General features: G+C 42.4%; 1 protein-coding gene across 2 annotated transcripts; it reads left to right on the top strand.

The window, feature by feature from the left end:
• Positions 1-24,308: 24,308 nt before the first annotated feature.
• Positions 24,309-47,384, top strand: pdgfba (platelet-derived growth factor beta polypeptide a). Of its 2 annotated transcripts, none has more exons than XM_060911308.1 (7): positions 24,309-24,919; positions 32,670-32,763; positions 35,322-35,381; positions 39,549-39,745; positions 42,990-43,842; positions 44,067-44,190; positions 45,804-47,384. In XM_060911308.1, the coding sequence occupies exons 1-7, from the start codon at positions 24,857-24,859 to the stop codon at positions 45,814-45,816; spliced, it is 1,404 nt and encodes a 467-aa protein (XP_060767291.1). In that variant the 5' UTR covers positions 24,309-24,856; the 3' UTR covers positions 45,817-47,384. The 2 variants fall into 2 exon arrangements, with proteins under 2 accessions (XP_060767291.1, XP_060767292.1); XM_060911309.1 differs by lacking the exon at positions 24,309-24,919 and adding an exon at positions 32,127-32,414.
• Positions 47,385-72,089: the final 24,705 nt, after the last annotated feature.

The following is a 72,089-nucleotide window of genomic DNA, read 5'->3' as shown; positions in this document are numbered from 1 at the left end:
GAGAGCCGTCATTATCTCATTCAATCCTGACCTTGACCCCGACCTTAACACTGACGTGAGAGCGTCTTCAACATGAAGCCTGATTACGTGAGATCTGATTACCTGCCTGCATGTTTGGATTTGACCACTCAAAGCTACCGAATGAGTGTGTGTGTACACAAGTATGTACCGTCCCCTCCCAGCTGTATAGACTTCAACCCGAAACTCGGAGACTTGAATATGACCTCCGAATTCCTGAGCACGACCTCCGGTTAGCTGTGTACACACCTGATAAAGCTCAGGAGAGGAAGAGAAGCAAGAACAGCCCTGTGCATGCCTTTATTCACATTTTCAGGATAGCTAAAGCTGGGAAATGTGCACTTTACAGCATGGCTTTTGGGGCTCATGGGAATGTCAACTGGAATGAAATCACCAAGCTGTACTCAAACCTTATCTGGTCAGTGGTTGGCCAAAAGTGGTCCCTTTTCATTGGCTGGTGATGGTGATGGAGTGATACATTGGGCAAATGGGCTACCATCACTAATTGTACACTTCCAAAGTGACCTATGAGTTTTTCTAGAATAGTCTGTCCACATGGCAGCCATCTTGGCTACACTTCCAGGCAGTCATACTCAGTCCAAAAGATCAGGCTCTAAACTACTTGACTGAGGATTGAGCCATAAATCAAAAATGCATTAATAAAAATGATGTTTGAAACAAATTTTAAATCATTGGTCAAATTTGACAAAAAATGGTGTTGCCTTTGGCTGCAATAACAATTTTTTTTTTTTTAGGTTTGACAACGGCAACCAAATGTATTTCCATTTCTGTGGTAATGGCGATTGTCAGCTCAGAGAGTAAACCAAATGGCTTTCAGCTCCCGGCACACGTGCACTACATAGGACAAAATAATGGCGTCTACAATTAAGCTGTCTATACACTCACTGGCCACTTTAATAGGAACTTGTTCTTGATTCTAAGATCCCTGTTCTTGGCTGCAGGACTGGAACCCAATGTGGTCTTCTGCTGTTGCAGGCTGAGATGCTTTTCTGCTCACCACGGTTGTAAAGAGTTGCTATGAGTTGCTATATCCTTATTGGCAGCTCGAACCAATCTGGCCATTTTCCTCTTGGCGTTTGTTTCCACCCACAGAACTGTCACTCACTCGATGATGTTTTTTGTTTTTCACACCGTTCTGTGTAAACTCTAGAGACTGTTGTGTGTGAAAACCCCAGGAAGGAGATCAGCAGTTTCTGAAATACTCAAACCTCATACTCATCTGGCTCAAACCGACACCCATGCCACAGTGAAAGAAAGTCACACTTTGAGATCCCGTTCTGATCTTTGAACATTGTGAACGTTAACTGAAGCTCTTGATTTGTATCTGCATGATTTGATGCATCACGGGATGAGCTGATTAGAGAACTGCATCAAACAAAACAGCAGGTGGATGGGAGTTCCTAATAAAGAGGCCGGTGAGTGTATATGGGCAATAGGAAGATATTTGGGCTTCCAAAATCTTGTCTTCATTGCTAGTTCTGCTGAAAATTAAAAATCTGGATTTTACGGCATTATAGTTCACGGACGTTCATCTCATTTGGGATCTAATCCAAAGTGAAAGATTCGTTAGTAACATATTAGTCAGGGTGCTGCCTTTAAATAGGTTATATTCTACAGAATAAGAGGCTCATACACATCTGCTGTGTTTTTACATGCATAGCTAATAGTTTTTACATCTTGTTTTTCAAGTTGGCAGCTTACAGTGGTGCTTGAAAGTTTGTGAACCCTTTAGGATTTTCTATATTTCTGCATAAATATGACCTAAAACATCATCAGATTTTCACACAAGTCCTAAAAGTAGATAAAGAGAACCCAGTTAAACAAATGAGACAAAAATATTATACTTGGTCATTTATTTATTGAGGAAAATTATCCAATATTACATATCTGTGAGTGGCAAAAGCATGTGAACCTCTAGGATTAGCAGTTAATTTGAAGGTGAAATTAGAGTCAGGTGTTTTCAATCAATGGGACGACAATCAGGTGTGAGTGGGCACCCTGTTTTATTTCAAGAACAGGGATCTATCAAAGTCTGATCTTCACAACACATGTTTGTGGAAGTAGATCATGGCACGAACAAAGGAGATTTCTGAGGACCTCAGAAAAAGCATTGTTGATGCTCATCAGGCTGTAAAAGGTTACAAAACCATCTCTAAAGAGTTTGGACTCCACCAATCCACAGTCAGACAGATTGTGTACAAATAGAGGAAATTCAAGACCATTGTTACGCTCCCCAGGAGTGGTCGACCAACAAAGATCACTCCAAGAGCAAGGCGTGTAATAGTCAGTGAGGTCACAAAGAACCCCAGGGTAACTTCTAAGCAACTGAAGGCCTCTCTCACATTTGGCTAATGTTAATGTTCATGAGTCCACCATCAGCAGAACACTGAACAACAATGGTGTGCATGGCAGGGTTGCAAGGAGAAAGCCACTGCTCTCCAAAAAGAACATTGCTGCTCGTCTGCAGTTTGCTAAAGATCATGTGGACAAGCCAGAAGGCTATTGGAAAAATGTTTTGTGGATGGATGAGACCAAAATAGAACTTTTTGGTTTAAATGAGAAGCGTTATGTTTGGAGAAAGGAAAACACTGCATTCCAGTAAAAGAACCTTATCCCATCTGTGAAACATGGTGGTGGTAGTATCATGGTTTGGGCCTGTTTTGCTGCATCTGGGTCAGGACAGCTTGCCATCATCGATGGAACAATGAATTCTGAATTATACCAGCGAATTCTAAAGGAAAATGTCAGGACATCTGTCCATGAACTGAATCTCAAGAGAAGGTGGGTCATGCAGCAAGACAACGACCCTAAGCACACAAGTCATTCTACCAAAGAATGGTTAAAGAAGAATAAAGTTCATGTTTTGGAATGGCCAAGTCAAAGTCCTGACCTTAATCCAATCGAAATGTTGTGGAAGGACCTGAAGCGAGCAGTTCATGTGAGGAAACCCACCAACATCCCAGAGTTGAAGCTGTTCTGTACAGAGGAACGGGCTAAAATTCCTCCAAGCCGGTGTGCAGGACTGATCAACAGTTACCGCAAACGTTTAGTTGCGGTTATTGCTGCACAAGGGGGTCACACCAGATACTGAAAGCAAAGGCTCACATACTTTTGCCACTCACAGATATGTAATATTGGATCATTTTCCTCAATAAATAAATGACCAAGTATAATATTTTTGTCTCACTTGTTTAATCAAGTTCTTTTTATCTACTTTTAGGACTTGTGTGAAAATCTGATGATGTTTTAGGTCATATTTATGCAGAAATATAGAAAATTCTAAAGGGTTCACAAACTTTCAAGCACCACTGTAGCTATGACTTGTGAGTGCTGCTTTTGGCTTGGAGAGAAAACGAAAGCATAATGTGTGTATTATGAAGATTGTAGTCGGAGTACTTATTAGTCAGTAGTGAGTAAGAACTGTCGCTGAGAATCTGATAGGCTTGGCTTTTTCTGTTTACATCTCCACCAATCAGAGCCAGGCGATCGGCTCTTTTTTTTTTTAATCAAAGGGCGGGACTTGCACAACAGCCGTCATGTTGGGTAGCATGCACCACTCCATTCAAATTTCAAGCCATGATCTGGAGTATGATCTATTCCATAGTGATGAAGTAGCCAATAAACTGAGCCACAAGTTAGATGGACCTTATAAACTTGTAACTGTGGACATCCATGTACTCTATATGTGTGTTTTAATGCAAAAAAAAAAAAAACACACCCAAAACCATTGGTGCTGTTCTTTAGTTTCTCACCAATCAGTTATGAAGGTATGACACTCCAGCTAAAAGATATGCAAGACGCCAGATCATGCCAAATGGAGTTGAACATCAGAAAGTCAGAATTTGTCCTGGCTTCACGCTGATCCCAGGTTATAACATGCATATCTGGAAAATAGGTTTTGAAATCAAACCTTAGCATTCAAATAGCTGCCAAGATGAAATGAAAAGAGAGATAAAAAAGTGTGGGGTTTCATCCATAAGCCCTAAAGCTCTTCAAAGGCCTGGGGCTTCAAATCAAAGCATGGAGAGGGTTTTCTTTAAGTTGGTTGTCGTATCTGCGGGATTTGTCGTCACATGTAGGAAATTCGTCAGCTGTGAAGCTGACATGGCACTGATTTATTATTATTATGTTGCGAAAATATGCTTAAAGAGCAAATGAAGCTAAGTGTTACAATTACAGTGATTTCAGCGATTACTTACATCAGAGACTATGTCAAGACTTTGGTTTGTTTTTTCACATCCATTTACAATAAGTGAGAAATCACTGACATCCACTTGGTAGCTAGAGCAGGTAATACGTCCCGGCGAGTAATTTTAGATTCCCAGAACATTTACTCGAAATCACTGGTTCCAAGAACATTCCATCCATTATCTGTAGCCGCTTAAGGCCAATTTATGCTGACAACGCAGTCCTCGCAGACGGCGCCGCAGATGGCGTCTGCGTAGCCCCCCCCTTCGCAGATGCTCTACGCGCACCTCCCAAAAATTGTGACCACCGCAGAAGCCTCGCAGACAGCGTCGCAGACAAGAGGGCTCTGATTGGTCCACTCTACATCCGCTGTACACGCACTTCCGCTTCCCTACTTTCCCGGTTTGTTTTGTTTCCACAACCGCCATTTTTAAAAACACGAGCGAAGATGGAGCAGCACGAAGAGCGGTTGATCGAGGAAGTGAGGAAGTACGTACATCTATACGACTCCAGTTCTAGTCATTATAAGTAACAGGAGGATAAACACTCCACTAACCACACCCACCAACTACTCCTAGCGATTTCGCAACTTCGCGCCCCCTTGCGTTGTGGCGGTGAATAACATCGCGCACACCTATTACTCCCTGCTCAACGATAAAATACAACTGTCTGCGAAAAAGCTATCTGCGAAAGCCTTGTCGCAAGAGCATGCAGAGGCCCTTATCCTGTCCTACAGGGTCGCAGGCAAGCTGGAGCCTATCCCAGCTGACTATGGGTGAGAGGTGGGGTACACCCTGGACAAGTCGCCAGGTTATCGCAGGGCTGACACACAGAGACAAACAACCATTCACACTCACATTCACACCTACAGTCAATTGAGAGCCACCAGTTAACCTAACCTGCATGTCTTTGGACTGTGGGGGAAACCGGAGCACCCGGAGGAAACCCATGCTGACACAAGGAGAACATGCAAACTCCACACAGAAAGGCCCTCGCCAGGCACTGGGCTCAAACCCAGGGCCTTCTTGCTGTGAGGCGACAGTGCTAACCACTACACCACTGTGCCACCCCTCCAAGAACATTCATTTTCTCAAAAGTGTTCTGAAATTTTTTGCTTAACATAATTCGCTGAGACAGACATCCATCCATTACCTGTAACCGCTTATCCTGTGCAGGGTTGCGGGCAAGCTGGAGCCTATCCCAGCTGACTACGGGCGAGAGGCGGGGTACACCCTGGACAAGTCGCCAGGTCATCACAGGGCTGACACATAGACACAGACAACCATTCACACTCACATTCACACCTACGGTCAATTTAGAGTCACCAGTTAACCTAACCTGCATGTCTTTGGACTGCGGGGGAAACCGGAGCACCCGGAGGAAACCCACGCGGACACGGGGAGAACATGCAAACTCCACACAGAAAGGCCCTCGCCGGCCACGGGGCTCGAACCCGGACCTTCTTGCTGTGAGGCGACAGCGCTAACCACTACACCACCGTGCTGCCCTGAGACAGACAAAAAGAACCAAATGATTTCCTCACAAAAGCTGCGATTTTTCCCAGGGGGGTGTAGAGATTTTATATCCACTGGAGGCCGGTGCTCACAACAATCGCATCACCGTGTCACGTGATCTGTGTCACAACAGAAACACAAACTCGCACATGATGCTGCTGTACTATTTCAATATCTGAGACTCGCCTCATCTGTATTTATAGGTGTATGCTAAATATTGGTGAGTGGAAATTAGCATTGTGGTGCTCAAATGTGTGTGTGTGTGTGTGTGTGTGTGTGTGTGTGTGTGTGTGTGTGTGTGTTTGAATGGAAAATTATCAAATGTTCCAGTAAATCAGTTTGCATGTGACATAAAATGGTGGCATACAGATGACAAATAGAGAGGAAAATTTGGAAGGAATACATTTGTCGGAAAATAGTCACCAGCAGGCTGGACTGCTATAAACTGAGCTTGCTAACTACACTTAGCCTTGGAGTTCTGACACAGAGCATGGCTTAGTTAGTTAACTTTGACCTAAATGTTGTTCTTGTTCTTATAAAACTCTTTAGCTATTGGTCATCACTGAACCCAGCTCCATTTAAACTCCTGGTGACTGAATGGCGGGAAAATAATCATCACTACTTCCTGTTTTCTTCCCCAATCGGAACTGGTGATTCCAACACACACAATCACTTGGGTGATTCCCAAGTAGTTCAAGATGGGACATCCATTCATGGTAAAAACTACACACGCTTCACGCTTCACACTTCTGACGTGTCCATCACCTCTCTCAACATCTCCTTCACCACTGGTTCATCCCAGCATCCATCCATCCCTCGTCCGTACGTTAGCACAGCCTCATATCCGCCCGCTGTTCCTGCGAGCAGCTGCTCTCCGCTAGCACAATGCACCGTTTGTATATTTAGCCGCTGTGTTCATTTCCTCTCATGTTGACTCGGGAAAATACAAACAATGCGAGCCGGTACCCTCCCTCTCCCCTCATGCATGGAACGATTGAGAAAGAAAGCCAAGGCCATTTCACAGAGCCAGCGCCTCCGCCATTGTTTTCCGAAAAGAAATTCCCAGCTAGCCACCGAAGAAACATCATTCACTGTAATCTGACTGAAATCCCCCAAAATGATGCCTGGCTTAAGGAGTGATTTAACATCCAGATCATCATCCATGTCTGTGTTAATTCCAGGAGCTAGCATGATAAGCCCTGAGCAGACCAAATGTTAAAAATAATCATCATAATAATGATAATAGTAATAAAGTTAAATAAAACTCAAAACATTATATGGGTTGTAAAAGTAGTTAATTGTATTTTCCTCCCGCACTGAGTTCATTATAATGAATTTGTGTGAAAAATCACAGAGTCCAGAGGGCGGGGTTATGGTCTCTGCACTCTGAAACAAACAAACAAACAAACAAACAAATGGAAATAACTGAACTTTCTCCCTCCTCCTCTTTCTCGGTCTCCTAGACAGTGACAAGCTCCCTCGATCAATGACCCCGCCCACTACAAGCCAATTTACTGTTTTGTTTTAGTTATCAGTTTGGTCTGAATTTTGCACACATGAATTCATCAGACAAAACTAGAAGGCAAGCACTAAATGCTAACTTCCTGCTCACTTCCTGCTAACCAACTGTTAACTTCGAGTCAAACGAATAGCCACAAGTTTCCACTGTGTGGTACATGATGTTTAGCGACGTTCAGTAATAACAAGAGACCAGTGAAGAGAGATGAAGGAACCTTTGGGAACAGGGGTTTATGGGTAATTGTCTTTTGCTAATCACACACGCACACAGACTTTCAGTTATACCCACAGACATGACAACAACAAAAATACTTATAAAGTGCTCACAGAGAAAGAGTTCTGAGCACTAAATATGCAGCCATCCATTATCTGTAACCGCTTACCCTGTGCAGGGTCACAGGCAAGCTGGAGCCTATCCCAGCTGACTATGGGCGAGAGGCGGGGTACACCCTGGACAAGTCGCCAGGTCATCACAGGTCTGACACATAGACACAGACAACCATTCACACTCACGTTCACACCTACGGTCAATTTAGAGTCACCAGTTAACCTAACCTGCATGTCTTTGGATTGTGGGGGAAACCGGAGCACCCGGAGGAAACCCACGCGGACACGGGGAGAACATGCAAACTCCACACAGAAAGGCCCTCGTCGGCCACTGGGCTCGAACCCAGAACCTTCTTGCTGTGAGGCAACAGTGCTAACCAAAACACCACCGTGCCGCCAGCGCTAAATATACAATATGTAAATACTGAATGAGCAATATGAGATACTAATATGAAGTTCTAAAAAGATGAATCTTAAGTTTTGACTTGAAAAGAGACAAGGAGTCACAAGATCTAATGTCTTTGGGTAACGTGTTTCAGAGGTGAGGCGCAGCTTCAGCAAAAGAACAATAGCCATATGTCTTGAGAAGGTAATCCATCCATCTATCCATTATCTGTAGCCGCTTATCCTGTGCAGGGTCGCAAGCAAGCTGGAGCCTATCCCAACTGACTATAGTCAAGAGGCGGGGTACACCCTGGACATGTCTACAGATCATCGCAGGGCTGACCCATAGACACAAACAACCATTCACACTCACATTCACACCTTTGGTCAATTTAGAGCCACCAATTATCCTAACCTGCATGTCTTTGGACGGTGAGGGAAACCGGAGCACCCGGAGGAAACCCACATAGACACGGGGAGAACATGCAAACTCCGCACAGAAAGGCCCCTGTCAGCCACTGGGCTTGAACCCATAACCTTCTTGCTGTGAGGTGACAGTCCTAACCACTACACCACCATGCTGCCCAGAAGGTAATCCACCAGCTTTAAAAGAACAGAATTTGAAGATCTAAGTGTTATTGTCGGGATGTAGAACTGTACAGCATCACTGATAGAACCAGGCGCAAGACCATGCAACCCTTTGAAGGCCAGAAGTAGAATCTTGACATGGATATGTTTCTCTACTGGTAACCAATGAAGCTGCTTAAGTACTGGACTGATACGATCAATTTTACGTGTATACGTCAGAAGCTGAGTAGCAGCATTAAGAACACATTAAAGCTTCAGAAGTTCATACTTCTGCAAACCAAAGAGAAGCGCATTATATGAGTCAACCTTCAATGTCATGAAAGCATGAATAACAGAGATCTCTGTTGTGTTGAACGACAAAAACTTCCTGATCCGTGCAATATTTCGTAGATGGAAGAAAGCACCCTTGCACACAGCACTGATCTATAATGACATTGACATAGTTCTCTCCAAGATGGCACCAATATTCCTCGCCGAGATTGATGGAGCGATGACTTCATCACCAAAGACCAGAGATAGGAAGGACGGCTGCTTGCGGAACTGAGATGAGAAGCTCAGTCTTATCCTTATTCAGTTTCAGACCATTGATGGGCATCCATCACTCAATAGCAACCAGACACCTTTCAATTCCGAATGTATCTGCAGGCATAGCATCAGGATCATCATATGCGAATGTAACATACATCTGAATGTCATCCTCATACAGATGATACTTCAAGTTGTGTTTATACAGGATATCACCCAACGGTGAGGTGTAAAAAAGATACAATAAGGAACCTAAAACGGAACCCTGGGGAACACCACAGCTAAGTTGGTAAGGTGAAGAACAGGCACCATCCACGTGGACAAGTTGAGTATGATCGCTGAGGTAGGATTTAAACCAGCTTTGACCTTAATTCCAAAACGAGATGCCTCATCTTGTCTGTCTGTCTGTCTGTCTGTCATTTCCCTGTCTGTCTGCTTCTTCTTCCTATATACCCCTAGTAATATTTGTCCCTTCTTTCTGTCTGTCTCTTCCTCCTTCTTTCTCTAACTGGCACCCCCTTCTTTTGTCCTTTCTATCCCCTTTTCCTATTCCATGTCTCTCCCCTTTTTTCTGCCTCCTTTTTTCATATAGCTCCTTGCTTCACTTCAATCATTCATTCTCTATCTTTTTCTCCATAGTTTTCTTTCTCCTGTCTCTCTGCCCTTCTCTTCACCTGTCGCCCTTTTCTTTACCAGTCTTGCTTTCTTTTTTCTATCTGTCTGTCTCGACCTGTCTTCCTCCTGCTCTCGACCTGGCTATCCCTCCTTCTTTTCTTCCTCTCTCTCCCTCTATCTCTAACTGCCTGTCTCTCCTTCCTTCCTTATTTCTGTCTGTTTCTCCATCGACCTCTAACTACCTGTCCATCCATTTCCCATTTTTCCCCTCTCCTCTCATCCTTTCTCACTCTATTCATCTCTCTGTCCTTCCTCACTCTGTCTGTCTCTCTGTCTTTCTTCACTCTACCCATCTCTCTCTTTTTCCTTGCTCGACCTTTCTCTCTGTTCTTCCTCTCTCTGCCTGTCTGTCCTTCTCCTTTCATCTACTTCACTGTGAAAGACACTGAATGAGATTGAATGATCTACAAACTCTGGAACAAAAGGCTTGGCCCTGGTTTCTCATCACACACACACACACACACACACACACACACACACACACACACACACACACACACAATGAACAAAAAATGCATTGAGAGATCACACACAGTGAACGCAGCCACAATTACACACACGATTAAGCACATCATCAGACACACACGTCAGCACCAGTCTGATGGATCATGGATTATATTCACACACACACACACACACACACACACACACACACACACACACGTATTTCTGTACGTGTTGGAGCACACACAATGAGTGCATCCTATAGAAGGTCGAGTCATCGTTCATTACAAGAGTTGCTTCTTCGTGTCGATGAACATGTTTTTGTTATTACTACAGACTGCACTGAACTGGTTTGTTTATTGTGCTACTGACTCACTGTGTAAGTGGTTGATGTCATACATACAGTACACGTAGGAAAGTAAAACAATATTACACAATACTGAAGTAACACACTCGTACGGCAATAAAACAGTTGCGCATTACATCACATTACATTAATATTATAGTGACATACACTTATAGTATAATATTATAGTAGCATACATTTTTTACAGTCATACACTAAATGACTGGCAACAGTTAAGTTGCCCGTAAACTACTGTAAAAATAACATGTTACAACTGTAAAACTGTAACAGTAAAGTCACAGTAACTATAGCAGCACTGATGTTATTTGACAATAATTCTGTTACTCATGTACATTGTAAATGCAGAATATATTCCTAACATAACTGTTACATTAACAATATAGTGCAGAGATAGTGTAAATATAGCTGTAAATACACTGTAAATGTGAATGTGGTGTAATTATTAATGTAAATATAGCAGAAAAAATAATGTAAATTTAACTGTGAATCAACTTTAAACATAATGTAAGTGCAGTGTAAAATATAATGCAAATGTAGCTGTCAATATAGTTGTAAATGTGGTGTTAGTGTAAATGTAATGTATGATGTAGCTGTAACCACAGTATAGTGTATACAGTATAAGTATAGTGTAAATATAATGTTGATGTAGCTGTAGCTATAATGAAATATAGTTATAACTGTACTATAAACCTAGTGGAAATGTAGCTGGAAATGTGGTGTAATTATAAATGTAACTATAGCAATAAAAATAGTGTAAAGTTAGCTGTACATCTACTGTAAACATCATGTAAGTGTAGTGTACATATAATGTAAATGGAACTGTAAATGTAGTAGAAAATAGTGATGTAAATATAGTGTGAATTGAGCTGTAAATATAATAGTGTATCATGTACGATGTAGCTGTAACTGTAGTGTAAATATAGCAGTAAATGTACTGTAAAGAATGTAAATATAGTGTAAATATAGCTGTAAACGTGGTGTAATTATAAATAGAAATATAGCAATAAAAATAGTGTATATTTAACTGTAAATCTTTTGTAAACATAATGTAAGTGGAGTGTAACTATAGTGTAAATACAGCTGTAAATGTACTGTAAACACTAAGTATATTGGAAACATAATGTAAATGTAGCTATAGATATAGTGTAAAAATGGTATGTCTAAATGTAGTATACATATCTAAATATAGCTGTAAATGTCATGCAAGTGTACTGTAGCTGTAAATGGTGTTGTAAAGTTGAGCTGAAATATAGTTGTAAATGAACTATAAACATAGAGTAAATATTATTGTAAATATGGTGTCGTTATAAATGTAAATATAGCAATAAATAGTGCAAAGTTTGCTGTAAATCTACTGTAAACATAATGTAAGTCTAGTGTATATATAATGTAAATGGAGCTGTAAATGTAGTAGAAAATAGTGATGTAAATATAGTGTAAGTATCACGTACGATGTAGCCGTAACTATAGTGTAAATATAGCTGTAAATGTACTGTAAAGAATGTAAATATAGTGTAAATGTAGCTGTAAATGTGGTGTAATTATAAATATAAATATATCAATAACAATAGTAACTGTATATGCAACTGTAAATCTTCTGTAAACATAATGTAATCGTAGTGTAAATATAATAGTGTAAGTATCATATACGATGTAGCTGTAACTGTAGTGTAAATATAGCTGTAAATGTACTGTAAACACTAAGTTTAGTGGAAACATAATGTAAATGTAACTATAGATATAGTATAAATATAGTTGTAAATATATGTCTAAATGTAGTATACATATCTAAATATAGCTGCAAATGTAGTGCAAGTGTACTGTAGTTGTAAATGTTGTTGTAAAGTACAGCTGTGATATAGTTGTAAATGTGGTGTAAGTACAGTATAGTGGAAGTATAGCTGTAAATATAAAGTAAATGTAGTTGTAAATATATTTGTATGTAAGGTCATATAAAATAATACTGTGTATTTTAAATAACTCTATTTACCATAATGCTTTGTGGTTTAAAATATTTTTCGCTGTTGTGTTATACTGTACATTCAGACCAATCAGATTTGTTATTTTAATATGTTTTTATTTGAATTTTGAGATGAACCAACGGTAAGCTATAAATATTTAATGCCCGCAAATTCACAAGCTCTCTCAACGTTCCATCATCTCGCGGGAGCGAAGCCCGCGGCAGTCCAGCATGCACCAAAGGAGAGAGAGGTCGCGTTGTTTGTTGGCTCGATTTTCTCGCTTGTTTTGGCAGAGAGCATTTGTTATTTCGGCCTGCTCATGGCCCTAACGTGTACCTGGAACTCCAGCGTCACTCCAGTGAGTGCTCTTGCTGTTTCTTCATTTTTTTTTTTCTTCTTCACTGGCGAGAAATCTAGCTGCTAGGTTAGCTAGGCGGGTTTTCGTGGGATGTTCTCTAGACAGGCTTGCTAGTCGCTGCTAGCCTAGTCCCACCTTTGAGGAAGGACTTTGCTGTCTCGACTGGACACATCTGCCCTCCGGTGCTGGGCCCACCGGAGCGCCATCATCATTCCCGTGGACTCACTGTGTACGGGATCCAGCCAGCTGCCGAAGGATTCGGGGCGAGCCGCATCTCAGCTAACCCACAGCAGTAGCTAGCCCTCTGCTCAGGAGCATCTGCTGTGCGACGGCATCGTCATCTGCAAACTGATTCGCCTGGTCTGACCGGTGGATCGTGAGTAACGTGAACCCACACTTACACTGACACACACACACACGTTCCTCTCGTCTCGCCTGGAAAGCCAGCATGGTAGAAGGGCATTGCAGCGGTTGCTGTTCTGCCTGCAGTTCAAAGAGCTGCCACCTGTGCACCAACGGGCCCCAACTGCACGCTTGTTTTTGTTTTTTTTCCTTTCTCTTCTTTTGACACTTTGATAGTTTTCTTGCAAATGTGTTATTTGTATTAGTGTATATACATGCACTGTGTTTGATGGTTCTATCTTACCTCTCTATGATGTAATTGTTTTCGGTGTCTACTGTTTTCATATTGGTAACTGTATTTTGTGCTTTTTAGGGAAGAATTTCTTACGAATAATATTTCCTATTATTATTATTATTATTGCTTGTTAATAAATAGAATCATTATTATTATCTAATTATATCTTGAGTGTATTGGCTGCTCATTTGTGTTTATAGTGCATCTCAAAAAATTAGAATACCATGAAAAAGTTCCTTTTTTTCATAATTTAATTCAAAAAGGTAAACTTTCATATATTCTATATTCATTACATGTAAAGTGAAATATTTGAAGCCTTTTTTGTTTTAATTTTGATGATTATGGCTTATAGCTCATGAAAATCAGAAATCCAGTATCTCAAATTATTAGAATATTCCCTAAGATCAATCAAAAAAAGGATTTACAATACAGAAATGTCCAACTTCTGAAAAGTATATTCTTTTATACACTCAATAATTGGTTGGGCTCCTTTACCATGAATTACTGTATCAATGCGGTGTGGCATGGAGGTGATCAGTCTGTGGCACTGCTGAGGTGTTATTGAAGCCCAGGTTGCTTTGATAGTGGCCTTCAGCATATCTGTATTTTTGGGTCGGGTGTTTCTCATCTTCCTCTTGACAATACCCCATAGATTCTCTATGGGGTTCAGGTCAGGCAAGTTGGCTGGCCAATCAAACACAGTAGTATCATGGTCAGCAAACCATTTGGTAGTAGTTTTGGCACTGTGGGTAGGTGCTAAGTCCTGCTGGAAAAGGAAATCAGCATCACCAAAAAGCTCGTCAGCAGATGGAAGCATGAAGTGCTCTAAAATCTCCTGGTAGATGGCTGTGTTGACTTTGGACTTGATAAAATACAGTGGACCAACACCAGCAGATGACATGGCACCCCAAATCATCACAGGCTGTGGAAACTTCACACTGGGCTTCAAACACCTTGGATTCTGTGCCTCTCCACTCTTCCTCCAGACTCTAGAATCGTGATTTCCAAATTAAATGCAAAATGTACTTTCATCTGAAAAGAGGACTTTGGACCACTGAGCAACAGTCCATTTCTTTCTCTCCTTAGCCCAGATAAGACACTTCTGACATTGTCTCTGGCTCAGGAGTAGCTTGATATTAGGAATGCGAAAGTTGTATCCCCTTTCTTGAAGATGTCTGTTCGTGATGGGTCTTGATACACTGACACCAGCCTCAGTCCACTCCTTGTGAAGCTCTCCCAAGTTCTTGAATCAACTTTTCTCAACAATCCTCTCAAGACTGCGGCCATCCCTGTCGCTTGTGCACCTTTTCCAGCCACCCTTTTCAGCAATGACCTTTTGTGGCTTACCCTCCTTGTGGAGGGCATCAGTGATCATCTTCTGGACAACAGTCAAGTCAGCAGTCTTCCCCATGATTGTGGTTGTGTGTACTGATCTAGACCGAGAGATACACTGTGTTCATACTGTTTTGCTCAAACTCGAAATGAAATATTCTAATATTTTGAGATGGGTTTTTTAAATGTTTTTGTACTGTATGCCATACTGATTAAAATTAAAATAGAAAAATGCTTGAAACATTTTAGTTTATGTGTAATGAGTCTATAATATATAACATTTTCACTTTCTTAAATAACTGATGGAAAATATTGAACTTTTTCACAATATTCTAATTTTTTGAGATGCACTAGTATATAGTGGAATGTGCTGACATTTACACCCTGCAGATAAGCTATCAGCTCTTTCGCTTTATTTTCCTACTCTATTTTTTTTCTTTTCTGCGGAGATATACGGTACATACACTGGCTGGAATTTAAGTGTAGTATTTTGACATTTTGGAGGCACCGCGCTACTAAATTTGTAATCATTCATAATTATTCGCATTATCTAGCATTACTGTTATACAGTTTCTATTTCACTTGTATATTTATGGTATCAGGAATGTCAGCCAGCTCACCATTCCACCGCTGAGAATTTAGGAATCCTGTTGCACCACTATGTTATTTATTGTGATTTAGTGTAACTCTTAAGTAGCCTGTACTGTGCTGGGTGACTAGCACCTGTTAAAAAGGGGGTTACATGTATATAAAGTAAGTATAGCTGTATGTATCATGAAAGAATAGTTGTAAATATAGCTGTAAAGCTGTACTTACAACATAAATATAGTGTAAAGATGGTCAATATTATGAAAATATACCTGCTAATATCCTGTAAATATAGTGTACATATACAGTAGCTGCATATAAAAACTGAACTTCAGTCAAGAATTCCAAAATGTGGCAAGATACACTTTTGTCATTCAGAGATAAATAATGCAATAGGAAAAACAGCTAGCTAAATAATAAATTAATAATATAAAGTAAAATATTTCACCTTGGTGTTTGCCAGTGTGTCTCTTTACAGTAATGAAAGAGATCATTTTTTGGCAGTGAGTATAAAAAGTCCAATTCCATGGGAAAACCATAGACCCAGAATGCTCAGTTAGCATGTTCAGTTTAAAAGACTAACTAAAGAGTTGCATAGGCTTAACGACAAAACCACAACTCTGAATGACGTTTTTGTGAAACATTTCACCAGCTTATGTGGTTGGTAGGATTTCTGTTTCATGATGATTCAAAAAGTGAAGCTTAAGCGAATTAAACTCATCGTAGAAACATTATTCCAGATGACAAAAACCTTAACACACAAAAGTGTCATTAAACATGACTTAGGGATTTGTGCGATTGACTTAGCTGTTCAAAAACACCGAATCATTCAAAAATGGCACACAAGTGATACAAATATAGTTTACTTGCCTGCCTGAGGATCCTAGTTACTAGAAACTAGTGATAGCTATTTCTGTAGTGCTGAACACACCTAGCCCACTGTTCACTGAATAACATAGCTAGCTGCCCAGTTAGCGAATTAAGGCTAACTAGCAAATTAGTAGCTAAGTGCATAAGCTTTGAGGTCATTGCATAAGCTAATTAAATTTTATTACATGATCTGATTAGTTACATTGTATTACATTAGTGAGTTAGTTACACTGCATTTCATTAGACAATTAGTTGCATGATATTACTTTAGTTAATTAGTTAAAATATATGGCTTTAGTGACATTGCATCATATTATGTTAGCTAGTTAGGTACATTTCATAGTTATATTACATTACTTTTGATAGTTATTTACAGTTCATTACATTACATTAGCTAGTTAGTTATATTACGATACTTTAGTTACTTACATTATATCATATTCCATTAGCTAGTTAACTATATTACTTTTGCTAATCAATTACATTCTATTTCTTTAGATAGTTATATTAGTTAATAACATTACATTAGCTGGTTATTTACATTTCATAGTTGTATTACATTACTTTTGATAGTTATTTACAGTTCATTCAATAGTTACATTACATTATTTAGTTTGTTATATTACGATGCTTTAGTTACTTACATTGTATCACATTACATTAGCTAGTTAGCGTCATTTCATAGTTATATTACATTACTTTTGATAGTTACTGTATTTACAGTTCATTAAATAGTTACATTACATTAGCTAGTTAGTTATATTATGATACTTTAGCTACTACATTGTATCGCGTTGCATTAGCTAGTTAGCTTCATTTCATAGTTATATTACATTACTTTTGATAGTTATTTACAGTTCATTCAAAAGTTACATTACATTATCTAGTTAGTTATATTACGATACTTTAGTTACTTAAATTGTATCACATTGCAAGAGCTAGTTAGCTTCATTTCATAGTTATATTACATTACTTTTGATAGTTAGATTATATTAGATAGTTAATAACATTACATTAGCTAGTTAGTTATATTATGATACTTTAGTTCTTAAATTGTATCACATTACATTAGCTAGTTAGCTTCATTTCATACTTATATTACATTACTTTTGATAGTTAGATTATATTAGATAGTTAATAACATTACATTAGCTAGTTAGTTATATTATGATACTTTAGTTCTTAAATTGTATCACATTACATTAGCTAGTTAGCTTCATTTCATACTTATATTACATTACTTTTGATAGCTATTTACAGTTCATTAAGTAGTTACATTACATTAGCTAGTTAGTTATATTATGATACTTTAGTTACTTGCATTGTATCACATTACATTAGCTAGTTAGCTACATTACATTACTTTAGCTCATTAATTGCATGATATTACATTGAATCACTTTACATTATCTAATTAGCTACATTACATTACTATAGCTAATTCATATTTAACTTCTAGTGGACAGATTGACGGGACTGTCTACACTAAAACAGCATGCGATTGCAGTCACATTTAAAATGCTAGACCAGTTTAGGTATCTACTGTATATTAGTGAATGTTAACGAGCCAACATTACTTAAAATATGCCTATGTTGCTACCTTGGGAAAAAGTCCTTAGACCTGGACAATGTAGAATGTAATCAGAATTACAGCTGCAAAATTATATACGGTAACACGGTATAAAAGTAATGTACAGTAAACACGCTACAGTAATACATGGTTACATATTAAATTACAGTAACACAGTAACAGTGTTGCAGCTGCAGGTGAGTTTCGCAATTAAGGTCACTCCCATCTCTCACAACAATGTCATGTCAATCATTCATCGCACATGGACATGAAAGGTCATTGAGTTTATAAATAGCCTCCTAGACATGTGCTAAACATTACTGTTACTTCCTGCCTACTTGCACGGGAGTATGGAAGTGAGGAAGGGGAAGGATGAGGGTTGGGGCAAGGGGTATCAATATAACTACTGATGTGCCCTAATGTTCTCTGACCTCCAGTGACATGTGATGATTAGCTTGGACATGAGAGCGTACACCTTCAAGATAAAAAAACAAAACAAAACACTGAGTCAAGTCAAAGTCCAAACCAGATGCTTTACGTTTAAGGATTCCCTGTTCAAAGTTAGCAATATAGACTTATTTCTAGCTAGCTAAAAATTTGCTAACATAGCTAAGCTGGTCGAGCATTTAAAATGGGCCTGTGTTAATGTATTGCTCATCTCCATACTTGTGGCTAACATCACATTAACATGACATCCATTTGACCCAGTTAGCATTTTGGACTTTGTGCAAAAGTAATTAGAGCGGCGGCTACAATTATCGACAGTCCCTAATTACAGACACCTTTTCAGATTCACCAATAAAAAACAATTTTACAAAGGTGAGTTTCAGTTCCAACAGTTATTATTGGTTAATTGATCAACCAGAAGACCCGCCTTGCCCTTTGAGCTTGTCGTCTGATGACGCAGCTTGTTACCTGAGATGGAATTTTTTTTTTCAGCACGATCAGCAATTTTTCGGAAAACCCGGACGTTATCATCGCAGGTAAGCACGGTGGAAAGATCATGGACATGTTTTTACTGATCGAATTTCATGATCTCATCGTCGAAACCGACTTTGTTTCTTACTCTTTCATGTGACAGTCGCCATTTTGTATCTAAACGCGTGTTTGAGAAGTCACGTGCCTGAGGTGTCGATAATAGTGGTCACTTTCACCAGTGTCCACCATTATCGACACCCTATGGAATTAAGGGACATTTACAACTGTTATGGATCGATCTTTGTGTAACATTGTTGAAGTCGATGAAGTACTTTAAAAAAATAAATAAAAGTGCTGTGATTTATAATAATTTTTTTTTCTGATTCATAACAGAATGGAATGTTTATAGAGTATTTGGAATCCGATTGCAATAAATAGAATTAGAGCAGACCCAGAGGACAGGAAATTTTAAAATGAGATCTCTTCTCTTTCTCAATTGTTTCTCCTAGACAATAATGAGATCATAGTGATATTAAAATGAGATTATTGCTTTTGTCTCCTGCTTCTCAGGTTTGTCTCTGGAGCAAAAGAGTTAAGTTATCTCATTGTAGACTCCCTTTAATCTACAAATGAGTTCTCAACAATGTTTTAAATAATGCTCAGTGTTGACCAATTTATACATCTCATACTTTACTCAGGCTGATCCACCAGAGAGCTCTCTCTGTAAACTCACACAATTCTCATTTCAGATCTATTTGGTGAGTCTCAGATTAGGCTCTGTCAGTTTGTAAAAGAGGTCTCTACACAATCTTGAACCATTCTCATTCTAGTTATCTCAGTTTAGTCCTTTTTTGATTTACAAAAGAGATCTCAACAAAGGCTTAAACAATACTCAGATTAGAGGTCTACACGGGACTGAATTTTCAGTCCCGCTCCCGCAAAGAATTATGATTTTCAGTCCCGCTCCCGCCCGCGCCTGCCATATTTTGTCCCGCTCCCGCCCGCAAATCCCGCATGATGCAGACGTTTGTGTTATTTCTCACGAATGTTGAAATTAGTCAACTAATAAAATAGTCTTAGTCGTGGCTCAGTCGACTAAGGTGCCATACCATAAATCCGGGGACCCGGGTTTGATTCCAACCCGAGGTAATTTCCCGATCCCTTCCCGTCTCTCTCTCCAGCTCATTTCCTGTCTCTACACTATCCTATCCAATAAAGGTGAAAAAACAACAACTAATATCTCTTTTGTGACTCCTACTTGTCTCATTGCTATGTCTCATCTTTTGCTTCTTTTATTTCTCCTAAGGCAAAATTAGGAGAAAGAACTGTGACAAAAGTAATACTTAAATGATCCTTAAAAGAGAATCACCATTTTGTCTCCTGAGCAACAGAAGGGATACAAATGAGAAACAAAATTTTCCTCTGGGGAATTAAATTCCTAGCATATAAAAAAAATTACACGCTTGAAATATTCAGATTTTTCTATTCCATTCAGAAAATATTTTGTGCAGTTTGTTGTAAATATCGACCACATATTACAATATCAGTAGACATTTTATATTTTGGTTCGAGGAATGACATGCAACCTCTGACCTGGATGCTCATGTGATTACAATGTGAATTCCCTGTTGACATTTATTGGTAAACGACAAAACTAGAAATTAATACAAACAACAACGAATGATGAACAAAATGTGAGCTTCGAAAATACTTAGAAAGTGGAACAAAGATTTTCTGACGCAGGTTAAACATTATCAGTTCATTTGTTTACAAACATTAGAATTACTTCCTCATTGACGTAAACACCGACATCCATATATTTATAGAAAAGATATTTTGGACTAAATACAAGTCTATGGAAAACAAATTAAATAAAAAATATGTTTTGTTAACTTAATTCCACATACCGATTATTTTTTTTATAAATAATCATCTGGATGTCGATAATTGTGGAACGGTGTCGATAATTGTGGAACGGTGTCACATGATCTGATACTCTAAGTAATCGGGCAGAGCCGGCCCGTGGCATAGGCAATATAGGCAAATGCTAAGGGCGCTGCGTCCATCCAGGGGCGCAGAAACGGGGGGAGAAAAATTATGACTTCCACTATTCTGAAAACGAGTCAGCATTATAATGTCTTAGCCTAATTTAATTGTACAGCAAAGCATGTAGTCAGGGTGCGATTTGTCAAAAAAAAAAAGCGGGGTGGGATGGGGTGTGGTGGTGTTTGTTAATCATGAAACAATAAGTGCTTGTGTCTTCGGGCGCGCAAGTGTGCATCCGTGGCTATTCTCTGTTTTGGCCATGTAATCATAGCCGGCGATTGCTATAGGCGACCTAGGCAATTGCCTAGAGCGCAAAGTGTGCCCAGGGCCGCCAAGGGCGACCAAAACCCCACCAAAAAGGAGGGATGGAGTTATTGAATGGAGATGTTACCAAGTGCATCAGTGGTGTACAGTGTTTTCAACCACTGTGCTGCCGAACTCTAGTACCGCGGAACACTAGTGTGCCGTGAGAGCTCACCAAGTGTACCGTGGAAAATTATAGAATGACTGTATATTGTAAATATTGGCAACAGCGTTTTAGTTTCAGTCAACATTTTCTATTGGTGATGTGCCTTGAGATTTTTTCATTGAAAAAAGTGCGCCCTGGCTCAAAAAGGTTGAAAAACAAGTGTAGCCTACGCAGTAGTGGTCGGTGATTTCCTTATGCCTACTAAAAATGCACAATGATAGGTTATAAGGGGGGCGGGGGGAGCGGTGTTCATCGGGGAATGAGAATGGCTATCCACTGCAAAAAGTAGCCCAGACTACAAGTGCTTAAATGAAGAAATCCAAACGAAGGCTACAGGAAGAAACAAATAGAGCCAATTATAGAGGTGAGTCTGATCTAATCTCTCATATCAACCATTCTAGTGGCAAATTAATATTTTAGACGCCTGAATCAATGTCTGCCTAGCTAACTAGATGCAAACAGCAATAGACTTCAATAACAAAGTACCCATAATAGCACTTTTGTTTGAAAATACAGCCCACTGATGTCCTAACAGGGTGCTTAAGTTTGCACAATTGAGAATTGTAGAATTTTTTATTCATTTAATTTGTTAATTCTTCAGAGATGACTTAACTTTTAATAGCAAAAAAGAAACTAAAAATAATTTCTTGTTTATTGTCCATGCACTACACTTTGAACAGGGTGCGGAAGAGTTTTTGCCCATTATATGGAGATATGTATTGAATTTGTGTGGTCATTTTACTTTGTGACACTTTGTTAATAATGATAACAATAATAACAATAATGAAAAAGATAAAAATGACTTCTTGTTTATTGTCCATGCACCGTACATTGTTTAATAGTAATAGAATAGAGTGATTAGATTAAAGTGTTATTTAGATGTTATTAGAGGGGTATTTTTCTTGGGGGAGCGCCAAAACTCAATCTCGCCTAGGGCAGCCAAAGACCTAGAGCCGGCCCTGTAATCGGGAATCAACTTATTTTTTTCCAGTGGAAGTTTGAGTAATTATTCATGCACACGTTACGTATTGAAAGTCTTTTCTACTTTTGCAACGGCCAAAAGATCGTTAAGGTGTCGATAACTGTAGCCGCCGCTCTAATGTTACTTTGAACTGATGGATTGTTTCCACCTCATGAACCGCTTCAGAAACCCAGGAACTTTTCAAAAATTCAGGAAATTCAAGCCCCAGAAAAATTAGGGCTGGATTTAGTTGCTGGGACGTTGTTCTAGGAACCTTATTAGGTCCTGCTCCAAGATCTGTCCACAACATTCTAATGGACAGCTACATCCATATACAGGTAGAACCAGAGATCCATAACTTCCAAGGTAGTAGCAGTAACTTTATCACACCACCCGTCACTGATTCCTTTCCTATATAAGCACACCCCAAAATGATTTATTCCTTACTTAACAGATACCTCCGAGGCCCAGCGTCTACCCCAACTCATACTTTCACACTGCACATTTTGACATGACATCATCTCAGACCGAAGTATCCAATCAGACAGCTTTGGACTTATTTTTACACCATCTATGTCATGCCATGTTACTTACAGGGAAATTTAGAAGAAATAAAAGGAAATTGAGGTTTGGGGAAATTGTTGAAGATTGGGAAGTGATACTGATTTGATTTCGTCATGTAAGAACACAACCCCGATTGTTTTGGTGTATTGCACATCTGCACAGCTCTCCAAGCCTCGAGGAAGTTCCTCTGACTAGAACACATGAACTTCGTAGAAAGGTCTCCAGACATACAATATGAGTAAGTTTATGGATGACACACTGGTGTCTCTTCAGAACAAATGTATTTAATGTGCTGAGAGGAAACATCACCAACTATTATCCATACAGGACACTTTTTTGATGGAATAAAAACATGTGTTCTATTCCCTTCTAGCCAGTTTCATTCATTTGGTTTGATAGTGTGCAATATTGTCAGCATATCGCTTACCCTACATGTATTACGTCACTCTACTCAATGGAGAATGAGTGTCGAATATGGTTTACGATATTGCACGGTTGTCAAGACAACTTGACATCACATGTCGCAGCTGATGCTAATATCCAACGAGAGAGTTTTCTGTCGTGCATGCGCAGAACCATTTCTTTGTTTGGCGGTAAAGAGAAAGATGCGTTGAACACCGGAAAGGCTACCAGAACTTCATTAGATATTCTTCACACATATTTACAAAGGATGTCGAAAAACTGGAAAGCAGAGTGTCTATGTATAATAAATGGGGTTAGGGTTAGGATAAGCACTGCGATGACCTGGCGACTTGTCCAGGGTGTACCCCGCCTTTCGCCCGTAGTCAGCTGGGATAGGCTCCAGCTTGCCTGCGACCCTGTAGAACAGGATAAAGCGGCTAGAGATAATGAGATGAGACCACTCAACGCCAGCCATCCATCCATTACCTGTAGCCGCTTATCCTGTTCTACAGGGTCGCAGGCAAGCTGGAGCCTATCCTAGCTGACTACGGGCAAAAGGCGGGGTACACCCTGGACAAGTCACCAGGTCATCACAGGGCTGACACATAGACACACAACCATTCACACCTACGGTCAATTTAGAGTCACCAGTTAACCTAACCTGCATGTCTTTGGACTGTGGGGGAAACCGGAGCACCCGGAGGAAACCCACGCGGACACGGGGAGAACATGCAAACTCCGCACAGAAAGGCCCTCGCCGGCCACGGGGCTCGAACCCGGACCTTCTTGCTGTGAGGCGACAGCGCTAACCACTACACCACCATGCCGCCCAAATATAAGCAAAGTTAATAAATATAATCTGCTAATAAATTGCGAAATATTATTTCTTCAAATTGGAACTGATCCAATTTTGTCATCAGCAGAAGGAACCGCCCACTTCTTCAGCACAGTGGTCCTTATATGAAACGCAAAGCCCCGCCCGTTTATTCTCGGAGAGCCAATGGAAGGGAAGGAGGGAGGTTCTTTCCCTTTTGCATCCAGCTCTGAGTGAGGGCGCGAGCAGAGCGGCACACAGCTCAGATCACAAACACCTGAGCTCCGGTTACTACCGACACACGGATCCACTTTACACCGTTATAGAGGTCATAAGACGCTTCATAACGAGCTGCACGAGACAGGAAGCGTCATTACTGCACTTTTGTCTTTCATCACCTTGCTCTGACTGGGATACTTGTGTGTGTGTGTTTGCTTTTGGACTTTACGGGTTTGAACACTTGGGACCGTTCCGGTGCCGTTATTAACGGAACTCTAGTCAGCTCGCGGTTGACATTTCTCGGATAGCGCGCGAGCCATTTAAGGAGCTCTGCTTTCACTTTGCGTGCGATGCCAAGCGGCCAGGAGCTCACGCGCACTTGGGATTAAACGCAGCAGCAGCAGCAGCATTCATAATAATAATAATAATAATAATAAGTTACTTTTGCCGGTCACGGTGAAGGAGCGCGTGCCCCGGGGCGGGGGCGGCAGCTGGTTCTTGCCTGCAGCGCGCGCGCGCTCTCCCTAAATGCCCGGCCGCTCGCGGGACTCGCCGCGCTCTCGAGGCTGGACGGAGAGATGAGCTCGTGCGTCGTGCTGCTCGTCGCGCTCGTGGCGTGTCTGCGGCTTGGTGGCGCGCAGGTAAGACCGACGTGACGTCACACCGCTGCTCAAGGGCTCGAGCCTCTTCTGTTGGTCTGAGGGATGGAGCTCGCAGGCATTTTGTAATGTACCGCTCTACTGCAGGACTGTTATTCACACTGTGCTCTGAAATGGGTGTGTGAGTGAAAGAGAGGAGAGGTTCGAGTGTGTGAGATGAGAGCTGGAGGAGAGAGTTCTTTGTGCGCCTGATTATTAAACAGAACCGGTGTGTGTAAGATTTAATCAGAACTTGAGTGTGTGTGTGGTGTGTGAGGCTTAAGCAGGACCCGAGTGTGCGTGAGGCTTAAGCAGGACCCAAGTGTGCGTGAGGCTTAAGCAGGACCCAAGTGTGCGTGAGGCTTAAGCAGGAGCCGAGTGTGTGAGGTTTAAGCAGGACCCCAGTGTGTGAGGTTTACGCAGGACCCGAGTGAGTGAGGCTTAAGCAGGACCCGAGTGAGTGAGGCTTAAGCGGGACCCGAGTGTGCGTGAGGCTTAAGCGGGACCCGGGTGTGCGTGAGGCTTAAGCGGGACCCGGGTGTGCGTGAGGCTTAAGCGGGACCCGGGTGTGCGTGAGGCTTAAGCGGGAGCCGAGTGTGCGTGAGGCTTAAGTGGGAGCCGAGTGTGCGTGAGGCTTAAGCGGGAGCCGAGTGTGCGTGAGGCTTAGGCGGGACCCGAGTGTGCGTGAGGCTTAGGCGGGAGCCGAGTGTGCGTGAGGCTTAGGCGGGAGCCGAGTGTGCGTGAGGCTTAGGCGGGAACCGAGTGTGCGTGAGGCTTAGGCGGGAGCCGAGTGTGCGTGAGGCTTAGGCGGGAGCCGGGTGTGCGTGAGGCTTAGGCGGGAGCCGGGTGTGCGTGAGGCTTAGGCGGGAGCCGGGTGTGCGTGAGGCTTAGGCGGGAGCCGGGTGTGCGTGAGGCTTAGGCGGGAGCCGGGTGTGCGTGAGGCTTAGGCGGGACCCGGGTGTGCGTGAGGCTTAGGCGGGACCCGGGTGTGCGTGAGGCTTAGTCGGGACCCGGGTGTGCGTGGGGCTTAGGCGGGAGCCGGGTGTGCGTGAGGCTTAAGCTGGGCCCGAGTGTGCGTGAGGCTTAAGCAGGGCCCGAGTGTGCGTGAGGCTTAAGCAGGGCCCGAGTGTGCGTGAGGCTTAAGCAGGGCCCGAGTGTGCGTGAGGCTTAAGCAGGGCCCGAGTGTATGTGAGGCTTAAGCAGGGCCCGAGTGTGCGTGAGGCTTAAGCAGGGCCCGAGTGTGCGTGAGGCTTAAGCAGGGCCCGAGTGTGCGTGAGGCTTAAGCAGGGCCCGAGTGTATGTGAGGCTTAAGCAGGGCCCGAGTGTGTGTGAGGCTTAAGCAGGACCCGAGTGTGTGTGAGGCTTAAGCAGGGCCCGAGTGTGTGTGAGGCTTAAGCAGGGCCCGAGTGTGTGTGAGGCTTAAGCAGGGCCCGAGTGTGTGTGTGGGTGCGAAGTTTAAAAAGGACCGAAGTGGGTGAGACTTAAACAGGACTGGAGTGTGTGTGTGAGGTTTAAGCAGGACCCAAGTGTGTGAGAGGCTTAATCATGATCCGAGTGTGCGTGAGGCTTAAGCAGGAGCCGAGTGTGCGTGAGGCTTAAGCAGGACCCGAGTGTGCGTGAGGCTTAAGCAGGACCCGATTGTGCGTGAGGCTTAAGCAGGACCCGAGTGTGTGTGAGGCTTAAGCAGGACCCGAGTGTGCGTGAGGCTTAAGCAGGACCCGAGTGTGCGTGAGGCTTAAGCAGGACCCGAGTGTGCGTGAGGCTTAAGCAGGACCCGAGTGTGCGTGAGGCTTAAGCAGGACCCGAGTGTGTGTGAGGCTTAAGCAGGGCCCGAGTGTGTGTGAGGCTTAAGCAGGGCCCAAGTGTATGTGAGGCTTAAGCAGGGCCCGAGTATGTGTGAGGCTTAAGCAGGACCCGAGTGTGTGTGTGGGTGCGAGGTTTAAAAAGGACCGGAGTGGGTGAGACTTAAACAGGACTGGAGTGTGTGTGTGAGGTTTAAGCAGGACCCAAGTGTGTGAGAGGCTTAATCATGACCCGAGTGTGCGTGAGGCTTAAGCAGGAGCCGAGTGTGCGTGAGGCTTAAGCAGGGCCCGAGTGTGTGTGAGGCTTAAGCAGGGCCCGAGTGTGTGTGAGGCTTAAGCAGGGCCCGAGTGTGTGTGAGGCTTAAGCAGGGCCCGAGTGTGTGTGAGGCTTAAGCAGGGCCCGAGTGTGTGTGAGGCTTAAACAGGGCCCGAGTGTGTGTGAGGCTTAAGCAGGGCCCGAGTGTGTGTGAGGCTTAAGCAGGGCCCGAGTGTGTGTGAGGCTTAAGCAGGGCCCGAGTGTGTGTGAGGTTTAAGCAGGACCCAAGTGTGTGAGAGGCTTAATCATGACCCGAGTGTGCGTGAGGCTTAAGCAGGAGCCGAGTGTGTGTGTGTGTGTGTGTGTGTGAGGTTTAAGGAGGACCGAAGAGTGTGTGAGGATTAAATAGAACTGGAGTGTGTGTAAGGTTTAAACAGGACTGGTGTGTGTGTGTGTGTGTGTGTGTGTGTGTGTGTGTGTGTGTGTGTGTGTGGTTTAAACAGGACTTGAGTGTGTGAGACTATGAGATCAGACTAAATCCCGAGTGTCTGTGATTAGAGCAGGTTCAAAGTGTCAAATCAGTTGTGATTGTGAGAGATCTGAACAGGACCAGAGTGTGTGTGAGACTTAAACAGGACTGGAGTGTGTAAGCTTGGAACAAGTCTAAAGCACGTGTAACTGAATCAGGTTGTGTGTGTGTGAGCTTTAAGCAGGACACAAGTCCAGGCACACAAGTGTGTGAGAGTGGAGTAAGCGTAAAGAGAGAGAGAGAGTGTGTGTGTGTGTGTGTGTGTGTGTACAATCAAAGTAGATTCTGAGTGTGTGTAATTGGAGGTAATTGGAGTAGGTTCTGAGTGCAATTCAAACATGATGCAAGTGTGTGAGATTGGAGCAGGACACAACAGTGCGAGAGTGTAGGAGCTTAGAACAGGTGGAAGTGTGTGAGGCACAAGTGTCCTAAAGGGACGTGTCCCAAACCACATAGTTTATTTACTGTATAGGTGACACAAGCACCATTCTCAGATCCATAACCGTGGCCACGCCTCAATCCACACACCCTGTTCTCATTCAGCTCATTTCAAATAGCCTGGTGCTTTATGGGTAATCTATGCATCGTAGGTTATCGAGACACGACCCACTGCAGTGTATTATGGGGTTTCAGAAGTGCACTAGATCATCGGTGTGATGCCGCCTGCAAAATGGCTCACTTCCAAAAGCATGCGCTGTGTAGTGATTATAGGGTCAGTGTTGGTTTATGGTTGAGAACAGATGTGGTGTTTTCATGACAGGTGTTGTAATTGTGTGCACACACACACACACGCACGTCTGCGTGCACGCACACTGATTCGGCTCAGAAGTAAATCCCTCATTCATGGTGCGCTTTAAATCTCACTGCCTCATATCAAACATTACATCACCCCCAGAACTGATAAAAGAGAAGGAGATTTTTCTTCTCTACCGTCAGATTCAAAGCCGAAAAGGTCATTGGGGGGTCACAGGATTATGGGTAACGCGCAACATTTGAAGCAGAAGGTTGTGATGATGTGTGTTATATAAGCAGCGAAGGAGATAATCTGTGGGATTCGAAACGCACAGACGACTCAGTCACATAACGTATTGGATTTCGTTTTTCGCAGAAACATGGCGCGTGTCGCAGGTGTTCACTCGCGATCTGAGTGAAAGCTTCAGCACACTTTTACAAAATGTCGCATCCGAAGACTTGATCCGTAAATATTATTGTTGACATAGCAACACTATTGCTGTTACTATTGGGAGGAAGGGGTTGCGTTCGATTCTGATGGGGGAAATAACGAGCGTTATTGGCTAAATTCGTGTCGCTAAAATAGTTGGTTAGATTTTATACCACAGTTTGAGTGTCAGTTTGTTAATAAAATGTCCTAATTTTCAGGAATCCTACTTTATAAATTTCTAGCTTGATCTTAGTCATTTAATTTTTTTTGTCTAATCGATTGTGATTTGCGACACACACTCTGCGAGATCACTCGTGTCTGATAAACTGAGGCTAACATTAACTTTCAGAAAACTTGTATCATAAAACCATATCAGTGATTGCGCACGTTTTTAAACCATCCGTCGCATATCCACCTGTGTAAATTGTTACTATAGAAACCTTAAGTGCATTATATAAACCTGCGATTTCCAGGTGCACTACTGTCTGTTAGAAAGTTTATCAGCACCTTCTAGCGAGGCATGTAACGATATATCGTGTGATGATAAATCATGACATAAATTTATGACGATTCGAATCGACGAAATAAAAAAAAAATGGATCCAGGCTGCGTAATCTCTTAGTTGTTCCTCGCTGTAATTGTGTTATTTAGACAGCAGATGGTGCAAAAACATACAATAGCAATAGGGAATGCACGTGACTTCACTGTAGGTGGAAGTAACACAGCGCTAATGCTGCGAAAACACACAAAAACAGATCTAAAATTCAAGAACTGTTGTGTGATCGTGTACAAATAGATTTAACAAGAAATCAGAGCTTTGTTTTTACAAGCTGCTGAAAGATCAAGAAAAGGGAAGCAAATGGAGCGAGTGGAAATGTTCATAAAAGTTTATTAAGAAAAGGAATACTTGTTATTAATGTTTTTATTTTTAATTGAAGGAGTATTTTTTAATAGGTTATTATTAACTTTTACAAATGTGGCAAATAATTATAGTTCATTATTTTAAAAAATGATTTTTTTAAATTTGATAAAGAATATGAAAATAAATGTTGCATTTTATGGTAATATAATTTTCTTCATTAATTTTTTTTTTTCAAAAATATCATGGGAAAATACCCAATATCGTGAATCGACTCGTGAATCGGTTGAATCGCTCCATGCCTACTTCTGGCTAATCCGAATCGAGACTTCGACAGCGCTGTGGTATAACCTTCCTTGAATAATAAAATAATCCGAGCTAAAGCTAAAGTGCTACAACTTGTGAACTTGTGAAGAGTAACGCTCATCCTTATGCTCCCTGTACTATCACTCTTTTTTTATTATACTGTTTTTTTTACCTCTGTCCGTCTGTATCTCCGTCTGTCCGAAACACCCTTTTTCTCAGCAACCACAAATCATAGCCACTTGGTACCGAGCTTCAGCTTGAGGTTCTGTACCGTGTGTACCATTTTCAGGTCTGTCCGACATCGACTTCCCGTTTACCGACTGAATGTATTTACGAAACATGTATAGCATGGATTTACAAAATTTTCGTAAAACTTTTCTCAGCAACTACAAATCACAACTGCTTGATATTTGGTACCGAGCTTCAGCTTGGGGTTCTATACCATGTATACCGTTTTCAGGTCTGTCCAACATCGACTTCCTGTTTACCGACTGAATGTATTTACGAAACATACAGGGTGGATTTTGGCGCTATTTCAAGAAGCAAAATGCGATTTCAAAATGACAGTTGACCAGGATGCTGTTTGAAATCCCTGAGGAGAGACACTGCTCTTTACTTACTCGTTTCAGGGTTCATTCTTTGTTGAAGTCAACATTCATAATAAGTGTCCTGTTCCTTCGGTTGCTTGCGTTCTGATTTAAGCGAGAGCGGGGGAATACAGTACGTAAGTGAGCAGTAGCTCACAGTTGATCTTGTTGAGTGCAGTTTTAAACCGAATCCCAGGCCTTCTTTCATCGCTCTCTGCTTTCGTCGACCTATCTGTCATCTGTCGACCTATTTGTGTGACGTGAGGAATCTATGCAGGCTATATGTGTACATCGGAGCCACCTGCCAAGATCAGCATACAGGATTTCTTTATGTCTGGACTCAGCGTTCTGGCGGTTTGCCATGAGGTTCGGCAGAGTGCTGTGTGTGTGCAGTAATTCGGGTCTGTAATTATAGCCCAATCCCCTCACCTCTTCTCTACGGTGGACTATTAGCATTCCTGTGGCTCCGGTATCCTGCGATTCAGCTGGGCGCTGTGGCATGGGGGCGTTCTGATGGGTCCTCACTTCGACTGTCAGGACTCGAGAGATGGATTTGTTTGACACACTGATTTATTGTGTGTGTGTGTGTGTTGGTTAACGGGTGCAGAGTTTTCAATGAAACATCTATCACCAGTTTAACATTATTACACACACACACACACACACACATACACACACACACAGAGCCCTCACTCGAGCTATTTTCTAGGGTATAGGTATATATCCCATATTAGCACCAAACATCTGAAAAACAGAATTTGACTTTTTGCTATTGTATCATTCCACGTTGCCATAGAAACATGACTTGCGAAATGAGCATCATGTTACACACTTCATGTTTCTGTGTAATGTGCTTTAAAGCAGGACTTTTTTTTTTCCCTTTCTTGACCGTTATTGTTTGTGGATTTTCTCATGTGGGTTTTTGGGTTCTCCAGTTTCCTGCCACTTCCGTAAAACATGCTGGTAGATAGATTGGCTGTGCTGAATCAGTGTGTGTGTGTGTGTGTGTGGGGGGGGGATGTGTAAGGCAGGAGTTGCTCAATTAATCTCGATCAACGTTTATTTGAACATGAGTATAGTTTTACAGACTCCCACTCATGGGCGGGGCTAGGTGAGGTGGGCCGCCCACCTTTGGTTAAACGGCATTAACATTTTTTTTTTTTTTTTTGGAATAAACATATCATGACGTAGAGAAGAACCAAACAGTCGACTCGACGTCAGCGTCGGCCTTGCAGGGTTCAGGATGATGTCAACCAGTAGAGGGCGTTTTGAGTCATTTTCAACCCATAAAATGATGATTATTTTTTTCTTTTTTCTTTAATGAAAATTGTTAATTTCGTCCGTGTTAATGCCAGCGTTGAGGTGTTTGATCACAGGACAGTCATATGATTTAGTTTACAGCTCAGTAAACATATTTAAGTGTGCAGGACCTCAGTAATAAAAGGCACATTACTGAATTATTGATAAAGTTTATGGACTTTGATGTGCATATTTTCCTATATAGCTTTGTAATGCTTTGAAATGAAGTGTGTGTGTGTGTGTGTGTGTGTGTGTGTGTGTGTGTGTGTGTGTGTGTGTTAGCAAGTGAAAAGCCAGATGTAAGCGGCTTAATTTATCCTTGCTGTTTATGTTTCAAGTCCAGTTACTCATAATCATCTGTGTGTGTGTGTGTGTGTGTGTGTGTGTGTGTGTGTGTGTGTGTGTGTTCATGCAGTGTGATCATGAGCATGTGATGAGCGCACTGTATTAGAGCAAAAATACAACACACACCTTAGCAACTGCCCAAATAAGCAACACACACACACACACACACACACACACACACACACACACACACACACACACACACACACAGAGAGGACATGAAAGTAGAACTCCATTTAAGTTAGTCAGAATCACACAGGTATTTTCTATAAACTTACACACACACACACACACACACACACACACACACACACACGCAATGTTTCAGTCATGGAAGCTTGCAGGTGTTACAGGTGTGTGTGGGTGTGTATACAAAGTCTCTTTAAAACATTTACCTTCAGGCTAAGGTTCATTGATCTCTTCTCTCTGTCTCTCTGTCCATCTCTCTCTCTGTCTCTCTCTGTCTCTCTCTCTGTCTGTCCGTCTCTCTCTGTCTCTCTCTCTGTCCGTCTCTCTCTGTCTCTCTCTCTGTCTGTCCGTCTCTCTCTCTGTGTCCATCTCTCTCTGTCCGTCTCTCTCTTTCTCTGTCTGTCTCTCTCTGTCTTTAGGACCCTCTCCCTGTGTCTCTGGTGAACTTGGTGATGAACTCATCCATCTCATCCATGAAGGACCTACAGGAGCTGCTGGACGTTCACTCCGTAGGTAAAGCGGACACACACACACACACACAAATAGTCTCAGTACTGTACTGTTTAAATATGCAAATGTATGCAAATTTGTATACAAATATGCTGAGTTAGAAACTATATATTTGAACAGAATTTAATATTATGATAAGATTGTGTGTGTGTGTGTGTGTGTGTGTGTGTGTGTGTGTGTGTGTGTGTGAAAGACAGAGAGAGAGAGAGAGATGGTAATAATTGCATAAAACCAGTAGCTGAAGACAGGGACAATGGCAACGACCTTGAGCTCACTGCAGCTTTTGGTTTAACACGCACACACACACACGCACACACACACACACACACACACACACACACACACACACACATAAGGCCAGACCATTGTTCACCATACACCAGACTCCTCTCTTCTGTGCAACAATAATTTCAGAAGCCATGGGAGGCACACACACACACACACACACACACACACACACACACAAACACAGTGTGTGTTCAGGCTTCAGCCGGCTGCGAGCCACATGTTGTTAGTGCAGCAAACACACACACCCTTAACACACACACACACACACACTCTTATTGACACATTGTGCTCTTACATTCGTTCATATTGATGGCGAACTGGAGACCAGGCTGCTCTCAGGGAATAAAGAGCAGCGATTGTACAAACAACAGTTTCCTTTGTGCAACGGCGAACAATGCGGCTGAAAAAAGTTTGCAGCGTCACAATTAATGCCCAATGTCACTGAACCACACACACACACACATCACAATGCCACAGTAACATGGTGCGGATCGACTCGAGGCTGGTCAGTTCTGTTCCAGTATCAAACCGTCAGTAATTAGCAGATCCAATACGCTAGTGGACGTTTTGAAAAGGCTTTGTGCTCGTCAAATGATCTTTGATCAGTATCGTATGCAAATGCAATGACATCACAGTTTCACGACCTGCAAATCCATTATCATGTTTGTACCGTAAACCTGCAAATGTTTCAGAAGCCACAGCTATAAAATAACTGTTTAATGTTGCAAGTATAATTCAAAATTTGTGTGTGAAAAAAATGTCATGCTTATTTATAAATCCCTGTTTTTTAGTGCGTTGATTTTAATTAAATAATTTAGATCTTAATTAAGGACATTTTTACATTCTACGGAAAAATCTGTCTCACAATATTCAGCTTGGTGGTACATTTCCGGAAAGTCTGTAACGCTGTATTTGAAAAGTCTACAAAAATTATCTCATCTCATCTCATTATCTGTAGCCGCTTTATCCTGTTCTACAGGGTCGCAGGCGAGCTGGAGCCTATCCCAGCTGACTACGGGCGAAAGGCGGGGTACACCCTGGACAAGTCGCCAGGTCATCACAGGGCTGACACATAGACACAGACAACCATTCACACTCACATTCACACCTACGCTCAATTTAGAGTCACCAGTTAACCTAACCTGCATGTCTTTGGACTGTGGGGGAAACCGGAGCACCCGGAGGAAACCCACGCAGACACGGGGAGAACATGCAAACTCCGCACAGAAAGGCCCTCGCCGGCCACGGGGCTCGAACCGGGACCTTCTTGCTGTGAGGCGACAGCGCTAACCACTACACCACCGTGCCGCCCGGTAGGCATGCTGTGTAAATCAAATGGTGCTAACGCTCCAAAAATCCATTTTAATTCCTGCTTGTAATGCGACAAACACCAAGGTGGATGAATACTTTTGCAAGACGCTGTATTTTTACATTTTAATACAATGCCAGGAACGAAACAGTTTTGTTTAGTGAGAAAAATTATTTCATTACCAATGTAGCTGACATGAACATCATAAATATTTGGCAGATCAAAATGAGTTTATTTTTTCAAAGCTCGCTAGCGTAACCTGCGATTTAATAAGCAACATAGCACTACCAAAGGTACGCGTTGGAATACGTTAGCTTAGCGACAGTTATGTCAGTGAGAAGGACCCTGAAACAACAGCCTCGGATCGCTAAAGCACAAAATGCTTCTTTGATAAAATGATTGCTAATAATACTATTTCTATGATACCCCTTTTCCACCAAATCAGTTCAAGGGCTGGTTCGGGGCCGGTGCTGGTGCTGGTTCACAACTCGTTCAACTTGCGAGCCAGCTGAGAACCAGTTTGCTTTTCCATAGCTCGCGGTGCTAAGGGAAGACACGTTATTACGTCGCTACATTTGCATATACCTTGGCGCGAATATCGAAGCAAAAACAACATGGAAGAAGCAGCAGCAACAATAATAATGGCTGACTTCGCGTTTGTACAGCTGCGGCTTCTCGTCGCTTAAAAACGGCGATCTTTCGCGGTCTTGTTATTGTTGTTGGTCTTAACAACTCCGCCCACCCGCTGACGTAAGCGGTTCTTTCCTCTGGCCCAGCAGAGAGTTGGTGCTAGCCTGGAACCGGTTTTTCTGGCCCCAGAGCCAGTTCTTTGTCAGTGGAAACAGAAAACCCGGTTCCAAACTAAGCACTGGCCCCGAACCAGCCCTGGAACTGCTTTGGTGGAAAAGGGGCGTGAGAGATTAACGTTTGGGACACAGCCTGATTTTCTGTTTCTTCTTTCCAGAAGAACAAGAGGACGAGGATCATTCAAATGGAACGCATAAACGCCTTGCCAGAAGTCTCGGTGAGAGCCGCTCCCAGCTTCCCTTCCTCTCTTTGTCTTCCTCCATCTCTCTGTCCTTCTTTTGTCTTCTTCCCTGAATATTCCTAGTTGTTGTTATTTTAAACTCTTTCTGCTCCACAATGGCTTTTAGGTACATTATGTTTGTATGTGCAAGCCTGTGTTGTGCGCGCGCGTGCGCATTTGGCACTTGTCAGCCGTCTGCATGCCTCCGAGTCAGCATCCAGTCTAGCCGCTTGTCCTTAGCCCACCTTCTGAACACACACACACACACACGGAGCGTTTGAGTGCCCTCTTCACATCCTCTTCACTCGCTCTCACACACACTCTTGAGTGTACACACACTCTGACAGAGCTGAGGGCGTAAGTTGTGGTTTGTGTGTGTAGCGCCGTTAGTCCAGTCTACTAGTGACATGCAGGGAATTCAGTTCCAATACAGAGCAGGACTGTGTGTGTGTGTGTGTGTGTGTGTGTGCTGATTTTTCCTGATGACAAGCGTCCCTAAGTCAACAAGAACAGATCTTCAGGTTAAACTTGGATCATAATTAGGGTGACCAGATTTCCCGAGTCTAAAACCGGGACACTTTGGGCGTGACCGCGATACTCGTGCACGCACACGCGTTTTGATGTAAACATGCGTCGGCTCAAACCATGGCTCAGACAGGTGCTTTTATCATTTTGTAGAAGCTCACGTTTATCAGCATTTCAGAGAATAATCAAGTATTTTCTTGTTATCTACATGTACTTCTATCACAATTCAGTTAAAGTAAGAAAATCAGACAGCAGATGTGATGATAGGGAATAGGCCAATAGCCTACATTTCAACTGATTTATTTCACCTTTGTGAAAACGGCAAGAAAATGCATTGCTTGCATATTAACATCAACATTTTATGCGACAAACTTTTTTTTTTTTTTAAACAATAGGCTATGTATTGTAACAGGAATGAGCGCATGAGCCTAATCGTTGTCACCTCCGAACCGTTACCCAAAATGCCTCTGTTTAATCTTAACCAGTGTCGGCTATTGAGGTTTTTCACCTGACGTCACAGGGTCACGTGACGCCCCGGTGTCCGCCATTTTGAAGGTCAAGCTAGCTTATGTCAACAACAGTAGCTAGTATGTTACTGTAGCAATGTTTACATTCAGTCATTTGGATGACTGTTAAAACCTTTCAGTCTCAAGTTTTTCCTTTACTGGATTTACTAGTTTACTGTAATTATGATCCGGCAGCTATTTACACCGGATCCAGTATAAATAGCTGCCGGAGCCGACGTCCCAGCCTGCCCGAACGCGCTAGCTCTGGCAAGCTCGGACGTCGGCTCCGGCAGCTATTTACACTGGATCCGGTGTAAATAGCTGCCGGATCATAATTACAGTAAACTAGTAAATACAGTAAAAGAAAAACTTGAGACTGAAAGGTTTTAACAGTCATCCAAATGACTGAACGTAAACATTGCTACAGTAACATACCAGCTACTGTTGTTGACATTAGCTAGTGCTAACAGCTAGCTGCTAGTACATTGCTGCAACACAGACACCGACCCTAATAATACAGTTCTTGGTCATTGCCTGGTAACAGCAAATTTATAGCAGGCCATGTCTCAACAGACTAAGAAGTTATTTCAATGACATTTAATAACATTTTGTTTATCCTGAGGACCGAAAGTAAATGAAAATGTGAACAAACCTTAGCTGTAATAAGATGGCGACCACCGGCTCCAGGGACGACCCGCTGACGTAGGCATGTTACCCAGCCTGACACAAAATATTTGTAGGCATCCAAACTCTTATACGCTTTCAGATCAATACCTGTGTACGGCGATGGGTTTTTAACGACATAGGTATACAGATCATGTGGGCCGAAGTCAGGTAAAGACGAGGGCTTGGTGTACTTCCATACGTCAGTGAACAATCCTGGTGGAAGCAGGTAAACGTCGTTCTCTAAGCCTGCTAACCTCAATTTTTGCAAATACCTCTCCCTCTGCTCGCCCTGTAAATGCCCTACGTCGCTGGATAGTGAAGGTGTTTTCTGCATCTCGCTCCTTTTTCTTTTATGTTTTTCGTTTGTCGCCTTCCTCGCATTCAAACCAATTCGAGCCGTGACGTCCAAAATGGCAGCATCACATGACTTGGTCACGTGGGTGAAAAACCTCAATTAACTCTTTTGAAAACGTGAACCCTGAGTTGACAACAGCATCAAACAAGTCAAGACAATCTGTGATACAGATTAAAGACAAGAAAAAATGTTTCAGAAACACAGCCACTCAACCCACCCACCCTAAAGAAGATGCCATTTTATCGCATATATTTACATGATGAGTGAATTTGCTCCAGTAGCGCTTTATTGCCCGAGAGCCTGCTGTGAAACTGCGAGCAAGTATCGTCGAAATTGGCCCGGGTAATGAGCAAGGCTTTGAGAGTAGGCACGGTCATGCGATTCCTCTCGTCAGTCCAGGTGTTGCTCATGAGTGAAAATATTCGCTCAGCTGGAGCATTGGTGCCAGGTAGGCAAACTGGCAAAGCTGGCTGACATTGCTGTAAGGAATCTCCCTACTCTTGAAGTGCGTGAACATCTCCGCCCAGCGCTCATCCGTTCGGCATTGTCGCGCAGTAGTTGACAGCCGCTAGCGCAAAAAAACGTTATAACGCGGCCTCTATACTGCAACATTGTACAAATAGATACATTGTAAGGTTGACTGCGCACACACGCACATTGATGCTGAATTGCTAGAAGCTTTATTGACATCTCGTTGGCTATATATGATCGCTGTAACTGGGACAGTTTGTTAGTGTTTGGTGTAAACCGGGACATTTCAGCGTCCCGACGGACCTTTGTCGGGACTGGGGACACGCAACTCAAAATCGGGACTGTCCCGGTCAAATCGGGACGCCTGGTCACGTTAATCATAATTATCTTTCTTTTCATTTCTTGGTCTCAGTGTAGCGCTTAGCATGAAATGCTAGTCATAACTGCCTAAGCAAGCTAGCTATCGAAACACTGCACTTCACAAGTGTTAGCTAGCTAACTAGTTATGTTAGCCAGTGATAAGATTATTGTTAATGTTCAGTACCTAAACTAATTTACTTGCCTGTTTTGTAAGCTTGTATTTTGTACCAGGAGTTAAAGTCAGTAGCGAGCAAGCTAATGTGAGGTAAACTATTCAAATGTGGAATTCAAATAATTAGCCTACTTCTCTCCATGCTGGAAGAAACACTTCCTAATAAGAATTAGCATGTATGCTGTGTGTGTGTTTGTGTTAACCATTTTTACTTCAGTATTTAATCATTTTAATGATTCATTGAAAATATTAGATGAGTTTTAAGCGAAGCTAGCCAGCAAGCTAACGTGAGGTAAGCTGTTTTGCACTACGTTCAGACTGCAACCTGAAACGACCCATATCCGATTTGTTGTGAAATCCGATTTTTTTGTTAGGCCGTTCACATTACCAATTATATGAGACTTGTATGCGATCTCCAATATGAACGGAAAACGACCCAAAAGTGTCCCGCATGCGCAAATTGACACGTAATAAGCACATCTACGTAATACGTAAACAAAAAAAAGCGCACTCTTCAAGTTTGCAAGTAAAGCATGGAGATGAGGCGAGACCTGGCGATGTGGTTTTTGTGGCGGCGGCGGAGGAACTCACACAATAATCTGATTAATGTGGGCAGCAGACTAATGAGACCGAAGGCGTCAAATTACTGGAAATTTCCAGAACAATCTTATAATCTTGTAATACAGGATGGTTTAACATCCAGGTCCCTACCAAATCCACCATTAGCTTGATCAATTCTATAAAAGTCTATTTAAATTCTGAAAACTGTACAAATGTTGTTGTTTTCCACCAAAGAGGCGGGATTAGCCAACGCAGAATAGTGACGTTTGTCTCTTGTTGATGACGTGTAGGCCGCATGAATGCGACCTGTCCGGTCAGACTGCAGTCGCATGTGAAAATAACGGATATGCATTGGAATTAGGACCACATATCCAAACGGCCTGGGTCGCATGTGAAAAAAATCGGATCTGTGTCGTTCAGATTGTCAATAACAAATCGGATACAGGTCGCATATGGGCAAAAAAATCGGATATGGGTCGTTTCAGGGTGCAGTCTGAACGCAGTCATGGTGTCTTATTGAGTTTAACGTGTGTGTGTGTGTGTGTCAGATGATGTGCAGATGGCTCAGCCGGCTGAATGTAAGGTGCGAACCGAGGTGATGGAGATTACACGTTCCATGTTGGACCGAACCAATGCTAACTTTCTGCTATGGCCACTTTGTGTGGAGGTGCAGCGCTGCTCAGGCTGCTGCAACACACGGACACTGCAGTGTGTCCCTGTTAGCACCAAGACACGCCATCTACAGGTACACACACACACACACAGAGCCCAGTGGTGTCCTACTTCCTGTCCCACATCCACACATCCTGTACCATATTATTAGACACAAATGCATCTTTTCCACCTTTTTTGCAATCTGCTAAGCTCTGGAGATGTTTGTGAATGAATTATCCAACAGCAAAACATCAAATCACAGCCACTGGTACAACCACTATACACTTTAAAGGAGAACTGAAGGCAATTTTTTTTTTATTATCAAAATTGTATTTATCTCATTTTATTAAATATAGGAATGAATTTTTGATCGCTATTTTGTCGCTGCTATAGCAAGTTATGAGTGTTTGAAATATGCTCTGTAATATATCAGTCCATATGTCAAAGCGACGGCCGTAAACGAGATTCGTTGAGACCTGTGCGAGACATCGTACAGTGGTGCTTGAAAGTTTGTGAACCCTTTAGAATTTTCTATATTTCTGCATAAATATGACCTAAAACATCATCAGATTTTCACACAAGTCCTAAAAGTAGATAAAAAGAACTTAATTAAACAAATGAGACAAAAAATATTATACTTGGTCATTTATTTATTGAGGAAAATGATCCAATATTACATATCTGTGAGTGGCAAAAGTATGTGAACCTTTGCTTTCAGTGTCTGGTGTGACCCCCTTGTGCAGCAATAACTGCAACTAAACGTTTGCGGTAACTGTTGATCAGTCCTGCACACCGGCTTGGAGGAATTTTAGCCCGTTCCTCCGTACAGAACAGTTTCAACTCTGGGATGTTGGTAGGTTTTCTCACATGAACTGCTCGCTTCAGGTCCTTCCACAACATTTCCATTGGCTTAAGGTCAGGACTTTGACTTGGCCATTCCAAAACATTAACTTTATTCTTCTTTAACCATTCTTTGGTAGAACGACTTGTGTGCTTAGGGTCGTTGTCTTGCTGCATGACCCACCTTCTTTTGAGATTCAGTTCATGGACAGATGTCCTGACATTTTCCTTTAGAATTCGCTGGTATAATTCAGAATTCATTGTTCCATCGATGATGGCAAGCTGTCCTGGCCCAGATGCAGCAAAACAGGCCCAAACCATGATACTACCACCACCATGTTTCACAGATGGGATAAGGTTCTTATACTGGAATGCAGTGTTTTCCTTTCTCCAAACATAACGCGTCTCATTTAAACCAAAAAGTTCTATTTTGGTCTCATCCATCCACAAAACATTTTCCAATAGCCTTCTGGCTTGTCCACGTGATCTTTAGCAAACTGCAGACGAGCAGCAATGTTCTTTTTGGAGAGCAGTGGCTTTCTCCTTGCAGCCCTGTCATACACACCATTGTTGTTCAGTGTTCTCCTGATGGTGGACTCATGAACATTAACATTAGCCAATGTGAGAGAGGCCTTCAGTTGCTTAGAAGTTACCCTGGGGTTCTTTGTGACCTCACCGACTATTACATGCCTTGCTCTTGGAGTGATCTTTGTTGGTCGACCACTCCTGGGGAGGGTAACAATGGTCTTGAATTTCCTCTATTTGTACACAATCTGTCTGACTGTGGATTGGTGGAGTCCAAACTCTTTAGAGATGGTTTTGTAACCTTTTCCAGCCTGATGAGCATCAACAACGCTTTTTCTGAGGTCCTCAGAAATCTCCTTTGTTCGTGCAATGATACACTTCCACAAACATGTGTTGTGAAGATCAGACTTTGATAGATCCCTGTTCTTGAAATAAAACAGAGTGCCCACTCACACCTGATTGTCATCCCATTGATTGAAAACACCTGACTCGAATTTCACCTTCAAATTAACTGCTAATCTTAGAGGTTCACATACTTTTGCCACTCACAGATATGTAATATTGGATCATTTTCCTCAATAAATAAATGACCAAGTATAATATTTTTGTCTCATTTGTTTAACTGGGTTCTCTTTATCTACTTTTAGGACTTGTGTGAAAATCTGATGTTGTTTTAGGTCATTCTAAAGGGTTCACAAACTTTCAAGCACCACTGTAGGACGGAAGTAAAACATACAGCAGAAATCAAAGTAACCAACATCCGCCAACATTGTCAAAAGACGCGCACGCCCTCTTTCGAATGCTGATGTAATCAAGCCGGAGGTTTTGTTTGTTTTGATAGCAATTAGGAAAGTTTGAAAGAAGTCGGCAGTAATCGTCATTTAAACTCGTTTTTGTGCAATACTTCGTTTGGGAAACAGTTTTCAAAATGGCGGCACTGACACCTGGCTGACACTTCACTTTCCAAAGTCTCGCACAAGTCTCGTGAAGATTGCGCGGATAAGCGGCGCCTGCCGTGGACCAAACGAACTAAATTCAACACAGCTAAAAACCGAACAGGCCGATAAGTATAATGTTTAATTGCAATTAGTTGCCGATACGAGTCACGATATAAGGTTACTAAAACCGAAAATTTAATTGAATAACACGTTAATTAAGAAATAAAGCAAGTTTAAAAATGACTTCAGCTCTCCTTTAACAGAAACCAAACACAGTTTTGGTTCGTGAGAAGTATGGTCTGTTTTGCTCTTTGGAAAACGTAGAAAAATTCATTATGTCATAAATGCCATCCTTTTGTCGGAGTTCACCCACAAGATTATCTGTGTAGCTTGCATGAAAATTTTGCCGTGGAATTGTGTGAGGTTAAAGTTCGTTGAAAAAATGTTGTTTATTTTTCCACAGACTGCATTAGCCTGCCTCTATATCAGCAAGCTAGCATTACGAAGGGTTCCTATTGGAGCATGTTAGCAAAGCATAAATCTCTAGCTAGCTAGCAAACTGAACATTTTAATCATTTATACAGTGGTGTTGCTGCTGCGATATTTTTAGTTGTAGGAACTTGAGCAGTGACTCAAGATTACTTTTACGTGATGTTAGTTTTTGTCTAATTGTGAAAGTTCTGGAAGCAAGGTACTGAAAAGTGAAGTGAAGAGACCGAGTATGATGTCATGTTTTCAAAACATTGCAATATTCTCTGTTAGTTGAGTAATAGCGCAGTAAAATAAGGTTTTATGGTACAGCTAGCTGGCTAGCGTATCAGGGGTCATTGACTGAGCAGCTAAATACAAGGAGCTAAATAGCTAGGTAGCTACTGTGACTATAAAATATACTAGTATTAAATAAAAGATAGCACAAAAGATACTATTATACAGTAGTAGATAAATATTACTTAGAAACACTAGATAGCTAGGCTAGCGCAACACTGTGACTTCCTTTTGTAATGCTAATTTTTTTTTTCTTTCGTCTTCCAGATGACTAAGATCCAGTTCATCAACAGACTCCCCAACTACGAGAAGGTCATCCTACCTGTGGAGGACCATCTCAGCTGTAGCTGTAAATCACGCACTGTCAGTCAAACCACTTGGACGAAGACTACAACATCCCCACCTCCTCCCCCAAGACTCATCACCAAACCCCCCATCCCCAGGAGCCAATCAAAAGAGGAGCTGCATCGCCACGACGTCCTGAAACACAACCAGAGGTTGCAGCTGGATGATCAAGAGACTCGGTGGCAATCGAAATACACGCTGTCACACACGCAGAGAGCGCCCATACACACACCTGCACACACGCAAGGCTTTGGCGTAACACATATGCTGAGTGACACGACGCAACACCTCACACCAATTCAAAAGCACCACACACACCACTCAGAGCCGGAGAAGGTTCAGGAACACCACACACATCCTGGCAGTGGAGACGACAACACAAAATCCACGGCGAGCAGCGAACACCCGGAACATCATCATCATCATCATCATCATCATCACCATGACACATCGACAAAACACCAACACGAGCTGAGCAAATCACACACCACTGAGCATCACCACAGCCAATCAGATGTGACGTTTCACCACAGCAGCCAATTGGAAGCCCCTATTGTCAGCTTCAGCCATGTAGAGGTCATTGGCCAGTCAAGCGGCCAAAGCGAGCTGTCTAGCCAATCGTCAACGCCCAGTTTTCACCAAGTGAAAGATGAGCGCCAAAGCCAGTCAGAGACAGACAAGCTATCAGAGTCGGGGCAGGATAAAACAGAGCATCATCATCATCGTCATCATCATCATCATCATCATCCAACACAAGCTACCATGCAAAGAGCAGGTGTGTGACTAATGCAGGATGTATGTGTGGTTTGTCATACACACACACACACGCACAAACACACTCCTACAGCTTGTCCTTATTGTATTATAATTAGCATTGCATCTGTGTCCTGTTTTCCAACTTCAATAGTGAGATTTATTAACAGGTCAGGAAATTTGAGATGATTGCTTTCCACAATCGTTTAACGCAATTTCCTTTCTGTGTTTCTCATCACTCCACAGTGACACACGCTCCCGCTAGCACGCCTCCTGCGCCTCACACACCCCCTCCGGCCCTCCCTCAGCGGAAACGAAGGAGAAAGCACAGGAGGAGAATGAGCAAGTCTGCCATGAGGGCCATGATCATGTAAGGAACTGGAAAAGTAATTGAAAAAAAAAAAGAGGACCTTGTCTGCCAAGTTCAGCTCAAAAATATATGATTGTACTCAAATAAGTTCGGTGTTGTCAGGTTTCCTGTCAGATTAACTTATGTTAGCATTAATACTCTCAAAAATATTGTCAAGTTAGCGTATCGATATGTCTCATAGATATCGACCATTTTCAAACGATCATATGAACATTCACGAATATGACTTTAAATCCTGTCATGTTAGTTCACGGTAGTTAGTAATTTAGCGTTAGCACTCATGATTATGGACCGACTAGTGGCCTAGTGGTAGCGTGTCCGCCTCTCGATCGGGAGATCGTGAGTTCTATTCACGGTTGGGTCATACCAAAGACCATCATAAAAATGGTACCTACTACCATCTGGCAAGGCACGCTGCAATACAGATGTGCATGGGGAGTTAAACTCTTGTGGTTACCAGAGGACTAGCCCCCCACTGTAACCCTAGCTATGTGAGAGGCCGAGGGCTATGGAAACGGAGATCGGCGCCGCCCGATGCGCCACCATACAGGTTGGGCCTGGTTAGTACTTGAGTGGGAGACTGCCTAGGAATACCAGGTACTGTAAGGCGTGGGAAGGACTTTAACTTAACTTTAACTCATGATTATGAACATTTTGTGATGATGACTTAAAATTCTTGTCAGAAGTCCTGTCAGGTTAGCTCATGCTACTGTAGCTAGTCTACGAGTAAGCAGTGAAGATTATGATTATTTGTAAATATTACTTAAAAATCCTCTCAGAACTCTAGACACTTTGGCTTAAATTAGCACCGAAGTTTACGAATATTTGTTAACATGACGTACGTAAATCTGCTCAAACGTCACGTTAAGGTCGTTCATATTGGCTAGTTTGTATGGATTAGCAGTGTGTATCCCAAACATTTATGACTGCCACTTAAACCTGTCAGAATTCCTGTCATGTTAGCTAGTTTGCGAGTGTTAGCAGTGAATATCCTAAACATTTATGGTTATGATTTACATCATAATAAAAGTACACTAGTAAAAAAAAAAACCCAGGGAGCAAATGGCTTTTAACACCAAGAAAAATTAATCCCAAGTGTGAATGTTCTTGTCAAGTTACCTTGTATGAAGAAAATCACGAAGATAGAGAACACTAAACTGGAAGAGTCGCTAGCAGCTGCTCATGCTAGCACTTCCGAAATTACAAGCCGTGAACTAGCTCGCTAGCTGAGGTTACCACAGGATGTTATTGGCAACTAATGTACGAAAAAGAAAAAAAAAAAGAACTGAAAACAGATTATGGGTTCTGAGTATTTGGTAGGACAGTTAATATCTGTTAATATTTCAGTTTTAATATTTAAGACTTGGCCTTAATAATTCATAAGGTGGGAATTAGGACACATTGACAGCAGCTTGAAGATGGTCATATATTTGTGGTGCAATCCATGTAATATTGTTTTAGAACTGATGGATAATTCTTGGTTCTGGACTCAAACATTCAGAGCCTAATGTCTTCAGTAGTTAATGCGTTCAGGGAGAAATTAGATTTCCTTGTTTTAAAATCGAATTAGATATATAATATGGATTCTGATTTCCTTCCTCCTTTCCCTTTAGGGTCATGTCCTAAACGAACCGGCACTTTGCCATCATGGACCAGAAGAAACCCGGAGAGACACGGGACACCGCACAGACACTGACACTGACACATACACTGACACACTGGAAATATTGCTCACGATAACTGGAAATGAAATGACTTTGGTCTCTGATACATAAACTCAAAAATGACCGCATTTCCCAGCAGCCAGCACAGCCAAGAAGCTCCGACGCTCGGCACTATGGGATATCTTTAGCGTTCGTTGCACATGAAAGAGACACTGCTGGCATCGCCTGCCAAATAATGAGACTGCATGGAAACCAATGCAGGGAGAGGTTGCCAAATAATGAGATTGCATCTAATACAAAGCAGACAGCCTGCCAAAAAAATGAGACTGCAATCTCAAACTATGCACAGTCAGCGTGCCAGATAATGAGACTGTATCAAATACAAAGCAGACAACCTGCCAAATAATGAGACTGCATGGGAATCAAATCAATGATGATTTTGCCAAATAACGCGATTGCATCTAATAAAAAGCGAGACGCTGCCTGCCAAAAAACGAGACTGCATCTCGAATTATGAGGAGTCAGCCTACCGAAAAAATGAGACTGCATCATAAATCAACGCCAAATAATGAGATTGTACCTAAAACAGTGTAACACTGGCTGCCAAATAGTGAGATGTAATTGTAAGATAAATACATAAAGAAGATGCCAGATACTTAACCTCCACTTGCAAAATAGTGAGCAATAGTGACTAATGGTGTGTGTCATGTTGTCGTGTTTCTTGGATTACTTTGTAGGGAGTCCACAAAAAGTCCAATATGGACTATAAACTGCCGATACATACCGTACAAGTCCCAGTTACCCTGGACTGCAACGGAGCAGATTAAATCTTACAACTGTGGCTAATCAAGATAACTGGATGCTACTGAACGGACACGAGGACTTGAGCCACAAGTTTACTGGGAGTGTTAAATATTACACAAATTAATTTAAAACCTAATGCGAACCTCACATTCGTCACATACTGCTTGCTTGTAAAGTGTTCTTGTGTTGAATAGCTTCAACTCTCGACATGTGTGATAGATGTTTAACTGAGATATCGCACACTGGAATTGTGTTTCTCAAGAAACAAAGCAGGAAAACATGCTTCGCTGTACTACTAGCAACCCTGCTAAGCCAGTCGTAGCACAACTGGAATATACTGCATGTTTTAGCTTGAGTGTGTTAGCCAAAACAAGCCCAAATTAAAAAAAAAAAAAAAAAAACACCTGGTTTATCATGTGTTATCATCAACCTGTGAGGGGGTGATATAAAGAATGTCAAAAACTGTGCTTCGTCACGCTAAAACTACTGATGCTACAGATGCTAGCAGGAACTTGTGTATTAAAACTACTGTTTGCTAAGTAATGCATAAGGCTATATTGTAAATGTTACAAATTTTTTATTTTTCTGCTTTTATTTTTTTTCTTAACTTATTTATGAAACCGGTAGATGTTTCCATCTGCTTCTGACTGTAATAAAACTGTTATTAATGATATTGTAATAATGTAATAATGCTATTTTAATATAAATATAAAGATGTGAGAATCACGTTGCTGTTTTCTGCATGTTCCGTTTTCCAAGTAAGTGTGTTACGTGTGAGTGAGGACGTTGCATCTTGGTGTGAAGCAACACGCTGCATCTTTGTTACACTTCCACAAGAAACCATTGTGTAAACGTTTAAGGTTTATAGAAGAGGAAACCGATTCGCCAAAACAGGATGTGGGTCGACAAATTTGAATTTCATCCTCTGAAAGTGCGTGTGTGGGGGTTTGACTTTATGTCCTCATAGGGTTGCCATAACTTCAACTGGCAACCTGAAAGACTGCAAAATAGATATTAACCAGTAAAGTGACTTGAAAGCGATGAATTACTGTAGCAGTGAGTAACGTCACGTTGTAATGCTAAAGAAAAGCCCCCAAAACAAGGCAGCAGGAGTGGACGACATAAGAACAGAAGGCATTCTCGCCTGTGGAGAAACGGGCGTTCAGTGGCTTACCAAGTTATTCCGGAAGGCTTAGGAGGAACGTCGAGTGCTGGATGATTGGCAGAAAGCAATTGTAGTTCTGATCTGGAAAAAGAAAGGCAGCGAGAGAGACGGTGATAAATACAGGGGTATCGCTCTGCTCAGTCACGCAGGCAAAATGTATGCCAAAATCCTTGAACAACGCATATATAGCAGAACCACAATTGAGAGAAGCCCAGTTTGGTTTTAGGAAGGGTAGAGGATGCACGGACGCCATATTTATGTTGTGACAGCTGAGTAAGAAGGCCACGGAATCCACTGACCAGGAAAAGGACTTTGACAGAGTCAGTCGAGACAAACTATAGAAAATGGAAAATTTGGGGTTAAAGGCCAACCGCTTGACAACATCAGAGCACTGTATGCTAATAGTATGAGCACAGTTCGAACCCCCAGCGGGCTGACTGAGCGGTTCTCAGTAAAATCAGGGGTTAGGCAAGGTTGTACCCTGTTCCCATTATTGTTTATAGTATACATGGATGCAATCACCAAACAAGTAAAGCCCAACCTGGAGAGCTTAAATGAGCTCCTCTTTGCTGATGATCAGGGTTTAGTAAATGAGTATCCACAAGAGCTACAGACACATACGACAAATTTAAATGATGCATGTGAAGACCATGATGTGAAAATTTCGACCGACAAATCAGAAGTCATGTCAGTAAGGTCACCATCACCTTTGCTTATAACCGTAAATGTTACACCCCTGAAACAAGTCCCAGAATTTAAATATCTGGGCAGCATCCATCCATCATCTATAGCCGCTTATCCTGTTCTACAGGGTCGCAGGCAAGCTGGAGCCTATCCCAGCTGACTATGGGCGAGAGGCGGGGTACACCCTGAATAAGTCGCCAGGTCATCGCAGGGCGCATGGAGGCAAACAACCATTCACACCTACGGTCACTTTTGAGCCACCAATTAGCCTAACCTGCATGTCTTTGGACTTTGGGGGAAACTGGAGCACCCAGAGGAAACCCATGCAGACACGGGGAGAACATGCAAACTCCACACAGAAAGGCCCTCGCCGGCTGCTGGGCTCGAACCCAGAACCTTCTTGCTGTGAGGTGACAGTGCTAACCACTACACCACCATGCCACCATCTGGGCAGCATATTTACTGAAAATGGAAAAATTGACAGGGACATTGAAGTACCAATGCAAAAAGCCAACAATGTTAGTTACCAACTGGCACCCCTCTTGAAACACCCTTTACATTCCCCTGAACATCAAACCACAACTCATCAATACCATACTGTATTTGTGCCAACCCTGACATACCAGTCCCAAACATGGACTCTGACCAAGACCTGAGAAGGAAGAATAACAACCTGTGAAATGAGATGTCTTAGAAAAGCAGCCAATAAGACCAGGCGTGACAGAATAAGGAACAAAGAAATAAGGAGAATAGTGGGCACAAGATCGGTCCATGATCACATTCAACAACATATCAAATGGTTTGGCCATCTCAATAGGATGTCAATCCATCATCCTGCTTTTAGATCCGACAACAAAAGGAGCTCAGAGACCCGAGTTCGAGGGCGGCCTCGCAAACGCTGGATTAACGGCGTGAGGGAAACCCTCAGAACCTACAACCTGTCTGCTACAGAAGCTGCCCAACAAGCCCTTGACCGGCGTCTCCAGATCCCTGCGACACCTCAAAGTACAAGCAGTAGATAAAAGAAATGAAAGAAAGAACATCATGTCTGTAACCGACTAACAGAAAATACAATGATATGCAACTCGTACACAGATTGTGTACGCAAAGGAACTGAAACAGTGTAGTGTTTATTAGCACAAGTCCAGAGATGCGAAGTTTTCAGGTGTCTGTAGCCTATTTATCTTTCTGACAAATTTGACTTTTACTCCCTACATTTTAACACTAATATCTGTACTTTCTCCTCATTACATATTCAAATCAGACTCATTACTTTACGTTTACAGTGTCTTGCAAAAGTATTCATCCCCCTTGGTGTTTGTCCTCTTTCATCGCATTACAAGCTGGAATTAAAATGGATGTTTGGAGGGTTAGCACCATTTGATTTACATAACATGCCTACTACTTTAAAGGTGCAAATTGTTTATTATTATTATTATTATTATTATTATTATTATTATTATTGTGACACAAACAATAATTAAGATGAAAAAACAGAAATCTGGAGTGTGCATAGGTATTCACCCCCCCAAGTCAATACTTTGTAGAGCCACCTTTTGCTGCAATTCCAGCTGTAAGTCTCTTGGGGTATGTCTCTATTAGCTTAGCACATCTAGCCACTGGGATTTTTGCCCATTCCTCAAGGCAAAACTGCTCCAACTCCTTCAAGTTAGATGGGTTGCGTTGGTGTACAGCAATCTTCAAATTATGCCACAGATTCTCAATTAGATTGAGGTCTGGGCTTCGATTAGGCCATTCGAAGGCATTTAAATATTTCCCTTTAAACCATTCTAGTGTAGCTTTAGCAGTATGTTTAGGGTTAGTGTCCTGCTGGAACGTGAACCTTCGTCCCAGTCTCAAACCTCTGGCTGACTCAAACAGGTTTTCCTCCAAAATTGCCCTGTATTTAGTGCCATCCATCTTTCCTTCAGTCCTGACCAGCTTTCCTGTCCCTGCAGATGAAAAGCATCCCCACAGCATGATGCTGCCACCACCATGCTTCACTGTAGGGATGGTGTTCTCAGGGTGTTGGGTTTGTGCCACACGTGGCGTTTCCCATGACGGCCAAAAAGATCAGTTTCGGTCTCATTTGACCAGAGAATCTTCTTCCATGTGTTTGGGGAGTCTGCCACATGCTGTTGGGCAAACTCCAAACGTGTTTTCTTAAGTAATGGCTTTTTTTCCTGCCCACTCTTCCATAAAGCCCCACTCTGTGGAGTGTACGGCTTAAAGTGGTCCTATGGACAGATACTCCCATCTCCACTGTGGATCTTTGGTGTCTTTGTTGGATCTCTGATTAATGCCCTCCTTGCCCAGTCTGTGAGTTTTGGTGGGCGGGGCCTTCTCTTGTCAGGTTTGTAGTGGTGCCATATTCTTTCCATTTTGCTATAATGGATTTAATGGTGCCCCGTGGGATATTCAAAGTTTGGGATATTTTTTATAACCCAACCCTGATCTATACTTCTCCACAACTTTGTCTCTGACCTGTTTGGAGGCTCCTTGGTTTTCATGTTGCTTGCTTAGTAGTGTTGCAGAGTCAGGGTCCTTCCAGAACAGGTTGATTTATACAGATGTCATGTGACAGATCATGTGACACTTTGATTGCACACAGGTGGATCTTAATCAACTAATATTATGCAACTTATGAAGTGAATTGGTTGGATCAGCGCTTATTTAGGGGTTTCATATGAAAGGGGGTGAATACCTATGCACACTCCAGATTTCTGTTTTTTCATTTTAATTATTGTTTGTGTCACAAAAAAAAAAAAACAATTTTCACCTCTAAAGTGGTAGGCATGTTGTGTAAATCAAATGGTGCCAACCCTCCAAACATCCATTTTAACTCCTGCTTGTAATGCGACAAAACAGGACAAACACCAAGGGGGACGAATACTTTTCCAAGACACTCATGCATTTGACAGAAATGATTGATTATTTTTATTTTTCGTCATTGCATGCCTTCCCAACATCAAGACCAAGTTCAACAACCAACCGCTGGGACAAAAGCACGCAGAAAAGACGATGCTGATTAAACCAGCTCAATCTGGCAAGCCTGACTCTGATTCAAAACATGAGCTGCGTTCAAATTAAACAAACTCAGACGAATGGGTGTTCTTTGAATGTTTTTGCGCAAACCTACCAAGTTGTTTGATTTAAATACTGAACGCTTTAGCTGTATGTGAGGAAGTTCTTCGTAATCAACAAATAAGTTATTAGCGAGCATGTTAGGAATCCAGTGAGGTAAAGAAAGTTGTTAGTTCGTGTTATATACAGTTGGATTTTCAATTCATTCATATCGACTGCATGTGCAAGCAGATTATTTATTTATCACAAAAATACTTGGCAATTAATATATTAATATATGGAGCACCTTACATACAGTATTATTTAATATGGGTTTGGGCACACACTCCGACTCCCCCCCATTATATTATACCTTGAGTACATTTCAGAGTCTGTGCTTTTGTACTTTTACTTGAGTAAAGAAATTGAATCAGTACTTCTACTTTTATATCTATAGTCAGGCCATCTTGGCAGATGATGCCATCCATGAGTAGCCATGAGTGCGGGTTGATCCTGATTGGCAGCTGTTGCATGTCTGTGGGTGCATCACTCCTCTTGTAGCAGCTGCCAGCTTCGTTGCACTGCTGTGAAACCCTGGTGAACTGTGCTGCACCATCCCCTGCGATCATGGGCTAAGTGCTTAAAGTTTGCTGGATCGATTTGTGCACGCTTAAGTTGTCGTTTAAGGGTGTCCTTGTAGCGAAGCTATACATGGTCGACCATGAGGACGTGTGCCATTCATGAATTCACCAAAAAAGAGCAACTTTGGTAGTCGTTCATTTGGCATCCTGGTCACGTGCCCCGCCCACCGTAGCTGCATCTTGGCTAGTATTGCTTCAATGGGTGGCATGTTTGCACGGCGCGGGGCCTCGATATTTGTTACCTGCAAGCTTGTAGTACCAGAGCTTTTTTTATTTTATTTTTCTTTTCTTTTTTTTCTATTTTCATTTAATTTATTTAGTTTTTTTTTTCTGTGTGTTTGTGTAGTTTGATGTTTGTTTGAGTGTTTTTGTCCGCCGGTTGTGGTGTAGCTCTGGACCTAATTTGGGCGTCGGTTCCCTCCAGGCCTTGGTTCGTCGTGGGCGATGCCTGCGCTCCCAGCTGTGGACTGCAGTGAGCTCGTTGCTCATTTTACATCGTGGTTGTCCAGCGCTCTGCGCTTTAACGCTTGGCGTGGTGTTCCAAGCGGTGTTGCTCGGTGGTGTCGCGGCGGCTGTGCAGGCGGTTCAGACATACCAGCGCTCTGCGTGGCGGAGCTTCTCTGCTCGCTTTGTGGATCCATGGCGTGGTGTTCGAGCGATGTTGCTGATGGCGTCACGGCGGCGGTGCTGGAGATGTGGGACTCGTTTTTGTGCGCCTTTTGGTGGGACTGTGGCCGCTACACCACGGGAATTACATTCTGAACCCTACTTGGTGTACTTTACTTTTTTTTTATTATTATATTTTTTTAAATTTTTTATTTATTTATTTATTTTCCTTGTCTATAATTGTAAAGCGTCCTTGGGTTTCTTGAAAGGCACTATATAAATTTAACATTATTATTATTATTATTATTATTATTATTATTGAGTCCGACTCGTGACTTGACTTGGACTTGAGCACTGATGACTCGGACTCGGACTCATGCATTAACTGCATTTGGACTCGTAAACTGGAGACGAGGACTCGGATTTTTTCTTTATTTTTCGTAACATGCCATAATAAGTTGGCATAAGATATTTATATCTACATTAATTTTTATACTAATTTCACGCAAGAGAGAGAATGCACATTCACCTGTTCATACGTCATGTTCAGGAACAAACTAACCTTAATGGTGCTAAAATGCTGGAGAGACACTGCTAGGATTGTCTGCTTTGCTTATACAGACTTCTCGTGCAGTGGGAAAAAAAATGCACTGCTATGTGTTCCATATGTAGAAGAACTATCGAGGGGACGACGGGGACAACTTCGAACTTCAATTGTCATTTGGCAAGACTCCACCCAGAGAAGGAAGTGACATGCTATGTTCATTGTTCTGTTGATAGCGGGCAGGGCTTGCTGAGCGATGAACTAGCTAGTGTTAGCTCTTTCTCATGTTATTTGCCCTGTTGATAGTGGGCGGGGCTTGCTGAGCGATGAACTAGCTAGTGTTAGCTCTTTCTCATGTTATTTGCCCTGTTGATAGTGGGCGGGGCTTGCTGAGTGATGAACAAGCTTTTTATCTGTAGTCTATTAACTAAAATGGCGCAGTCGAGCAGGAACGTTAGTCCGACACAACAGCAGAGACGCTTTCACATAAAGGCAGCAACAGCCACCGTCACATGGTGCGGATGGAGTCTTGTTCTCGGACTCGACTCGGATCAATAGTGGACTCGGCTTGAAATTTTCTTTAATGACTTGGACTTGACTCGGACTTGAACACTGGGGACTCGAGACTGGACTCGGACTCGAGGTTTAGTGACTCGACTACAACACTAGTGGATCGCTGGCTCCAGAGACGGTCCTTTAGCCGTGCAAAGGCAGCAGATGCTGCTCCCACAAGACAAGTCTATTCCAGTCAAACTTCTACTTTTGCTTGAGTATTTTTACACAAGTATCTGTACTTCTATTTAAGTAAAGAAGAATGCGTAAAGTAAAGAATGTACTTTTGCGAACTCTGCACGATGCGGCTCTTTTATCAATAAAAAAAAATCAACTACTTGTTTTGACTCTAAACTTTAGCTTTGTGTTAGCGTAGCGTTTATCATCGCTATTCGTCTACTCAAATCAATTAAAAAGTATAACTCTAAGTACATACATAAAATAAATGGACAAATATGTAGTTAAACTAATAGCTTTGCGATAGTAATATCAATAAGAGAAATTTGAATTGCAAAGCTGATTTCTTGTTTTTCTTCGTGCGACGGGTGCTTTTCACTTCGCTATACGTAGCCGGGAACAGCCCGCTATCGCAGGAAAAAGACGCTTTTGACTGACACTGCAGACGATCCACAATATTTACGTACTACAAACAATTTTAAGCATAACTTTAATAACATTTAAAGATGTGATGCTTTGAAATTTTTCTTAATAACTAAGTTTATAACGAATAATAATGAAGCACCTACGATCTCTTGGATGAAATATTTGCCAAAATCAGATATTTTGATCAGATTATTTTGTATATGTGGGAACTAAGGTCCCCATAAAGAAGGTAAACACAGTGAAATGCACTGGGGGGACTGTAACAAGGAGCTCTGTGTGTGTGCATGAAGATCTCATGAGTCATTGTCTCACATTACTCTGCTCACTCTGGTCCCCACAAGGTCAGCAATACCTGCATGTGTGTGTGTGTGTGTGTGTGTGTGTGTGTGTGTGTGTGTGTGTGTGTGTGTGTGTGTGTTTGGTACCATGGCAACATGAGCAGATATGTACACAGTGAGAGGTCAGGTGGTGAAACAGAAACCCCAGAGAGATGGACAGATAAAGAAATGGTCAGAGAAAGCGCAAGTAAGTAGCATGCAGGAGAAAGTGAGAAAGAAAGATACAGAGATGGTACAGATTCCCGAGCAGGTGTTCAGAAAGAGTAGAAGATTAGGGTAGAGCGAAAGAGTAAGAGATGGAGAGAATAGAAAGGAGAGAGAGAGAGAGAGAGAGAGAGAGAGATGTCGGGGAGTGAAGGGCAACAGAAATCTTGAGGGTTTATCGCACCAGGAAAGGAAAGCAAAGTGTGTTTTTATGAGTGTGTTTTTGAGAGACAGATCAAGGGGTAAAAAGAAGGAGTGTGTGAGAAGAGAATGAAGGAGTGAGAGAAGTGTGTGTGTGTGTGTGTGAGGTAGATTGCTGAGTAGGGTAAAAAGGAGTGTGAGAAAGAAGGAGCGAGAGAAGTGTGTGTGAGGCAGATTGCTGAATATGTAGGGAGTGACATAGTGCCAGAGATTTTCGCATGGTAAATCTGTGCGAACAGTATCTCCTCCCTCGCAAGTGCACAGCCAGGGGCAGGTGTGTGTGTGTGTGTGTGTGTGTGTGAGAGAGAGAGAGAGAGAGAGAGAGAGAGAGAGAGAGAGAGAGGCCCTGGCCTGGGGCTGCTTCCTCAAGGGAGCAAGGGTAGGCACTTCTCTAAAAGTCCAAATTAATCAGTGCACCGTATGAGGAAACGTTCTAAGCTTGTTCTTCAAATGTGTGTGTTTCATGTTAGTGTAATTAGTATAATGCAACAAAGTGTGTGTGTGTGAGAGAGAGATACTTTCTGTGTGCTGGAGTGTGTTATGTTGGTGGTCTGTTAATGACTCTTATTAGTGACGAGCATTAGGAAGGTTTACTTGTGCTGGGCACGTGTATATCTAGCCCACTGTGTGACTATAGTTAGAAAATAGTGCACAATACTGTGTGTGTGTGTGTGTGTGTGTGTGTGTGTGTGTGTGTGTGTGTGTGTGTGTGTGTGTGTGTGTGTGTGTGTGCACGCGTGATCTGGAGAGTATCTTAATAAAGTCCACTGCGTTGGAGTGTATGTGTTTACCAAACTATGCTTTGCTCTGAGAGTGGGGAGTTAACAGAGTGCACTGTGTGTTTGTACTAAACGTCCCAATGTTAATTATTGATGTTTGAATTGAACAGGAGTGTACTGGACGGGGGATATTTTAAGATTTCAGATAATTTTACTGGCCGTAAGGCAGCTTTTGGAAGGGCAGTACGGTGGTGCAGTGGTTAGCACTGTCAAGAAGGTTCTGGTTCAAACCTCATAGCCAACAGGGGCCTTTCTGTGTGGAGTTTGCATGTTTTCCTTGTGTCTGCATGGGTTTCCTCCCATAGTTCAAAGACATGCAGATTAGGTAAAATATCCAGCCACTGGGGTTACACAATCCAGCGCATACTTGGTGCTGGTCCCAAGCCCGGACAGATTGGGGAGGGTTGCATCAGGAAGGGCATCCAGGGTAAAGCCTGTGCCAAATCAAATATGCAGAACTGATCTGCTGTGGTGACCCCTAACAGGAATAGCCAGAAGAAGAAGAAGATGGCTTTTGGAAAGTACACTTGGCAACCCAGGTATGGCAGTGAAGGACATACCAAAAATCAAATCATAAACTCCAAGGAACTCTCTGTAGGCCTCGGTGACCAAATTGTGTCGAGACATAGATCTGAGCAAGGATATAAAAAAAATCTCGAATGTTTGGAATAGTTGTCCAAAACTCAGTAACTGGGCTAGAAAGGCCTTGGTCAGGGAGGTGACCAAGGACGCAATGACCACTCAAACAAAACTTCAGAAGTTCACTGCAAAGATGCAAGAACCTGCCAGAAATAGTCCATCACACCTTTGAAGTACTGGAGGAGGTTTTGGAGGGTATTTGGGAGGTTCTGAGAGAATATTGTGGGAGGTTTTGAGGGGTTAATGTGGAGTTGTATTGTGAAGGTGTAATGGTGGAAGTTTTGACGGAGTAATGGTAGAAGTTTTGACCTTTGACGGAAGCTGGTGTTGAGCAACAGGCAAATAACAGGCACTTAAAGACTCATGAGGAAAAAAGATTCTCTGGACCGATGAGCCAAAAATGGAAACTGAACTCCAAGCACCACATTTGGCAAAAATGTGGCACTGCTCATCAACTGGTTAATCCCATCCCTGTGGTGAAGCATGGTGGCGGCAGCATCGTGCAAGTTGGGTGATTCTGAGCAGTAAGGATGAGGAGACTTGGAGCCAAATACAGAGATGTTCTTGAAGAAAACCTGCTCAATTTACAGCACAACAATGACCTGAAGTATACAGTGAAGACAACCCTGGAATAGAACATCGATGGAGAGACCTGAAGATGGCAGTTCACTGAAGCTTCCCATCCAGTATGTCTGAGCTTGAGAGGGTTTACCAGGAAGAAAGGAAGCAACTGGCCAAATTCAAATGACACAGAATTGTAATTGCTGCCAAAGTTGCTTGGGCCTTTCTACTCCCATCCATCCATCCATTATCTGTAGCTGCTTATCCTGTGCAGGGTCATGGGTAAGCTGGAGCCTACCCCAGCTGACTGTTGGCGAGAGGCAGGGTACACCCTGGACAAGTTGACAGATCATTGCAGGGCTGAGACATAGAGACAAACAACCATTCACACTCACATTCACACCTACGGTCAATTTAGAGCCACCAGTTAGCCTAACCTGCATGTCTTTGGACTGTGGGGGAAACTGGAGCACCCAGAGCAAACCCATGCAGACATGGGGAGAACATGTAAACTCCACATAGAAAGGTCCCCGTCGGCCACTGGGCTCGAACCCAGAACCTTCTTGCTGTGAGGCGACAGTGCTAACCACTACACCACCGTGCCACCCCACCTTTCTACTCAAAGTACTGAATAAAGGATCTGATCTAAATATTTGTCAAAATGAGAGAATTCAGGGTTTGATATTGAATCCAGTTGCAGATATTACCAAAAATTTGTTTTCACTTTGTCATTATGTGTTAATGTATGTAGACAGATGTCCAAGCTGCATTGTAAACTGGATAATAAAATTGCGTGTATTTGAATTTCGCAATATATTATTTCCGTCCCAAGATACTGAGGCGAATTATGAGGGAATGTTGGCGAGACTATTTCCAACAGATCAAACTGTTTATGTTTAGCTCTCCATGTAACTCGACTCCTCGACGTATAACTACCTCATCGCTTATCATTTAGCTTTGATACATTTCCTAAATAACAGTTAGCCACAGCATTGTCACAGATAAACCTGAGTTAGCTGTGTCAACTCAGTTCCAGTCTAAATACTGAAGCTTTCCTTTTTCAGCTCACTAGCTAATCCTAGCTTACGCTATGCTCGTGATGAACAGAACATGGTTCTTAGGTTATTTTATCTGACTTGCTTAAAATGTTGAGAATGTGACCTTGCAATCCAAGAGTTAGATTCCAAAATTGTACTCATATCAACCTGTGACAGTGTTTTCCGACCTGTTTTTAATTTTTTTCAGAGGATATGCTCCAGGAAACAAACTGTCTCATGGTAAAACAAATTAAAGTCACTCTACAGCTGAGAAAGTTTCATTCAGACTTCTATAAAAATATATATACAGTAATATAAATATACTGTTATTGTGGTAAAAGCTATAGTGTGTGTGTGTGTGTGTGTGTGTGTGTGTACTGTGCCATACTGTGGTTTGGTAGATTGGTGTGAGTATGAGTTCCTCTTACTGACCTCTGGCTCACCCTGTAGCTCAACCCCTGCTGAACACACTCACACCTGGGCTCCAGTTGGCCCAGCGTCCCTTGCCCCGGTCATGCCACCACAACACACACACACACACACACACACACCTAATCATTTAGTAGTCTTCCAAGGTAAGTACTTTTCTACTGCCATAATACTAAATCCAGAACTATCTGTACCCATTTTGCATCCCATAACATAACCCGGTGGCACGGTGGTGTAGTGGTTAGCGCTGTCGCCTCACAGCAAGAAGGTCCGGGTTCGAGCCCCGTGGCCGGCGAGGGCCTTTCTGTGTGGAGTTTGCATGTTCTCCCCGTGTCCGCGTGGGTTTCCTCCGGGTGCTCCGGTTTCCCCCACAGTCCAAAGACATGCAGGTTAGGTTAACTGGTGACTCTAAATTGAGCGTAGGTGTGAATGTGAGTGTGAATGGTTGTCTGTGTCTATGTGTCAGCCCTGTGATGACCTGGCGACTTGTCCAGGGTGTACCCCGCCTTTCGCCCGTAGTCAGCTGGGATAGGCTCCAGCTTGCCTGCGACCCTGTAGAACAGGATAAAGCAGCTAGAGATAATGAGATGAGATGATAACATAACCCATAAAAGTGGGTGGAGTTTCTCTGGCGGTCGTAGGTGGAAACTAGTTGTTTGATCCGTGATTAGTTATATCTTCACCTAATAGTTTTGTAAAAAATGTCCTTGTAATAAGGCAGACTCGAATGAACACATAATGAAGATCCATGTGCGAACATTTAAAAAAAAAACCCACCACAATGTAAACAAAGCGTAGTCAGGTATCAAGGACAATACTGTACACAAATTCAATAAACGTACCAAGGGTCAAAACACATCTATGCAAAAAGAAAAAAAAAGAACATAGGTCAACTTGGACAAACACAAGTGAATGGCAAGACTTCGCAAAGTCTTGCCAGGTTATAAAGTGTAGAAGCAGGAAGTGAGAGCCAAACACATCCCTCAAAGTAAGAGCGTCGGTAATGAAAAGATTTATAGCTTGTAGCTAATAAGCTAAGTCAGCTAGCTGGCACTTATTAATGTTAACAGTAGCTTGTAGTGATTAGCTAGATTAAAGATAATAAAAAAAACTCACTTGAAAATCCCGACTTAATTAACATCAAGTCACAGGATGCTAACAAGAAAGAAAAAAAAACACTAGCTACAGTAAGGATATAGCTACAACCCCAATTCCAAAAAAGTTGGGACAAAGTACAAATTGTAAATAAAAACGGAATGCAATAATTTACAAATCTCAAAAGCTGATATTGTATTCACAGTAGAACATAGACAACATATCAAATGTCGAAAGTGAGACATTTTGAAATTTCATGCCAAATATTGGCTCATGGCGGCACGGTGGTGTAGTGGTTAGCGCTGTCGCCTCACAGCAAGAAGGTCCTGGGTTCGAGCCCCGGGGCCGGCGAGGGCCTTTCTGTGTGGAGTTTGCATGTTCTCCCCGTATCCGCGTGGGTTTCCTCCGGGTGCTCCGGTTTCCCCCACAGTCCAAAGACATGCAGGTTAGGTTAACTGGTGACTCTAAATTGACCGTAGGTGTGAATGTGAATGGTTGTCTGTGTCTATGTGTCAGCCCTGTGATGACCTGGCGACTTGTCCAGGGTGTACCCCGCCTTTCGCCTGTAGTCAGCTGGGATAGGCTCCAGCTTGCCTGCGACCCTGTAGAAGGATAAAGCGGCTACAGATAATGAGATGAGATATTGGCTCATTTGAAATTTCATGACAGCAACACATCTCAAAAAAGTTGGGACAGGGGCAATAAGAGGCTGGAAAAGTTAAAGGTACAAAAAAGGAACAGCTGGAGGACCAAATTGCAACTCGTTAGGTCAATTGGCAATAGGTCATTAACATGACTGGGTATAAAAAGAGCATCTTGGAGTGGCAGCGGCTCTCAGAAGTAAAGATGGGAAGAGGATCACCAATCCCCCTAATTCTGCGCCGACAAATAGTGGAGCAATATCAGAAAGGAGTTCAACAGTGTAAAATTGCAAAGAGTTTGAACATATCATCATCTACAGTGCATAATATCATCAAAAGATTCAGAGAATCTGGAAGAATCTCTGTGCGTAAGGGTCAAGGCCGGAAAACCATACTGGGTGCCCGTGATCTTCGGGCCCTTAGACGGCACTGCATCGTATACAGGCATGCTTCTGTATTGGAAATCACAAAATGGGCTCAGGAATATTTCCAGAGAACATTATCTGTGAACACAATTCACCGTGCCATCCGCCGTTGCCAGCTAAAACTCTATAGTTCAAAGAAGAAGCCGTATCTAAACATGATCCAGAAGCGCAGACGTCTTCTCTGGGCCAAGGCTCATTTAAAATGGACTGTGGCAAAGTGGAAAACTGTTCTGTGGTCAGACGAATCAAAATTTGAAGTTCTTTATGGAAATCAGGGACGCCGTGTCATTCGGACTAAAGAGGAGAAGGACGACCCAAGTTGTTACCAGCGCTCAGTTCAGAAGCCTGCATCTCTGATGGTATGGGGTTGCATTAGTGCGTGTGGCATGGGCAGCTTACACATCTGGAAATACACCATCAATGCTGAAAGGTATATCCAGGTTCTAGAGCAACATATGCTCCCATCCAGACGACGTCTCTTTCAGGGAAGACCTTGCATTTTCCAACATGACAATGCCAAACCACACACTGCATCAATTACAGCATCATGGCTGCGTAGAAGAAGGGTCCGGGTACTGAACTGGCCAGCCTGCAGTCCAGATCTTTCACCCATAGAAAACATTTGGCGCATCATAAAACGGAAGATACGACAAAAAAGACCTAAGACAGTTGAGCAACTAGAATCCTACATTAGACAAGAATGGGTTAACATTCCTATCCCTAAACTTGAGCAACTTGTCTCCTCAGTCCCCAGACGTTTACAGACTGTTGTAAAGAGAAAAGGGGATGTCTCACAGTGGGAAACATGGCCTTGTCCCAACTTTTTTGAGATGTGTTGTTGTCATGAAATTTAAAATCACCTAATTTTTCTCTTTAAATGATACATTTTCTCAGTTTAAACATTTGATATGTCATCTATGTTCTATTCTGAATAAAATATGGAATTTTGAAACTTCCACATCATTGCATTCCGTTTTTATTTACAATTGGTACTTTGTCCCAACTTTTTTGGAATCGGGGTTGTATAATTTCAGGTCAAATACTGAAGTGTCGCCATGGAGACACGTAGAAGTTGCGTAAATGTGTGTGAGACTCAACTGTTCTGATAACATCTGCACTATTGACCCTGGTTAAGTTTGTGTGTGTGTGTGTGTCCCACCTGCTCATTCCATGCCAAGTGTGTGTGTGTGATTTGGCTGGTCTGAGCCTGCTGGTGTGTAGGGTGAACAAGATCTCTTGACAGTATGTCACCATCACCTTCGAATCGCATTTGGTTGGTAAAGCTAAACAAAGTTCTGAGCCAAATTTAGCACCCTGACGTAAAGACTTGCCCTTAAAGGGGGCGGAACCCAACAACACTTATGTGAGATTTATGGACGGTTGTTGGGGTGTGTGTATGGGACGAGGGTAGGGTATTTGTGTGTGTGTGTGTGTGTGTGTGTGCAGGAACATATACACCATCCAGCTGATTAATCAGTAAACTAGACGAGATTCCCAGCATGTGAGTCACATGACCCTGAACGTTTTGTGAACTTACTGAAAAAAGCACACATGTATGTGCCCCACACACACACACACACACACACACACACCTCACTCAGAAAGACACACTGCAGGACCTTGAGCCGTCTGTGTGGGAGTTTGTGTGTGTAATGTTTGCTCCAGTACAGACTCGGAGTGTCTGTCCTGTAGACAATACGCTGTGTGTGTGTGTGTGTGTGTGTGTGTGTGTGTGTGTGTGTGTGTGTGTGTGTGTGTGTGAGAGAGAGAGAGAGATACCTGTCTGTAGACAGCACTAAGAGTGTGACACATGCTTTTATCACTATGACATAACCTCAACATCTGGCTAAACTTTAGGAAAGTTTGACTAGTTTCACTTCCTCCTGGTGTCCAAAAGAGACAGTTGAGAGATGTTGTTGTTGTGTTGTTGTTGTTGGTGGTGGGGTTTTTATTCTGGGTTGAGATTTAGATATTTCACATACATTACATTAATTATATCAGGGGTTTTTTAAGCTAAATTCAATCCAAAGTTGTTCTCTACTGTATAAATGTGCGTTGGCGTATTTGTTCTTTCGAATGTATTATTTGAAATCATATGAAATGATTTGAAGAAAACTACATGGTTTTGTGATGATCTTTGATCTTCTTGATAATTTAGTCACAATTATTTTTTCGGTTCAATCCAGGCTAGGGTATTTAACAGTTCATTCATCTCATTATCTCTAGCTGCTTTATCCTGTTCTACAGGGTCGCAGGCAAGCTGGAGCCTATCCCAGCTGACTACGGGCGAAAGGCGGGGTACACCCTGGACAAGTCGCCAGGTCATCACAGGGCTGACACATAGACACAGACAACCATTCACACTCACATTCACACCTACGGTCAATTTAGAGTCACCAGTTAACCTAACCTGCATGTCTTTGGACTGTGGGGGAAACCGGAGCACCCGGAGGAAACCCACGCGGACACGGGGAGAACATGCAAACTCCACACAGAAAGGCCCTCGCCGGCCACGGGGCTCGAACCCAGGACCTTCTTGCTGTGAGGCAACAGCGCTAACCACTACACCACCGTGCCGTATTTAACAGTTATTCCACAAAATCGAGTCGTACATGAGCTGATATTTTGATATACAGTGGTGCTTGAAAGTTTGTGAACTCTTTAGAATTTTCTATATTTCTGCATAAATATGACCTAAAACATCATCAGATTTTCACACAAGTCCTAAAAGTAGATAAAGAGAACCCAGTTAAACAAATGAGACAAAAATATTATACATGGTCATTTATTTATTGAGGAAAATGATCAGACATTACATATCTGTGAGTGGCAAAAGTTTGTGAACCTTCACTTTCAGTATCTGGTGTGACCCCCTTGTGCAGCAATAACTGCAACTAAACATTTGCGGTAACTGTTGATCAGTCCTGCACACCGGCTTGGAGGAATTTTAGCCCGTTCCTCCATACAGAACAGCTTCAACTCTGGGATGTTGGTGGGTTTCCTCACATGAACTGCTCACTTCAGGTCCTTCCACAACATTTTGATTGGATTAAGGTCAGGACTTTGACTTGGCCATTCCAAAACATTCACTTTATTCTTCTTTAACCATTCTTTGGTAGAACGACTTGTGTGCTTAGGGTTGTTGTCTTGCTGCATGACCCACCTTCTCTTGAGATTCAGTTCATGGACAGATGTCCTGACATTTTCCTTTAGAATTCGCTGGTATAATTCAGAATTCATTGTTCCATCAATGATGGCAAGCCGTCCTGGCCCAGATGCAGCAAAACAGGCCCAAACCATGATACTACCACCACCATGTTTCACAGATGGGATAAGGTTCTTCTGCTGGAATGCAGTGTTTTCCTTTCTCCAAACATAACGCTTCTCATTTAAACCAAAAAGTTCTATTTTGGTCTCATCCATCCAAAATAAAGATATCCTCCAAAAAAAGATATGGTCTTCCCATGAAATGCTTTTATTCCATATTTTTGTATTTTTTTGTGGTTTTGTTTTTGAGTCGAGTTTTTTGCATCCTCACTTGGTTCAGCAACACACTCCACCATTTTGTTTTTCTCTACTCACTGAATATGAGCTGATATCTTCGCAGTAGAGTAGCCAATCAGAGCATGCGATTGCTCATATCCAGTGAATGTCAATGGAATAAATACAGATATTTTTGGAACCCGCATGAAAACAGCTACGTTGGTCTTTTAACGCATTTTTAACGCGTTTCTATCTCTCAGTACACCTTTCTTAATATTGTTCTTGAGTTATTTGTTACTCACAACAGCTTATGAGTGAAGTAGTTTGATGATCAATAGTAAAATAAAGTACAATGAATTTAAGGTTAACGTTAAGGTTTTTTTAATTTGTCATTTCAACCATATATAGTTGGTAGAGTACACAGTTAAAACGAAACGACGTTTCTCCAGGTCCGTGGTGCGACAGTAAACATCACAGGACTACAATACAACATAAAGTGCAGAGTTGAGTGTGCATTTCTTGCTTTTATGCTGTTCCTCAGTAGAGACGTGTTCACAGCTTCAGAGAGTATTAAATACTACCATCAGCTAATCGCTTGGCGTGGGCAGAGGACGGAGATACTCCATCCATACATTATCCGTACCCGCTTATCCTGTACAGGGTCAAACAACCATTCACACTCACAGTCAATTTAGAGCCACCAATTAGCCTAACCTGCGTGTCTTTGGGGGAAACCAGAGCACCCGGAGGAAACCCACGTAGACACGGGGAGAACATGCAAACTCCACACAGAAAGATCTCCGTCGGCCACTGGGCTCAAACCCAGAACCTTCTTGCTGTGAGGCGACAGTGTCAACCACGACACCACCGTGCTACCTGGACGGAGATACTCATCTCATCTCATCTCATCTCATCTCATTATCTCTAGCCGCTTTATCCTTCTACAGGGTCGCAGGCAAGCTGGAGCCTATCCCAGCTGACTACGGGCGAAAGGCGGGGTACACCCTGGACAAGTCGCCAGGTCATCACAGGGCTGACACATAGACACAGACAACCATTCACACTCACATTCACACCTACGCTCAATTTAGAGTCACCAGTTAACCTAACCTGCATGTCTTTGGACTGTGGGGGAAACCGGAGCACCCGGAGGAAACCTACGCAGACACGGGGAGAACATGCAAACTCCACACAGAAAGGCCCTCGCCGGCCCCGGGGCTCGAACCCGGACCTTCTTGCTGTGAGGCGACAGCGCTAACCACTACACCACCGTGCCGCCCGGACGGAGATACTGTATTTTCAAAACGCTGTTGGTGTGGATGAGGATTAGATTTTTGATTTCGATGGTACAGATAACATGACGTTTTGTTCATTGACAGTCATTTGAACGTACATTCTGTTGTTTACACTAAAAGTCTCTTCACACCACTCATTGTGTCGTACGTCTTTTTGTTTTTGTTGGCTATCTAATTTTCTATCTCATATTGCAGTGCGGGGCGGCACGGTGGTGTAGTGGTTAGCATTGTCGCCTCACAGCAAGAAGGTCCGAGTTCGAGCCCCGTGGCCGGCGAGGGCCTTTCTGTGTGGAGTTTGCATGTTGTCCGCGTGGGTTTCCTCCGGGTGCTCCGGTTTCCCCCACAGTCCAAAGACATGCAGGTTAGGTTAACTGGTGACTCTAAATTGAGCGTAGGTGTGAATGTGAGTGTGAATGGTTGTCTGTGTCTATGTGTCAGCCCTGTGATGACCTGGCGACTTGTCCAGGGTGTACCCCGCCTTTCGCCCGTAGTCAGCTGGGATAGGCGCCAGCTTGCCTGCGACCCTGCAGAACAGGATAAAGCAGCTAGAGATAATGAGATGAGATGTTGCAGTGCGGTGTGTTCTGTCTTCTCTTGTTGTTTAGTATTTTGATCCGTGTGTCGATTTGCCCGTCTTTGTTCCCTCTTTCTATCTCCCTTTCACAAACACACACAGCTCAAGCGGTCCTCACAAAACTGAATTCAATCATACTGGTAGTATATGAAATAGATAGTAGCTTGAGCGGTATCTTCACTTCATCGGAGTGTTGATCACAGCAACATCATATCAACTCATGGATAAACACACACACCCCACTCTTACTATTTAATATGTAATGCTTTCAATTCTCTCTCATAGTTCTCTTATTTTATTTTAAATAATGCGATGTGCATACACGTGTGCTCGAGTCAGGGAAAAATCCTTCCTCTTTCACACACGCCTTGTTTGTTTCGAAATCATTCACAGGAACACAATTCATTTTCAATTATGTTTTATACTCCCCTAAATCGGTTCATTTTCTTTTAAATATTATATCACACACACACACACACACACACACACACACACACACACACACACACACACAATCTGGTTTTATGTGGCTGTGGGGTACAAAAAAAAGCCAACTGACATTCATGTATTAAAAACAGTGTGTGTGTTTTGGGAAAACCCTTGCTCTTTCACTATGTCCATCTTTCCTGAAAAAAAATTTCACCTTGTTCACTCATTCTATATTCCCCTCATTTTGTAATACGTTTTCTTGCACACACAGTTATACATCATCAGGTTTTATGTGTTTCTGAGGACCATCATACACCCTGCGTAAATCAACCAACCAACCAATTATTCTTACAAAGAATAAGTCCAAATCTGATATCTTATTTCATTCTCTCTCTCTTTTTTCTTCTTAAATACCTTCAAATGGGGTTTTACACACACACACACACACACACACACACACACACACACACACACACACACACACACACACACACACAACCTGGTTTTAGGTGTTTACAAGGACCATCATTCATTTATGTGTTAATCAATCGATTCATAAATTTATACAAAGAATAAATTTAGTCCTGAAGTCTGATTTTATTCTCTTCCTTGTTAAAAAAAAACTACACACACACACGCACACACAGTCTCTCACACACTCAACCTGGTTTTATGTGTTTGTGAGGACCGTCATTCATTTGTGCATTAAATCAGGCAGAAATTCCTGATCTGAGATCTCGTGTTTGACGCCTCAAATGAATTTTTTTTTCTCTGTATCATGGCAATCCACTGAGACAGCAGTGTAAAATCGTAGGGCGGCACGGTGGTGTAGTGGTTGGCACGGTTGCCTCACAGCAAGAAGGTTCCGAGTTCGAACCCAGCGGCTGGCGAGGGCCTTTCTGTGTGGAGTTTGCATGTTCTCCCCGTGTTTGCGTGGGTTTCCTCCGGGTGCTCCGGTTTCCCCCACAGTCGAAAGACATGCAGTTATCGTATGAGACGTGGGGCGGCCTTGGGCTGAGGTGCCCTTGAGCGAGGTACCGAACCCCTGACTGCTCCCCGGGCGCTCTGGTGTTGCTGCCGACTGCTCTGGGTGTGTGTGCGTGTGTTCACTGCTTCAGATGGGTTAAATGCAGAGGATGAATTTCACTGTGCTTGAAGTGTGCATGTGACAAATAAAGGTTTCTTCTAAAAAAAATGCAGTTGGACCCCTGTATCTGCAGAATAGTAGCGAACTCTGTATGGGGTGCCACTACAAATGAGTTCACTCTGAGATACAGCGATCCGAATGAGAGCACGTCAAAAAATGACCTGCATATCAGGGTTTTGTTTTTTTTAATTTTGCTGTAAATACATTCCTTAATCTATAAAGTATCTGTCATGAAAATATTAACACCGTAAAATAATATATAAATATAGCTTTATAGGCCAAATGTATTAATTCCAAAGTTTACAGCTGATTTTCCCCAAACGTGATTTTCTGTTAAGATGATGATGCCTTCAACATTGTCGCCAAGTCTTCTGGATTAGCTGCAGCTAATTTAACAAATGATAATTAACAGTAGATATATAATAAACAGTAAAACAACTTCTCAGTTTTTGACCAACTGGACTCATTTTGTGGTGACACGCCCCATATATATAACAGTTGTGGTCAGAATTTGGATACTAACGTCATGGCAATATTTGGGCTTTCAGTCATTTCTTTTTCTGTGGCAGAATGATTGTACAGTACACAGCCTTAATTAAAAAAAAACACTAGAATTTGGTGCACAAGTTTTAATTTTCTTTGGGTTTTCTGAAATCAACACAGGGTCAAAATTATACATACAGGGTCAAAAATCTACATACGCTCATTTAGATTATTAATTCAGAGGTGCTGATACTTCCAAAATGTCTCTTATCTTGCCAAGGCCGAGGTCTCTTAACTTCCTGTTCTTGATCATGATTGACTCCAGCTGGTAGCTTCTCTGTGCCTTCATAAAAAGGGTTTGTTTACAGCACTCATTGGATTGACCAACACAGTAAAATGGGAAAGTCCAAGGAGCTCAGTGCAGATCTGAGAAAGAGGATCGCAGATATACACAACTCCGGAATGTCTCTTGGAGCCATTTCTAAACAACTGCAAATTCCAAGATCAGTTCAAACAATTGTATGCAAGTTATTGTGAAGTGTAGTCACTTTGCTTCAAGAAAACCCAAACTGTCACCCTCAGCTGAAAGGAAATTGAATCGAATAGTCAAGAACAACCTGGGAACCACCATGGCACAGCCCTGCCATGAACTGGAAGCTGATGGATCACTGTCTACAGTTCACATCACCATGGACTAAGAGGCTGCTATCCAAGAAATAACCCCCTGCTCCAAAATTGACACCTTCAAGCTTAATGAAAGTTTGAAGCTGACCACAAGGACAAAGAAAAAGCCTTCTGGAGGAAAGCTGTATGGTCAGATGAGACAAAGATTGAGTTGTTTGGCCACAATGACCACCAAGTACAGAGGGACACTGTACCAGCTGGTGGTGGTGGTAGGATCATCATGCTCTGGGGCTGTTTTGCTGCGAGTGGAACTGGTTCATTGCACAAAGTGGATGGAATAATGAAGGAGGACGACTACCTCAGAATTCTTCAGCATAAACCATCAGAAACTTGAACACGACTTGGGAGTTACAACAGGACAATGAGCCCAAACACGCATCAGAGCTGGTTGTGGAGGATAAAGCAGGCTAACGTTAAGCTTAAAACAAGTCCTGACTTCAACCCGATTGAAAATATATGGACCGTGCTTATAAGTCGAGTCCATGCCAAAAAAAAAATAATAATTCTGCCATGAAGAGTTGTGAAATATCCAACCAGAATTCTGCCAGAAGCTTGTTCATGGTAAACAAAAATGTTTGGTTAAGGTGAATCTTGCGAAGACACGTTTTACCCAAAATATTTGGTGTGCTGTATGTATAATTTTGACCTGGTGTTGATTTCAGAAAACCCAAAGAAAATTAAAACTTGTGCATCAAATTCTAGTGGGTTTTTTTTTTTTAAATTAAAGCTGTATGCTGTACAATCATTCTGCCACAGAAAAAGAACAGTTCAAAGAAATGACTGAAAGCCCAAATATTCCCATGACATTCATGTCACTGTATGTAAACTTCTGACCACAGCTGTATATATAAAGGTTGGTTTTTTTTGTGTCCATACATACCAATGATAAAGCTTAATTTATAAATTACACACAATGACATCATCAACAACAATAACTAATAATAAAATAAAAGAATGATAACAATATAATTATTGCTATCAAAAGCACTCCCGGTTTCCCTCAGACACACAAAATGTCGCCGTTAGATATTTTACTCTCCGTTTGGAGACGCTCAATCCCCAAAGAGAACAAAAACATGTACAAAGACATTTTTCTTCTCTTTGTCTCGCACACTCAGCTTTTTCCTGTCGTTTTTTTCCCACAGACTGGATTCTTTCTGACGAAAGTCATAAAACTTGCTGAGAACAATACATATCATCATCATCACTTATCACTTGTGATGTTTACTGATGCTGGCTCTTTCTAAAATACCCAATAGATATTTGTTTCTTTGTTCCGATAGATATGTACAAAAAAATCAACAGGGACAGTGTTAATTAGCTAAAATCATGAGGGATAACAATAAATACAGGACTAAAGATCCTAACTAGAGATAACAGATATAGATGAGGTAACAGATAACAGATAGATGAGGAGTGTGCTCCCATCACCCAATCAAGCATCCAGCCAGAGCAGGTCATGATATTTTTTAACCATATTAACATGCCATTGTTGTGTGTTATGCCTGATGTCAAGACTCTCGTCTCTGCGAGCCTACCACACAGATTTAATACTTGTCATTTTTAGGGCATACCTAACAACCTGTGTTTTCTTTCTCTCTCTCTCCCCTCCCAATCTGTCCCTCTGAGTTACATGTTGGTCCTGGTATTGAGATGCTGGCCTCTTCTGCCCTTCGGACCTGCTTGACCCATCCTGGTGCCCTGTGTCTGGTCGGAGTTTTATCGCATCGCTCCTGTGAAGGACGGCCCCATGAGGACAGTTGAGGGTTATACCTGTTAAAACTGTTAATATTATAGTCAGGCTGTCTGTTGTTGCCCAAATGAGGATGGGTTCCCTTTTGAGTCTGGTTCCTCTCGAGGTTCCTTCCTCATGTCGTCTGAGGGAGTTTTTCCTTGCCACCGTCGCCACAGGCTTGCTCATTGGGGATAGATTAGGGATAAAATTAGCTCATGTTTTAAGTCATTCAAATTCTGTAAAGCTGCTTTGCGACAATGTTTGTTAAAAGCGCTATACAGATAAACTTGACTTGACTTGACTTGAGTAAATGTTAAATGTTGGTGGCGTAGTGGTTAGCGCTGTCGCCTCACAGCAAGAAGGTTCTGGGTTTGAGCCCAGTGTGTGGAGTTTGCATGTTCTCCGCGTGGGTTTCCTCCGGGTGCTCCGGTTTCCCCCACAGTCCAAAGACATGCAGGTTAGGTTAACTGGTGACTCTAAATTGAGCGCAGGTGTGAATGCGAGTGTGAATGGTTGTGTGTCTATGTGTCAGCCCTGTGATGACCTGGCGACTTGTCCAGGGTGTACCCCGCCTTTCGCCCGTAGTCAGCTGGGATAGGCTCCAGCTTGCCTGCGACCCTGTAGAACAGGATAAGCGGCTACAAATAACAGATGGATGGATGGATGGAACTAAAACAGTTCCTTCAAACAAAATTCTACAGATTATGTTGGTAAACCTTTTCCATCTGCACACATGGTAAATTCCATTGTACATTTGTGGATGATAAAACCATCTACCAAGCACAACCGCATTTAGCTTCAGCGCAACTTCCATGACCAAAAATGATAACTAAGAAATGATCTCATATCCATACAAATAGGCTCGGAATTCTCACAGGATTTCTTTCCGATGCTGGCTCCCATTCAGAACACGCTTCCAATGATGATAGCCCTCGGCTTTTAAAAAAAAAACGGCTCCAAAACCACGCCCACTCTTTTCGCTGTCATTGCCAATGTCCTTTAAAAGCACTAATGCATCCATCATCAGATGTTCTACAGCACCGGTATTCTACGTTTTGTAGCCTGAAGCTAGAGACAAGAAAATGACTTCGCCACCCATAATGCTACCTGAGCCAGAGGCGATGATTCCCGGTGAATAAAATACTAGAATAGCAGATGACTTTTGACAGGAGCATTTATTTATAAAAATCAAACAATTCCGTGAACAACCCTGCAAACCAAAACTTTAGAAAACATTCAAGCTTCCAAGGTGAAAATCAGAGAACACTATGTGTCGATGAACTTCCTTTGAACGACAGTGACCTTTTCACAAGTTGGAAATTCTGAAAGCCATGTTATTGTAATATTGTACTGGATGCAAGTTAAATTAGGTGGCGCTCTGCTACTTTAGGTTT

This window comes from Neoarius graeffei, chromosome 27 (genome assembly GCF_027579695.1).
Source record: "Neoarius graeffei isolate fNeoGra1 chromosome 27, fNeoGra1.pri, whole genome shotgun sequence".
Classification (NCBI taxonomy): Eukaryota; Metazoa; Chordata; class Actinopteri; order Siluriformes; family Ariidae; genus Neoarius; species Neoarius graeffei.
The sequence above is the reverse complement of the archived record's forward strand: the minus strand, read 5'-3'. Positions and strand labels throughout refer to the sequence as shown.

Excerpts from the sequence above, each read along its gene's own strand:
- pdgfba (XM_060911308.1), top strand. The coding sequence starts at position 24,857 with ATGAGCTCGTGCGTCGTGCTGCTCGTCGCGCTCGTGGCGTGTCTGCGG. Across the intron at positions 32,764-35,321 it reads GCTGGACGTTCACTCCGTAG|AAGAACAAGAGGACGAGGAT; the intron begins GTAAAGCGGACA and ends TCTTCTTTCCAG. Across the intron at positions 39,746-42,989 it reads CCAAGACACGCCATCTACAG|ATGACTAAGATCCAGTTCAT; the intron begins GTACACACACAC and ends TTCGTCTTCCAG.